Here is a 72,089-nt window from a genome sequence, read left to right on the forward strand (position 1 = left end):
CCTGTTCGCTTGACGTTAGTCCGGCCACTCTAAGGTCACGTCTTTATAGTTTTAGTACACTGCGTGTTGGATCCCTGTCTTGATCCTCACAGGGAGCACTTTACCTAAATGTCTCCCTTTGGCCATCTGAATGTTGCTCAAATTCCCTCATTCAGTGGAAGCTGCAGAGCAAACCACCTCCTCAAACTCCCAATTGATCTCAGGTGATCTCTGTCTGGCACAAGACCGGTTTAGGGAGGATGAACGAGCAAATGCTAATGAGCAGGATAGTAAGGGACTGACAGCACTCTATCTAGTCTTGTGCCTTTTCTGTGAAATGTGCTTAGAAACCTCAAGTTTAGTTTTAGGAGGTACTGTCCCTTTAAACTTAACTTGAGAAAGAGGAAAAGCAACCCTACTTTTTCTTTTACAGGATTTGACTGGGAGCATATCCTCTTCGGAATATAGGTCCCTGGCAAAGAAAGCTTTCTTATGGAGCCTTCTAACGTTGATGGGGCTGTTTCTTAGAGAGGAACCCACCATATCTGTGGCAGAGACAGATACAGAGTCCTCCATCAATGTTGCTATTTTAAAATCGTAGGTGATCAGGGCTCCCGTGTTCTGTTGCTGTGCGAGAGAACAGCACAAGTGTTTTTAGCGCAGCAATTATGTCACTAGTTGCTGGATGGTTGGGGAGACAAAAATAATGCTCTAAATGATCTATATTGTATATTTTGCATTCAAATCTGAAAAGTTCTTTTAATTCCCAACAGTTATCTTCTTTGCTGCAGTGCACCTAACTTTACTCCAGTTTCCCTTCAAGGTATAAAACAACCCTGTCCTGAAAGGGCTTTGCAACATTGCTTTCCTGTATTTACTAAAATGTAGGCTAATTCCAGGTTAGCCCCTGGTGTGCCCCCTTGCTGCCCAGTATGAGGGCACTCTCTGGCCCCGGTGACTCTCGGTACCGATGAGCTGACTGTCTGCCAGGGGTTCCATACCATAGAATACTAGCAGTGTTCCCGTTTTGGCGGGATTTTCCCATTTGGTGTACACACACACTCCATGCCGCGCAGTGCCCGCCCCGGCAGTGACTCAGTGAGGGCGTGCTCAGTGTGCTCCTCCTCGCAGCCCCGCTCTGTGTGAGTGTCAGTGTGAGTGTGTGCTCGGTGTGTGTGTGAGTGCAGCGGCCAGCCATGTCGGTGTGCTCGGAAGCCGGTTTCTCCAGTGAGGATCTCCTCAGTCTCCGTTTCCCCCTGCACCGCGCCTGCCGGGACGGAGACCTGCACTGCCTGACCGCCCTGCTGCAAGGCCCGCCTGGACACACCGAGCTGCAGCTGGGCAAGGAGGACTCCTGCTACGGCTGGACCCCCATACACTGGGCCGCACACTTCGGAAAGGTGATGGGGGGGTTACCGGGGGAGCGGGGCCCTCCATGGGATTTAGGAGGAGGAGGGGCTGGCGCCATTTTCTCTGGGTCTTAGTTTGACAAAAAGGGGACGGACGGAGCCGAGAAACAAAGAGAGTAAGGAGGGCGGGCGTGGGGGCTGAGAGAGGGGGAGATATTACTGTTATTACCAATATACTGTGTGAGGGGAGCGGAATGGATGTGTATTGGCAGGATGGGGTAGTAATGGAGGTGTCCATGTAGTGTTATCCTGTAACAAAGTTACTGTGTAAGGTGTATTGGATGGGATAAAACATGGTGGGAGGGCTGATACAGATAGGGGCGGGCGGCAGAATGAAATGGGAGTGTATAACATAAACACGAGGGATTGTAGACACAAAGGGATGCAGGTTTGATGGAATAATGAGCTCATGCAAGGAATTGGCAGGAAGGATTTTTGTTGTTCCCCTCTTTTTTTCAATTGCAGCCTAACATTTCGTGTTAAAAGGGTCAATATAGTCACCAAAACAGCTTTAGTTTAACCCCTTAAGGACCAAACTTCTTTAATAAAAGGGAACCATGACATGTCACACGTCATGTGTCCTTAAGGGGTTAAAGGATCACTATAGTGTCAGGAAAACAAACTAGTTTTCCTGACACTATATAATTCTTAGGTCCCCCTCCTGCTGGGCTGAAGGGGTTAAAACCCCTTCAGTCACTTACTTTTATCCAGTGCCGGGCTCCCTCGGCACTGGTGACCTCTCCTCCCCCTCCGATGTCCGCTCCCGAGTGGAGCCGCATGCGCGGCAAGAGCAGTGCGCGCATTCAAACAGTCCATAGGAAAGCATTTCCTATGGACGTTCTACACGCTGAATGCAATTTTCGAATCCAGCGTCAAAGAAATGCCTCTAGTGGCTGTCCGGAAGACAGCCACTAGAGACTGGATTTAACCCTGCAATGTAACCATAGCAGTTTGTCTGAAACTGTTATGTTTACATCTGAAGGGTTAGAACCTGGCACCAGGGCCACTTAATTGCTGAAGTAGTCTGGGTGACTATAGTGTCTGTTTAATGAAGCAGTTTTGGTGTGTAGATTATGCCGCTGCAGTCTCAAGCCCTAGTCACACCTCTCTTGGCTGTGACTAACACAACCTGCATGAAAAAAATGTTTTTATTTTCAAACCGATGTAACTTACTTCAAATGTTGTATCTCCTATTCTGTAAATTGAAATGTAATTACATACAAGAGGTTCTAGCAAGCTATTAACCCCTTCAGGACCGGCCTGTTTTTGCGATGTTTGTACGTTAAGGACCAGAGCAGTTTTAACACTTTTGTGGTGTTTGTGTTTAGCTGTAATTTTCCGCTCTCTCATTTACGGTTCCCATACAAGTTATATATTGTTTTTTTCACGACAAGAAGGGCTTTCTTTACATACCAGTATTTATATTATATCATATATTGTATTTAAAAAAAATAATAAAATATGGTGAAAAATAAAAAAAAAACATGTTTTTGGACTTTTACTTGAAAAATCTTTTACTTATCTACAAAAGCTAATGAAAAAAACTGCTAAATAGATTCAAAATTTTGTCCCGAGTTTAAAAACACCCAGTGTTTACATGCTTTATTGCTTTTTTTTGCAAGTTATAGGCCTATAAATACAAGTAGGAAATTGCTGTTTCAATATATATATATTTTATATGTATCAATAGTGACATTGTTACACCGTTATCTGTCATAAATCCCCGAAACACACCTAACATGTACATATTTTTTAAAGTAGACAACCCAGGGTATTTAAAATGGGGTATGTCCAGTCTTTTTTAGTAGCCACCTAGTCACAAACACTGGCCAAAGTTAGCATTTATATTTGTTTGTGTGTTAAAAATGCAAAAACCGCTAACTTTGGCCGGTGTTTGTGACTAAGTGGCTACTAAAAAAGGCTGAACATACCCCATTTGCAATACCTTGGGTTGTCTTCTTTTGTAAATGGTATGCCATCATGGGGCTAATTCTCATTCCTTGGCTACCATACGCTGTCAAAGGCAACCTAACCAATCTGACAAATTTCAATAAAAAAAAAAAAAAGTAAAATCAAGCCTTATATTTGACCCTGTAACTTTCACAAACACTATAAAACCTCTACATGTGGGGTACTGTTATACTCAGGAGACTTCGCTGAACACAAATATTAGTGTATCAGAACAGTAAAATATATCACAGCAATAATATCCTCAGTGAAAGAGCTGTTTGTGTGTGAAAAATGCAAAAAACTTCACTTTCACTGACAATATCATCGCTGTGATATGTTTTACTGTTTTGAAACACTAATATTTGTGTTCAGCGAAGTCTCCCGAGTAAAACAGTACCCCCATGTACAGGATTTAGGGTGTCATAGAAAGTTACAGGGTTAAGCACAGTGCTAGCAAATTAAATTATCTGGACTTTTGGCCTGGGTTGGCAGGCAGGTCCCTCAAATTGCAATCATTAAAATTACTTAATTAGGTAAAAATATTACATAAATATGCACGTAGAATTTTAATATATATACATATTTATATATTTGACGTCTACGTGTATATTTATGAAATTATTAATGTAATTTTGTATGTGGACATATGTATATTTCGTATTATTTTTATTTATTTATTTATACATAGATATATATATCATTACATTCTAAGTGTATTTTGATATAAATATATATATATCAATATCAAAATACTGTTAGAATAAAATTGAATATATATATATAATTTTTTTGTAATTATTAAAAATTATTTTTATTTTTTGTTATTTATTTTTATTAACATATTATTTGTATTTTATAATAATATATATATACCATATATATAGTTATTATATATATTGTATATATTCGTGTGTAATTTAAATATAAGTGTATTTTTATATTAATATACGTATATATAAATATAAAAATACACTTAGTGTGACATTATATATATGATACATATACATATATTATATATATAGATATAATACATGTATATATATCATATATATATACACATATTATAATTTTTTTTACACTGATTTTTTTTTTTTTTACTTTATTTTATGATTTTACACTTGCAGGGAGACTGCCTGTCAGCACAGACAGTCCCCCTGCAGGCAGATACAAAGACCCCTATTGCGGTCATGTGATCGAGTGATCACATGGCCGTGGGGTCCTGATCTGCCGAGGGGGGACTGCCCGGGCAGACAGGCAGTCCCCCTGGACCGGGAGGAGAGCTGATCGCCGCCGTGGGACCGACGGCGATCAGGTAAGTAGCCCAAAACCGTTATGACGGTTCAGGACCGTCAGCGGTCCAAACGCACGTTTTACCGCTGACGGTCCTGAACCGTCAGCGGTCCTGAAGGGGTTAATAGAGCAGGAGAGAAGAAGTTTACACTTTATGGCAAATTCTGCCTAACTTAACACATTAGGTGACATTTTACAGGAAGTGTTTATGAAGTCTGTGTAACTCACATGCCGGGAGGTGTGCCTAGGGTGCATAAACAAAGTGATTTAGCTCCTAAATGGCAGATAATTGAGCAGTAAGACCGCTGGGGCATGATCTATACACCAACACTGCATCCTTAAGTTGAAGTTGTTTTGGTGACTGTAGTGTCCCTGTAAGTAAACAGATATGGGAGAGAGGCATTAACCCCTTAAGGATGGCAGGTGTGCTATGCCGTTCTTGGGGACCCTGCTCTAAACGCCGGCAGGCGGCATAGCACGTCCCCGCTGTCCTATCTATGTACTTACCTGCTCGCCGGCGATCGCGGTGGGGGGGACTCACCTGTCACCCCAGGGAGTCCCCCTGCTGCCGTTCCGGCCCTCCTGTGCCATGTGATTGCGAGGACCCTGCTGCCTGTAAAAGGTTAAAATAAAGTTTAAAATTATTAATATATATATATATATATATATACACACACATACACACAGTCTAAGTGTATTTTAATATTAATATATATTAATATCAAAATACACGTAGAATGATATTGATTAAATCTATTTATAATTATATATATTTTTATATAATATAAAAGAAATATGTAAATACTTAAAAAAATAAATATAATTAAAAAATATGTGTAATTGCGTTCTAACTTTATTTTGATATTAATATATATATATATATATATATACAGGGAGTGCAGAATTATTAGGCAAATGAGTATTTTGACCACATCATCCTCTTTATGCATGTTGTCTTACTCCAAGCTGTATAGGCTCGAAAGCCTACTACCAATTAAGCCTATTAGGTGATGTGCATCTCTGTAATGAGAAGGGGTGTGGTCTAATGACATCAACACCCTATATCAGGTGTGCATAATTATTAGGCAACTTCCTTTCCTTTGGCAAAATGGGTCAAAAGAAGGACTTGACAGGCTCAGAAAAGTCAAAAATAGTGAGATATCTTGCAGAGGGATGCAGCACTCTTAAAATTGCAAAGCTTCTGAAGCGTGATCATCGAACAATCAAGCGTTTCATTCAAAATAGTCAACAGGGTCGCAAGAAGCGTGTGGAGAAACCAAGGCGCAAAATAACTGGCCATGAACTGAGAAAAGTCAAGCGTGCAGCTGCCAAGATGCCACTTGCCACCAGTTTGGCCATATTTCAGAGCTGCAACATCACTGGAGTGCCCAAAAGCACAAGGTGTGCAATACTCAGAGACATGGCCAAGGTAAGAAAGGCTGAAAGACGACCACCACTGAACAAGACACACAAGCTGAAACGTCAAGACTGGGCCAAGAAATATCTCAAGACTGATTTTTCTAAGGTTTTATGGACTGATGAAATGAGAGTGAGTCTTGATGGGCCAGATGGATGGATTGGTAAAGGGCAGAGAGCTCCAGTCTGACTCAGACGCCAGCAAGGTGGAGGTGGAGTACTGGTTTGGGCTGGTATCATCAAAGATGAGCTTGTGGGGCCTTTTTGGGTTGAGGATGGAGTCAAGCTCAACTCCCAGTCCTACTGCCAGTTTCTGGAAGACACCTTCTTCAAGCAGTGGTACAGGAAGAAGTCTGCATCCTTCAAGAAAAACATGATTTTCATGCAGGACAATGCTCCATCACACGCGTCCAAGTACTCCACAGCGTGGCTGGCAAGAAAGGGTATAAAAGAAGAAAATCTAATGACATGGCCTCCTTGTTCACCTGATCTGAACCCCATTGAGAACCTGTGGTCCATCATCAAATGTGAGATTTACAAGGAGGGAAAACAGTACACCTCTCTGAACAGTGTCTGGGAGGATGTGGTTGCTGCTGCACGCAATGTTGATGGTGAACAGATCAAAACACTGACAGAATCCATGGATGGCAGGCTTTTGAGTGTCCTTGCAATGAAAGGTGGCTATATTGGTCACTAATTTGTTTTTGTTATGTTTTTGAATGTCAGAAATGTATATTTGTGAATGTTGAGATGTTATATTGGTTTCACTGGTAAAAATAAATAATTGAAATGGGTATATATTTGTTTTTTGTTAAGTTGCCTAATAATTATGCACAGTAATAGTCACCTGCACACACATATATCCCCCTAAAATAGCTATAACTAAAAACAAACTAAAAACTACTTCCAAAAATATTCAGCTTTGATATTAATGAGTTTTTTGGGTTCATTGAGAACATGGTTGTTGTTCAATAATAAAATTAATCCTCAAAAATACAACTTGCCTAATAATTCTGCACTCCCTGTATATATATATTGATATCAGAATACACGTAGAACGAAATAATATATATATCTATATACATAAGTATATATCACTATATATACCTATATAAAAATTAATTTTTTATATATATAAAAAACTTTCAACATTGAAGTTGCTGTTTAGTGGATAGGTGAGTGCGCTGGATCTTGTGTAATATATATATAAATATATCCCCAAAATATATGCAAGGTGCACGCACAGGTCTTGATAAGCAGTTAAGTTTATTCACTGGTGCAAATTACATATGCAAAAAAAATCTGTGATCGACGTTTCGACCATTATAGGGCCTTTTTCAAGATTATTTTCTTTTATTTATTTATATATATATATATATATATATATATATATATATATATATATTCCAAAAAGAAAGCCAGCACTCAATGACTTCAACGTGAAAAAATAGGCATTTAATCCAAGTGGTCAACGTTTCAGTTCACAACTGTGAACTTTCAGTTCACAGTTGTGAACTGAAACGTTGACCACTTGGATTAAGTGAACTGAAACGTTGACCACTTGGATTAAATGCCTATTTTTTCAGGTTGAAGTCCTTGAGAGCTGGCTTTCTTTTTGGAGACTGTATTTGTGTGCAGCTGAGCACCGGGCCAAGACTTGGAGGAGAGCTGGAGTGCAAAACTCCCATCATATTGTATGTGTGTAATTAGGTAATTTTAATTAATTACAATTTGCGGAACCTGCCTGACATCCCAGGTAGAAAGTCCAGGGAATTTAATTTACTAGCACTATATTTAACCATGTAACTTTCCAAGACACCATTAAACCTGTAAATGGGGGTACTGTTTTACTCAGAAGACTCAGCTGAACACAAATTGTGTTTCAAAACAGTAAAAGGTATTACAACGATAATATCGTCAGTGAAAGTGAATTTTTTTTTGCATTTTTCATACAAAAAATGGCACACTGACAATATAATTGTTGTGATACGTTTTACTGTTTTGAAACACTAATATTTGTGTTCACCGAAGTCTCCCGAGTATAACCGTACCCCTCATGTACAGGTTTTATGGTGTTTTTAAAAGCTAGAGAGTCAAATATAAGGCTTGCGTTTCATTTTTTTCAAATTGAAATTCGCCAGATTGGTTACATTGCCTTTGAGACCGTATGGTAGCTCAGGAATGAGAATTACCCCCATGATGGATAGTTACCCCCATTTGCAATAGTAGACAACCCAAGGTATTGCAAATGGGGTATGTCCAGTCTTTTTTAGAAGCCACTTAGTCACAAACACTGGCCAAAATTGGCGGTTAAATTAGTTTTTTGCATTTTTCACACACAAATATTAACACTAACTTTGGCCACTGTTTGTGACTAAGTTGCTACTAAAAAAAGACTACATACCCCATTTGCAATACCTTGGGTTGTCTACTTTTGCAAATGGTATGCCATCAAGGGGGTAATTCTCATTCCTGGGCTACCATATGGTCTCAAAGGCAACTTAACCATTCTGGCGAATGTGAAAAAACTGAAAAATGTAACATGCTAGATTTGACCCTGTAACTTCCCAAAACTCCTAAAACCTGTACATGAGGGGTACTGTTATACTCTGGAGACATCGCTAAATACAAATATGTGTATTTCATTGCAGTAAAAGCAAACAGTATTATGACATTCACGGTTAAAATGTCATGTAGAACTAAAAAAAAAAAAATTTCTTCTTTTCTCCCATTTTATTATATTCATATTAAATTATTTCTCATAGCTAAATATTTGATGTTAAAGGAAAGCCCCGTTTCCCCTGAATAAAATGATATATAATGAAAGAGGTGAATCACAACGTGTGAGTTTTGCTCAGTCCTTAAGGGGTTAAAGAGAAAATTTTGTCAAAATTAAAAGCATCTTTAGGGATTCCAAACTAACCTTTTATTTACTCGTTTCCAGCTGCCCACTCCTTCTGTTTTATTTTATTACCTCTTCAAATTCTCGTCCAATTTGATTCATAGAGAAGCATTTTGGACAAGAAGTGCAGCAAACCCCCAGAGGTCTGCCAGTCAAATACTTCTTGTATTTAATCCAGTGCTTCCCTGACAAGTCATCAGTGGATGTTTAACATCTATATGCAGTTCGTGCGTGAGTGTGTGGAATTTCTCACTCTGGTAGCATTATCTAGTGGCGGTCAGTGTAATGACCATTAGCGGTAAGTTTAATACCGCAATGTAAACCTAGCATATCTCCAAAACGGCAATGTTTTATATTGCAAGAGCAAATGCCAATGGCGCTGCTAACTCACCACTTAATTTATATAGTGTCCCCTTTAAGCTCATGATTGATGAGTGTAGGGTTGTTTAAGCATTATTGAACCTCTGCCCAGGTAAAAACATTTGTTCACTAGGGCTAAAATAATTTTTTTTTTTTTTTTAAATGCAGTGTGTTTGTATAGTGTGTGTGTATATAATGCAGTGTGTGTTTGTATAGTGTGTGTATATAATGCAGTGTGTTTGTGTGGTGTGTGTATATAATTCAGTGTGTTTGTGTACTGTGCATTATATACACACACTATACAAACACACTGCATTATATACACACACTATACAAACACACTGCATTATATACACACACACTATACAAACACACTGCATTATATACACACACACACACTGCATTATATACACACACTATACAAACACAATGAATTATATACACAGTGTGTTTGTAGTGTATGTGTATAATAGTGTATGTGTGAGGGGGCATTTTTTATTAAATTTTTTATTTTATTTTTATATTAAATTATTTTTTTTATATATTTAATTATTTTTTTATTTGTTGTTGTTCCCCCTCCCTGCTTGTTGCCTTGTCAGGGAGGGGGGATATGTTAATCCCTGGTGGTCCAGTGGCATTGGCTTAGCTGTGGGGGGGTGTAGGGTGTAGGCAGCAAGCGTTTACTCACCTCCGAGCAGCTCCTCCGGCTCCCCAGTGTAACTCTTGCGAGACCCGCGGACGTCAGAGCTGGCCGCGGGTCTCGCGAGAGTTACACTGGGGAGCTGGAGGAGCTGCTGGGAGGTGAGTAATAGCTTGCTGCCCGCCCCCCCAGGACCGCCGGGCTTGTAATGAGCCTGGCGGTCCTGGGAGGTATTATCGGCAATATCGGTATCCCTATTGGCCGATACCGATATTGCCGAAAATACCGAATATCGGCCGATTATATCGGTAAAACCGATAATCGGTCGATCCCTACTTTAAAGTGAACCTATACTGGTGGAAATGAGAGATTTATATATACTATTTTATTTTTGTTTTCTATTGTTTGGGTCATCACTGCCCCCTGGCACCCCCTTACATGTTTAAAAATTGACAGTAACTTTTTGTTGTTGTTGCTTTGACTCTGTCTATAAAAGCTGCCTTTTCTGCTTTCCGTTTTGTCTTTGACCTCTCACCCAATCAAATACTTTTTACAGAGAAGCATTGTGGATGACAAGCACATGTGAAGCAAGCGCAAGCATTGAACCCAATGTTTTTTGCTTGGCAAGAATGCCAGGGGCACTGTACACAGATGACTTCCTAAAGGGGTTTGGGTGACTATAGCGTCCTTTTTATATGAAAGCAGAGCATGTAATGAAAAAACATTAGGGCAAGTTAGGGGTGATTTTAAATGTTTTTTTTTTTATCCAATGGTGTAAATTCCAAAGAAGTATGTTTCCCTTTAAGAAGCAAGTGCATCCAGTGGCTCAGTCTAACAGTAACTAGATTAAGGAACGGGTACAATTTCAGTTCTGCCATATTTGGTCAAGCCCACCACTACTTCACAGTACTCCAGTATCGGTGGGTCCTACTCTAATTCCACTGTGGGAGACAATAAATAGTGATACATAAGCTAAAGTGTATTTTAATTTGTTGTAAGAGCATCAGGAAAATATAAAATGCAAAATTTTGATAAATGCAATTAAAAAGAAAATGCAGTGTCAAAACTAAACAAAGTGATCATTGTTTGATTTATATACTCACAATGCATATCCTATATCTGCTCTATGAAATTTACAATTTAAGTGACATTATCCAAAATTTCCTCAGATTTTTACTTTATTGTGGTCACCTCCAGTCCTAATTTATATTTTTCCTGTGGTCACTTTGGCAGCACCATTTCTGCGAAATGCATGTTCCAGGTGTGCCCCCAATTCTCTATTTATCTTTACTAACAGTACAATATTGTGTACCGCGGAGGGTCGCTCTAAACCACGATGGCATCCATAGATATTGTTTCCTGATGAACAAGACCATGCCTGAATCTCACAGCTTTTACTAGGGATTTCGCAAAATGCAATCTCAGACTTGTGCTACCTCATGTGGTATCTTTAGATTACATTCAAATTTCAACTCTTGATGTGAATATTTAAAGCCGTTCTGACACTTCTGCGTATTTAATAAAGATATAATCTCTAACCTCTCAAGTATAATAATGCTGTATGATTCTTTGAAATTATATTAAGTCTAACTAAAAACTATATATATTTATATATATAATTTTTTTTTTTTAAATGTAGTTGGAGTGCCTTATTCAGCTTGTTGGCGCTGGATGTTCAATTAATGCCTGCACAACTCGATTTGCCCAAACCCCTGCACATATTGCCGCTTTTGGAGGTCATCCCCACTGCCTGTTATGGCTCATTCAAGCAGGTGCACTTGTAAACAAACAGGTAAGTCCTCAGGTTGAAGCCTACAGTATGGTGGGCTAATCCACCGCGATTCACATAAGATTCTGCGATAGAAAATCATTAAAAGAACATATAGGGTCAGGGACACAAACATGTATTCCTGACCCTATAGTGTTAAAGACGTCATTTAGGTTGCTTGCCCGCCCCCCCATAACAGGTAAGAAAATGTACCTTGTTTCCAGTTCTGCGCGGGTCCACCGGCTCTGCCCCTGATCTGCCTTCTTGGCTGACTTATTCCCATAGGAAAAGCATTGAATTGGCTGAGATAGTCAAGGAGGTGGGGCAGGGTTAAACACCAGCCTGGCCAATCAGCATCTCCTCATAGAAATGTATTGAATCAATCACTAGCGCTATAGCACTATAACAACTTAAAAAATTAAAATTGTTAAAATGCTTACAGTATTCCTTTAAAGGTACACATCTGACCCCTAAAGTAGCTCACTGAAATCTTTGTGAGTGAACTTCTTTTGGTTTCATAATTCCTCATATATGCTCAGTTTTAGACTTTTATTTTTAATGTTTTCATTTCAGAATTTTCTCACAATTCTGTGTTTGTTTTTTCAGGACTACGTAGGCGAAACCCCAGTCCACAAAGCAGCAAGGGCTGGTAGTATGGACTGCCTGAAGGCTCTAGTGTCAAACGGGGCACAAATAGAGTATGTCTTTTTTTTATTTACTTGCTTTTTCTTCATATAATTTTGTTAAAATAGAACAAATCATAAACACATTCATCATTTTAGTCTGCACCAAATGAATCAACGTACTGTCATCTTTTACTGATATGACAGTGCATGACATGTACAGAAAATAAGCTTATAGTATATTGAGCTGAATTGTCTAATTGTAGCTATCCATCTGTTTGATTGCAACTTATTTATTCCTCAACTGGCCACTGATGCTGGGAGAGCTAAATTCAACACCTGGAGAAGCGCCAGTTTGACAAATCCCGCTTTTTTTGCCTATTTTACCTTCTGTCTGCCAGAGTTGATTGGCACACTTTATTCTCCTGGCATAACAATAATTAACACACATAAGTGGATTTGATACATTATTTACAGTATCAGTAATGCATACATTATACTGTATAGTTTAAGTTGTATTGTATTTGACCTTTATATTTAATATTTACATTTTTAGTGTTTTAAAAAGATTTACTGTTCACCATCAGCAGCTTGATCTATTAAACATTCTATTTGTGTTCTATAGTGTTTCATATTGATGAAAGATGTATTTGCTCCCCAGTAATGCTGCAAACAACCTGAGAAAATATTCACATGCTCTTTCCAAAGTAATATAAAAAAGGCCTATTAGTGTTGGCCATCAAGATGGTCTCAAAATATCAGAAAATATTGTGTGGTTTGAGAAGCATACCTACATTTCCTACCTCTCACTTAACCGTTCTAACTAGATGTTTGACAATTCCTTTCACAACTAAAATTCCCTGATTAGGGCCTTCTGTAGTTTTTCATAATGTTTGGTTTTTATTTGCACACTTGTAAGTTACAACTCCTTTCTTTATTCCATTTCTGGAGCTCTTTAAAATGTTAGACAGATCAGTAAATGAATTAACACAATAATGATATGGTTCCTTTTTATAATTTTAGTATAATATAGAATGGGTGCTAACATTTCCAGTGCATTTTTAGATTCCTAAAGGTGTTGTTTAATATTTAACTAATTAAAATATAAATGCTGCACGTCCCCAATATGTACTTTTCATAATAGTCAAACAGGAAGGTATTTTGATTATATTTTTAATCAACAGCTCACACAAAAATAATAAAAAAAGGCAATTTATACAATCCAAAAATCTGGCCACCTTTGAGATTTGTTTTCATAGAATAATGGAATAAATATGAAATGGCTTTCTAAACAGTTTGTGCAGCTAGAAATGTCCTATAATTCTAATTGGGTAAATTTAGTATAGTTTTTATAAACTTCCATTGGACTGTACTAAAATACATTTTACTGTATCTATTCTATAGCTTGAGAAAATATAATTAAGCACAATGTCAATCCTTGCAAACAAATTGCATGCATTTATTTTACCTCCATTAAAGTTGCAGATAAATTTCTAATGTAACCACATTTGGGATCTACTTTCAGGGAGATTCATATTTATTTTGATGTCTTTTCTGAGTACAGTACTAAAAGTTTTGTAGTGAAATTGGACCATGCCATATACAAGCCTTCCTTCCTGAGGGTGTTTTAGATTTAGAGCACTATTTTGTTGACCTCTCAGCTGAGGTGTAAACTCCATAATCGTAAAACAATGCAAACATTTCATAAAGTTTCATGTTGCATTTCTCCTTGAAGTATATTTATCTGCCTTCTGAATATCCTTTTGTAAACACATCTGTGTTCCCTTTCCATTCTCATTAGAATATTGCTAACAGTTTTCCAGGCAAGCGCTTTTTAATATCGACATTTTATTCATTATGTGTCCTGAGTGCGAACTGCTTTTATTGCATATCGTCCCTTTATGACCAAACACATGCATATACAGACTTTGCGTGCATGAAGGCAAATACAGTAAGTTTGTGGCATGATAGGTTTTGCAGTCCCCAAAGGTGAATTTACATAGCTGCGATCAGGACATTTGAGATGATAAATTCTAGTTATTAGATTGCCCAACTGTGCGCATGTATTTTTATTGGATTCAAACGCTTGCAAGAAATTTGACACTATTTAAAACACTATATATATATATATATATATATATATATATATATATATATATATATATATAAACAAAATAGCCTGATTTTCACTTGTAATTTATAGTAAGGCCTAGTAAATTAAGTTATCCAGGAATATTTGATAACCCTAATGCAGATCAGTGATTGAGAGGCAGGAAATGTAAGGTAAGATAACCTTGTGTGCTTATGAAAACTGTAAATCATATTTTAATACCTAAAGTGGTGGCTACTGTATTGAATATAGCACCCTTTTCTATACTACTACAAATAAGTCTAGGTGCCAAGTCATTTTCTGCCAGATGAACTGTAATTTATTTTTAAATCTCTTTTAACAGAATCGTTTTTTTCCAAGGACTTCCTTTTACTTCTTTCTATATTTAGTTTTTTTTACTTTCCTTCACCTACAAGGCTTGATGTAACTTTTTATTTACTTCTCTCATTGATATCCAAAGTGAGCTTCTGTTGTAATTTTAACCCCATTGACAGAGGCCTTTTCCATGTTCTATTGTTCTTTGCATGAACATGGATTTATATTTTATATTGCAGCTTACTCTACAGATTCTACATTCTCTATGGCAGTAAGGATCAGGCAACATTCTGTGCGATATAGTTTATAATTTTGTACATTTTTCTATTTAAAAAAAAAATAAATTCTACTCCTGATAAAGTTTTTAGAAACACTTTATTGTCAAAATTTCACTTGACCTTTTTTTCTTTTCTTTTGTATTCCTGCTATACTTACAATTCATTGCCACCTTGTGGGTATGGTATAGGGGAGGAATGCTAATTTTTCGTCTCCAGTCTGATCCATCTTGTTATGGGTATAAATCCTGAACTAGGGAAGAACCTCTCTAGTCAAAAAGTAAATAGGTTGTTACTTAATTTTTCTTCTGCATACAAATATCTTTTGAAACCTGGTAGCTGAAATTCTGATCCTCTTTTGATATATATGTTTTTCATTTTTCCTTCTTAAAATTATTTTTTTTTAATTAACCGTGGAAACTACACGTGTTAAGGTTTTACAGTTATGCAATTTGAATTGACTTTTTTTCTTTAAGTAATCCTAGAAATGGGAGCATTCCCAATAGCAACTGCTGAATCTGCCACAGTTGCTGATTCTAAAACCTTACAGTTGTGGCAATTCGTGTTGAGTATTGCTTCCTTTCTGCACACAAGGCATACTATTAAGGTATTTGTTGTGGTAATTACAAAACGTCTGAATTTTTCAATCAAGAAGTAATGATATGCTCCAGCTATAAATTGGCTAATTATAGTTCTGGGTTTTTTTTGGTTTGTTTTTTTTACCCCACTTTCTTTCTATGTGTTGATCCCGTGGTTCATATTCTTGCTTAATTGATTGCTCTTATTTAGGTATGATCTGCGGTCTTGGCACCAGTTTCGTTCCCAGTCTGCCCACTTTCAGTGCTCATGTTGTAGCTAAAGCGGTTTTATTGCCTTCAAATAGGAGACTTTGCTTATGGGTGTTACTTTCATACACCTGTGGTTACTATTACTTGACATCTTGAAATATTAATAAATATGATCGTTCTTAAACCTAACTTTTTGCAATTATAGCTAATGCTATAATAATTTTCTAATTTTAGTATTGCCTCCTCTCCTATTAATAGGCAGACTGCCTGCCTGTTCAGCTACTTTCTTTTGCAATCTTTATGGAGACTGGCATTTGCATGTTGAAATGCAAAGTTTTATCTTACTCTGATTCAGACACTCAACGCACAACTACTTCTCTGCATTCTGACATAAGAATTGCTGCCTATTTTGTAAAGCCTTCTCGATCAACAATATCTCTTCAGAATTTGGTCTGTTGTAACATCAAGTTGTAATTTCTTGATCACAATTTTCAATACCTTTTTTAAGAATCACCAGTACTGCATCCTGTTATACCCAAGAATAGGCATAATGGTATACCTGTTCAAAATGTATTATTTTTTTTTTCCTGCAACAGTTGAAGAGTTTTATACCATTTCCAAATACAATTCCTGGCTTTTGTTGTGACCAACAGTCAACATTTATTTAACTTTTCTGGAAATAAGCTTTATTCCTTTTTTTGTTTGTTTTATAATTTCCATTTCCATGCTTCTTGTTGTGTTTGAGAAACACAGAAAAAATATCAATGAAAAGAAAAGCAATTGGAGACGGACATCAGTTGAATTGAGAGGTTGGAAGATGGAGGAAAATGAAAAAGTTGTTCCAATAATGAAGGAAACTATATTTTTACTTTTGTTTTTTTTCTTTGAATCTTGTGTATATTCAGAGCCATATTTAATTCCTTTAGTTCTTCTTTAAAGCATCACTACCATTTTTACAAAGTAGTGCTTTATATCCTGTACCCTAAAGCTGGCACCCAAACTCTAATTTTCTACTTTAAATGCATTTGGGTTGCATATTGCTTGTTTTATTTAATAAAACACATATGGGAAGAATTTTGTTTTACTTGTACAATTTGTACATGGCTTGTTCTGATTTCTTGTTTTGAATCATTCATTGAACTTTTGATTGCACAACTCGTATACCAATCATTCTTATAGAAACTATGGATAGTACTTAATTTTCAAAATACCCAAGCACTAGTCATCAAAATTAATTGCTCTTTTCTCTCACAGGACACAGAGTCCTCACCTCCAGACTTCTTCCTTCCTAGCCTTTACAGGGCAACACCACACTGAACTTCCCAGTTTCTATATGTTTTGTATGGTATGGTAATGCTACCTGATCTATCAGATGGTAGTCCATTGGGGGAAAGCACTGGTAGTTTTTCTTGGGCTTGGTGTTGGCAGATTCCTGATCTATATGTTAGGTTAATCTTCTGGTAAAGGTGGAACACCTGCACAAGTTGCTTTGTGCTTCCAGTTGCTGAAGGGAAATGGCCATCAGTTTCTATTAAATTTGAAAACACTTTTTTTTTTTTTTTTTTTTTTATTATTTCATCATTTTATTTGCTTTTTTTCTTTTAGAGGTGGTTTCTTACCCATCTTTTCCTAAATCTTGATGACCATTTTTATACTGCTTTTCATATTGTAGGAACTGGCATTTTATTTTTCACTACATGATTTTTTTTTTATGTTTTCCAATTTTATAAAAAAAACATAACGTTACCATTGTGCACAGTCGTTTCTGTGAATTCCTGATAACATCTTTAACCCCTTAAGGACACATGACATGTGTGACATGTCATGATTCTCTTTTATTCCAGAAGTTTGGTCCTTAAGGGGTTAATACCTTCCCTCTCATCGATCTGAGATCATGTCTTATGTACCATTAGTGGTATACACAGTACACATTTTTTACCTATCTTTTTTTTTTTTTTATTATTTTTTTTTTCCTCTTCCACAAAACTCAATTTTACTGTGACAGCTGAGAGCGGGTATTCTTTTCCTTCTTTGGTATATCTTGTTTAATGAATGATTCTTGTCTTCCTCCTGCATCTGAATTGTGGGGGGGAGGAGATAAAGTAGCTTCCTCATAAAGAGCACATTCTCTGGCAGTCTTTTAAGTGTGTGGTTTTTTGGTTTTTTTAAGTTTGTAGAATAATTTACATATACAATGCAATTTGTCTTGATCTTCAGAACAAAGTATAAAATGCTCCAATGCATGCATTGATAAACACCAAAAAGTTTGTGTAGCTTGTTTGCAGCATTACAGGTATAGAATGTTAGTTGGGTTTTTGTTTTGTAATTCCATTATGGTAGAAATCCGAATTACCTTTGAATGCAGAATCAACCTCAATCTACATCATGTTTTGAGTGTGTTTATTGTTTTCTTCGTCAGATGATGGTGATGTAGCATCATGTTAAATTTATTTTTAATATATTGTGTTGAATATAAACACTACATTTTCTAATGTTAAAACAATTTTTTCAGGTGGTCACATGGCCCAGTAAACAATTTGCTCAGAACCACTTTTTTTTTCCTGCATACACATGTCTTTTGAAACCTGTAACCTGAAATTGTGATCCCTTACGTGATACATATTTTCCTGTATTTTTCTGTAATTTGCCATTTCCCTCTTTAAATTAGACGTTTTTTTTTTTTTTTTTTAAACTGTGAAAACTACACGTGTCAATGTTTTACAGCTACGTAATTCGAATTGACTTGATTTTTTCAAGTAATCCTAGAAAGGGGAGCATCCCAAATAGAAACTGCTGAATCTGCCACAGGTGCTCATCCGAAAACCTTACAGTTGTGGCAATGAGTGTTCAGTATCGCTTCCTTTCTGCACACAAGGCATACTGTTGAGGTATTTGTTGCGGTGATTGGTTTTAATGCTAATTTAGGAATCAGTTATAGACTTTCTAGATTTGCATGCATATGTTACCCTAATATACAGTCTCTACTGTATCTGTTAAACTAACATGAACAAATTTGAGAGTAGCCTTATCTATTGGATTTTATTGTAGGAGGGGTAAAATGTGACAGATCTTTCATTTATTTAAATTGTCTGATGGCATTTGAATTAATCTTTTAATTGTATTGCTGAACAGTAATTCCACTTGTCAGATACTAATTTTATTTGTTCTGTTCACCCTTCTGATAAAGTAAATATCCCGCATATAGAATTGATATTTTAATTAGAATTGTATGTTTACGTGTAATTATGTGCTGTTTTGACCATTTTGTGTATGCGGTCCATTTGGAAGGGGATAAAACAAATGCACTTTTTGGTGTGGTTTTACTCCTGTTTGGTCAGATATTTGACATCATAAATGTGGGGTATTCCTGCCAGTTTAGCAAGATGAATACTGTAGCTATCCTCTCGGTAAACCATTTACTTCAGATTTGCAAACAAGAACTTATTTGTGAATGACTGACTATGAAAAACAAGAAATTAGCAATTAACAATACACATCTTAGTCAATAGCACCAGTCGGTTGTGGTGTGCCGGAACTGACAATGCAGTAGGCCTGTAATAGATGGCAAAAAGTGTACCATACAAATATATATATATATTCTACAATACCGCAATATTACTTGGATACAACATGAAATGCCTGATGAATCCCTAAACGGTTCAGGTATAGATAATGTATAAGAGGATGATTTCCAGTCGTGATTCGTGGATTAGTCCCAGCTCTAAGGGATGGGCTAACTGTGTATACTCGGCGAGATAGAGCCCAGGCCTTGTAGAGATGGTACCCCGGTGATTTGGGAACTCGAGGCATATGATTTATACAAAGCCACCATTAGTATGATCCATAGAACGTACGGGCAGGCTAGCTATTGCCAAGTGGCGAAGAATTAAACTAATGAGTGACAGGTGACGTCCTGCTAGTTGCCAAGCGGCATGAGAGGCTTTATCTATGCATTGGCCCAAGGGGAAATAGAGGCCACCTAGACACAGGTGGCGGGGTGATGGCCTCTCCGTGAATACTAAAGCATAAGATAGAATGGGATTGACAGGTGAGGCCCTCCCTATGCAACAATGCGAGGCGAATAACTATTCGTTGGGCCAATGGCGTCGTCCTCAGAGTATGAGGATGGGTGTTGGCCTCGTGGGACCACTGGACTATGGCATAGAGGCCAGAAACCTTCCATAGTGGACACCTAGATCCCTAACAGCCAGCACTTATCTGCTAATAGGGGACCTCAACGTGGACCCATTTAGAATGGAGTCTGAGAACGTATGCCTCTATGCGGCCGGGTCGTGGACTCAGACTGGAGTCTGAGGATGTATGCCTCTGCGTGGGCCGGACTGTGGATCCATTTAGAATGGTGACAGAGAACGTATGCCCCTGCGTGGGCCAAATTGTAGACCCAGGTATTACCGTGACCGGGAACGTATAATACAGCATGGGCCAGATCGAGGACCGAAATAACAGTGACTTATCCCACTTGAGGACACGAGGCAAGACAGGCAAACGCTGCCAGGAAGGATGAGCTCCCTGGCAGGATAAGCGTGTCACTCAGATAAGCGTAAACCCGGGTATAAACCATAGAAGAGGGAAGCAGGGGAGAGTATAGGAACATGGCAAAATGTGCAGAACCATCCGATGATCCAGGTCAAGGGACAGAGACCCAGTAACAAGCGCATACCAGCGAGCACGTTAGAGGCGCAAGAGAGCGAACCTCAACGCCGAAAACACTAAGTGAAAGGGACAGGCAATTACACCAGACGAGTGAGCAGGGGCGCACCAGACAGTAAAACCAAATGCAGGATCAGAACAGGCAAATACACCCGACGGAGAGTCACTAGAAATAGCAAATACATGCAGCAATTTTTTTATTTTACTTTTTTTTTTTTTAACATGTCAGTGATTTACATGAAAGGTTGTGCCCTTCAAACACTTTATATTTTTATATATATATATATATATATATATATATATATATATATAATTTTTTTTTTCTTTTTTTTCCTGTATCAAAACAGAAAACAAATCATGGGGGAATAACAATTACAAACCATATTGGAATACATCACACACACAGAACTAAAGTGTATACCATTCACAGGCTGCATGACTTAACAAACGCCCCAGAGGCTCGACCAATAAACAGACTGGTTATGGCAAACCTACTAGCAGACAGAGCACTGAGAGTGCTAAATCCCAAACCAGCTGAGCTCCACGTTAGTGGCAGTTACCATACCAGCAGGCCAAGCACCATGAGAGTGGCAGACACCATACCAGCAGGCAGAGCACCAGGAGAGAGGTAGACATCCTAGCAAGGGTGCCAGAGGTCAGCCAAGTGGACCCAGGGAGCTGCGGGCGACAGCAGCCGGCATGCCATGCTCGGCGGGTACTTACCGCCGGTTTGTGGGGAGTCACAGCTGCAGGCGAGAGGCGCGGCCAAGAGCAGGGGGACCAAGACACCTGGACCAGACAGCATATGGAGAAGCACCCAGGAGGCAAACACACTGAGTAGAGAGCAGACCTTGTGGAACAGACAGGCACGCGGCAGGGGCAGGACTCCATGATGGTACCGGGAAACCACGCGGGAGGTGAAGTTCAGCAAACGTGAAGAAAAGCGGGCAGCAAGCCAGGACACCGGACCACTAAGATACAGGTAAGTGGGTGAAAAGAACAGAAAATGTATATAAACACTTATAAAACATCATATAATACACCTGCACGGAGCCCAATAAAACGAGGTGTTGGAAGACCGAATCAAAACTGGAACAGAGGCCTCCAGAATGCCACAGTGGCTGAACAGGCTAGAGGCTGTACATAATACATAGGAAAAGACAGGTGAAATAAGGCATACATTAAAAAGACTTACACCTGGAATGCTTAGGAGGATAACTACTTATGCATACACAGCTGGCATAGAAGATTAGAGCTGAAAGCAACAGGAAATGCTAGAATATCTCCGTAATATTAGTATCAGATATAAAACTACATTGTTTAAACTAAACATGACTGACTGATCCCAATGCATGTAGACCATTCAAAGAAAGTCTGGGTGGTATTAGAAAGTGAGGGAATGCAAGAGCAGCAGACAAGAGAACTGCAGGCTTGACCCAATGAAAATTACATAATTAAATGCATACAAGCTGTCCCTTGGGGCATATCTGCCAAACAATGTTGGCCCAATGAGTACCTGAATACCCAGAGCACAAACATTAAGGTCTGTTAGTAAGAACATTTAGAAGATATTCCCCTGTACAGAAAATAAGGAATTTTACATGTATGTGTACAGAGAATGTATATACAAGGTTATATTTTATTTCCTTTACCACATGTATAGGTCCTAGTTTGGGCCTGACCTAAACTTAGACACAGTTGCAACACCTAGCCACATAATTACTAAACAATGAAGGCTCAAAAATGCATGAACACCCAGGGCAGACAAAGAAAACTTTAAAATGTAGAGAGAAACATTAAATTGCAGGGTGACTGACTAAAATGCATATGAGAAAAGTCTATTTGGCCTAGTGAGAGCCAAATAAAGTATGCAGAATGAGGTATGCCTTCCAAATACAATAAGTAGAATAAAGCATGCCGTGTATGATTGAAATAGGCTAAATTTGCGTTACTAGTAACATTTGCCATATCCGAAAGGTTGAACGAAAAAACTTACGGTTTTGTCGTAAAAACAAGTTATAGAAGCCGTGGATGGGCTGGATGCGGCAGTGCCCCATGAGCTTCTAGTGAGGCGGCTGTTCACTAGAGTGAGGTAAACAAATACTTTCGTGGGACATACTAGGCCAAGACCAGCTTGTTTGGAGTTTAGGCAGTTTGTGTTGATGACTTTTTGAACTGGAAGTAGATGGTTCTGAACTGAACAAGACCGGCTCATCAGCCTGCAACTCGCCAGACTAACCACAGTCTTCGATAACACATAATTAGCAATACACATCTTAGTCAATAGCACCAGTTGGTTGTGGTGTGCCAGGCAAACCACAGTGAAGTGGGAGAGGACTGGATGCCCTTATAACGGGGACCCAAGCCCCTCCCACAACTACAGGCCAAACCTTTAAAAAAAAAAAAATACACCCTCCCACCCACCCCACACCGTGGACAAAAGTATTGAGGCATGCCTCTTACAGAAGTCAGATGTTTCAATCAGATTCATGACCACAGCTGTGTAGAATCAAGCACCCAGCCATGCTGTCTGCATTTACAAACATTTGTGAAAAAAGATGGGCCATTCTGAGAGCTCAGTAAATCCAAATGTGGTACTGTGATAGGATGCTACCTTTGCAATAAGTCAGTTTGTGAAATTTCATCTCTGCTGGATATATCATGGGCAAATAAAAATATTATTGGAAAGTGGAAGCATTTAGGAACTGCGGCCACGAAGCGGAAGACCACGTAAAATCAGAGTGCTGACGTGCACGGTGAGTTAAAATCGCCGACGCTCTGCTTATTACATTGCTGTAGAGTTCCAAACTTCCACTGGCATAATAGCACAAAAACTGCATTGACCGGATAGTTTTAATCCCACATCAAAGTTTACACCAGCTGGTCTATTTAAAAGTATATATAAATATACTGTACGCATCCATTATCTCGTCTTCGCAGGGTCTTAATTATCATTCTCTTCTTATGTGTCTTGAGCACAATTTTTCCATTTTTGGGCAAGGAAGAAAACACATGAATAAACTGGAGAGCAATGCAATGAAACTGCACAACTTTCCTACATTTTCTTTACTTTGTAGACTTTGAAACTTGAAATATGTCTCTCTACTATTTGAGATTGTAATGGCTGAGCTTTGTGGAGAATTGGTGGCATACCTGGAACATGCAAGTAACAGTGCACACAAAAAATAGTTTTAAATTGTACAAGGTTACTTAAAAATCGCCTACCTTGGCAAACCAATTTGGTGATTCAGTTACACCATATAGCCATATTGTATAAAGCCCACCACTATGTCACAGCACCCCAATATCGGTGGGCCCTCCTCTAATCTAAACATGGGAGATTAACATGCTAACTGCAATACTTAAACTGCTTCCAAAGTCTCTTTAGATTTACACTTTCCTATGGTCACAGGTTCACTTATAGTAGAGGGGTCCAAAAGGACTACGGTCAGGATTCAAAATATACACAGATAAAAGGGAATTCAGGCATACCCAGAACATGCGTTCCTCAGCAATGCTGTTGCCTTCAAGGCCAAAATGTATACAAAATGCAAATTAAGGGACAGTCTGTGCACACAAAATATAGTTTTACATTTTATAAAACTACGGTCATATTGTGTAAAGCCCACCATATTTTATTTTTGTGCAAGCAAGAAAACACATGAATTAAACACCTGAATAAACTGGAGAAGAATGCAATAAAACTGAACAACTTTCCAACACTTTCTTTACTTTGTAGACTTTGAATCTTAAAGACTTTACGATATGTCAAGTGTATATTTGGAGATTCTAGCGGCTGAACTTCATGTGGCATATTCCACTCAACATGGATTTGATATGCATGCCAACTGTTGTGACTGGCGCAAAGTGTCTTTCCGTCTCGGTACAGAAGCTTCTTCTACCCTATTGCCATTACCAGCCTTTGCTGCACTGTTGGTTCTTTTTTTTTTTTTTTTTTTTTTTTTTTAAACCCTGTCTCAAAGAATGTCTCTGGATTCTCAAGGATTTAAAATGCATCTGTTAAGAAATGTTAATAATTCTCATTGCTCACTACTGGTAGCATATTCCTTTCTTTAGGAAAATCCATGCCCATCTTGTATCAACTGGAAAATTTGCACACACAAAAATGTAACTGGTTTTGTGATGTTGTCTTTCATAGTTCTCAAGTTCACGTGATAATTTTCACTGAACATTTTACAGTACATTGTCATATGCCATGCCACTCAGACCTCAGTACATTGAGCAATTTGGTTTTATATAATTACTTTATCTCATATCGAGGATTGCATTAGGATTAGCCTACTTTCTGCAATTTGAGCACTACAAATATCTAAAAGTCTAAGACCTGTAGCTTGCAGTGTTCATGATGATTTATTAAGCTTGTGCTACTCTGTATCCCAAGGCTGACTGGAAGTTTTTAGACTTTCATTTTTGAAAAGTGTTTTGAAGATATGACAACAATGTAATCAGCAGTTTCACAACCGAATATATGGTTTACCTCAATTTATGATGTCAAAATTCTAATCTGTTATAGTTAACACTTCTAAATGCCATAGACAATTGTTTAAACCATGTAAGCTTTTGTATCAGTGTTCTGAAGTTCATTTTAAATTTAGGAACTTTTTTTATTTTGTTATGGTGAGGAATTTAGACAATTTTAGGAAGCCTGTTCTAGTGTAATTTTAAAAAGATTGAATTGATTGTATTTGATTTCAATTTTAGAATTGTTCTAGATGCCATGTTTTTTTTTGTTTGTTTTAATGAGCACAACTGCATTTCAATGTGAAGGCAATCACTGCTACTGGAGAGGCAACCAACACACAGTGTTAGAGGTCCCTCCAGTAAGGGTGGCACTTTAGAGCCTTGCTATTGAGATCATCTTCATGCTTTGCCATCAGACAGTTAGCAGCTAAATGTTTCCATTGTACAACATGCCGTTTCTAATGCAAGTCTTTCTTACACAGCTTCAGGAATGCCAGTGGCTTGACAGCAGCAGACCTCGCACATTCCCAGGGGTTTGGAGAGTGTTCTCAATTCCTTCTAAACCTTCAGAACAGTCAACTCAACGGTTTTTATTTTAGTAACTCCTTAAATGGGCTTCCTCCGAGCATTCCACCCAACCATTTCAATGGGGGGAATAATCGTAAACGATCCTTCACTGATTTAGAGGCATCATCGGTAAAGAAGCGTAGAACTGAAGGTATGTGCCTTATTTTAAATCAAACTAAAGAACATTTAACTAGCCAAAACTTGACATTATGTATCTGGTTTATTTATGTACTCATGCAAATGTTCTATAGACTCCTATAATTGAGTCTTGGATTATCTTTCATTATGCAACAATTAATAGAGAAAGCAATCAGACAAAAACATAGTATTTTTCTGGGATATGTGCTTCTTTGAGGACTTGGTACATATAAATGTATGTACTAAGCATTGTGTTTTGTAGTGCAGAAATTATACTGAACCTTTTGGGCTGTTTTGATTATTCAAATCAAATGCCAATCCCTGCCCTACTATACTTATTTAAAAGTTTTAAACATGGAGGTAGTTTTATAAATTCCCATTTACGGTATCTCTGTACACACCATGCTTTCTGGTTTACGGTTTATAGTATTGGTACATTTTGCTTATGTGGGTGTGAGAGGGGAAAAGAGAATACTACATATCTACAGTTTTGCTACACCTGTCATATGCATGAGAGAAAGTGAATCCACTGAAACTGGTGACTTGTGGGTCACCAAAATCTCATATTCATACTTATTTTTACTAAAGCATCTAGTAATTGTAAACTGATTCTCGTTCATTGATAGTTGATTTGATGCTAGTTACTGCTTCATTCTATTGTGGCAGTTAGACCCAAGTCTTAAAACGTGCAAACCTTTGCATGCTATACTATCTTAGTTTAGCATTGGAGTCAGATTTAAGGTTTTTGTTTTTTTGTTTTCCTTCTTCCCCATGCAGTGAATGGCTTTTGTTTGTCTTATCCACCGCACCTGACTGGAGACCTGGAGGATGATGAGAACATGAATGTAGAAATTCACTCCGTGGAGATAACAGGTGGGATTGGGCAGATTGATGGCAGCTGCTGCAAGACTCAGATGCTTGAAGATCTGAAACCAATGGAGAACGAGTATATTAGACCGGCTGATGCTGATATTTGCACATTGTCTGCATTGCAAACCCCTTTCCGTTGCATCAGTCAATACGCTTATTTTTGAGCTCCTTATCCCAGTGTCTTCTGGTGGTCTTACAAATTTTCTGTCATCATGATTTTATAAATAATGTTAACATAATATAGACTATTAGGCTGGAATTTATTTTGTATCACTTTTAAGAAGATGACAAAAATACTCCAGGTTGCAAATTATTTTTATTTATTTTTTCTTCTTTTTTTCTTTTTCTGTTTTTTTTTTTTTTTTTTTCCTGTTAATGGTCATTTAGATGTATCAGAAAGTTTAATAGTCTGTTTTCAATAGAAATAAGCTACAAAACACCTATTTGTGTGCAGAGTAGTGGACTATTATCAGTCTGATTGCGGTTACACTTTATATATTAGATATTGCATAACCTTAAGACTAAGGTTGTGTCCTGTTTGTGTTTTTTTTTTTTTGCTCTGAATCTCTCAATCACTAGTGTGTTGGTTCTGACTTAGATTACTCTGTATGCACAGTGCTATTTCACCTTAATCTGTTGTAAATTAATTGTTTGCAAAAAAAAAAAAAGCTTAACTACTCAACCACAGCATTATTCACACCGAGCCATGATATGCCTCTTAACTTTCTTAATTTCTCTGTGCAGTGGCATTTGATCTAAAAGAATTTCCATAATATTTTAATGTTAATCTAACTTATTGAACTTGGAACACCCATGAGTCTTTTCGTATGATCATTTGTCTGTTAAAGTAGCAATGCACTAACCTTGCATACATCTTTAAGTGGACAGTTTAGGCACCATAACAACTTAATCTAAGTGAGGTTGTTTTGGTGCCAGGGGAGCACCTGGGCACATTCTTACCCTCAGGGTTTATACGGCTCTTGAATGGTTTAACCCTAAAGTTGCCTCCAGCGCCTGTATCCCCCCTGACTGCATCCAGCTTCTGAAAATTTCAGATTTAGGAAGCACAGAGTGCCAATGGGCAGAGGTCCTGCTGACTAACTGAGAAAGGTCAGCTGATGTTCTCATTCAATCAATGTCTCCACATTTTCAAAACTGGCTTGGGAAAGGTTTCTTTCCAAGCCAGTTTAGTGAAAGTGGAGTCAGCCCCCTGCCCGGTGGCACAGAATGCCTCTGGGGGGAGCAGAGATCAGCACTGGAGGCATCTTCAGGATTAAACCAGAACTACATTTAGATGAAATTGTTATTGTGCCTGGAGTGTTCCTTTTAAATGTGACATTCGGCTAGCCTTTGAACTTTCAGAATTGTAAATTACAAAATTTTGACTGGGCCTAAATTCTTCCTATAGTGGAAATGTTGGCACCAATAGTCTGAGTTACCCTATGAATTCAAATGTTTTTATTTACTCTGGTTGCACACACTCCTGTATGTGCTCTTATCATAGATGAAATAACCATTATAGCAAATGAAATAACCATTATAGAAGACTGATATATATATAGTATGAATAACTTTCAAAGCACCATTATAATTGCAGCAAAATTTGGAAAAAAAACAAAAATGGTTGCATCCGAAGTAAAAAGTGACTTGCTGTGCAGAGCAATGTAACTGCGCAAATTCAGTATGGAAGTCATTGCTAATCATGACCTTATTAGTATATTGTTCTGAGTGTAACAGATATGGAAACTACATTTATATATTCAATAAAAGGAAACAAAATCTTTGAAGTGCTACCTTTTCTATATAGCAGTACAATCTGTATAACTAGTAGGCCATTACATATGTTTACCTTTTGTATTTTTTTTGGATTAGTAACATAGAAAAGCATTGCAAAAAAATATTTTTGTTTTATTTTTTATTTTTCATGACTCATTAGGGTATTTTTATCTGTAAGCTTCGCTTTTTTGATTTTATATTGCAAAATCCCTGTTTGTGGAAGTCTCGTAACCAAATTCACAGAGAAAGCTTTAGTTGGATATATTGTTGAGATGAGCAGTTCATCCTAATAGGTCTATGTTGAACCCTATAAATATTAGGTTCCAGCAGTAGCATTAATTATAATAAGTAAATCTGCAAATGGGAACTCCCGGCGGCAAAAGCATTGCAGCACAATAAGATAGTTAAAATGCCAGAAGTCTCCCCAGGTAAAATTGATGTTGCTAATCTGGAATTGGAGCTTCCACTTTTAGTGATTAGCAGAGATGTGGAGGACTGCAGGCACCTGGGTCCCCAGGTAAGTGTGAAACTATGCAATAACTTTTCTGTGGGGCAACAGCAGGGAAGTCCTACTTGGAGTACCCTATTTTATGGTCACTTTTGAGAGTCCTTCATCTTATTTCGTAACAAACTGGCCATTGGGGCGATTCAGAGGCGTGGATACCAGCTACATTTCCTGATGTAACATTGGTAAGCTCTAGAAATTTTCTATCTTCAGTATTAAGCAAATTTAAACAGCTTGCAGTAAGCATTACTATTGCTGTATTGTGGTGTATAATACACTACTTGTAACAAAATAGAATCTGGATATATTTACTGCTGTGCAAATGTTTTAGGCAGTTGTGGAAGAAGACATTAAAGTAAGATTGCTGTAAAAATAGTCATATTAAAAGTTTGTTTTAATGAATGAGCAAAATGGGTAAATAAAATAAAAATCTAAATTAAATCAGCATTTGGTGTGACCTCCCTTTGCCTTCAAAACTGCATTAATTTTTCTAGGTTCACTTGCACAAAGTCAGTGATGTTGTTGGCATATTGTCGTTTGCATGGCAGTTATGCCAAACAATGCTCATGACCATCAATTTACTATGCAGGTTGAAACACAATCAATCATTAAGTAGACATTCCAAACACCTAAAGTGTTCTAGCTTGCTGAAATGCTTTTTGTGTGAAGGGTGTGTCCTTTCTGTATAATTTAAAAATATAAAAATGCATTTTTCAATATAAGCTGGCACTCTTATAAATTACCACCTTCATGGTGGTAATTTTGCTAAACTCCAGAGGAAGCAATTATCCAGAGCACCTGCCTTGCAAAGACTTGTCACTGAGCTGCATTGGTTAGTCTATGATTGGACATCCATAGAAGGTCTGGGCTTAGGATGAAAGGGGTGGGGTTTGCAAAGGCAGCAGATGAGATCTGCAGCTTTTTGCAAGCTACATTTAGATATACCGCAATGAAAAAAATGTATAATTAAATGCATGTTTTCATTTTGGTTATCTAAAGAGTGATATTGTTTTTTGTTTTTTATCTATATGATTTTTTTATTTTTTTTTGTATTTGGGCAGAGGAGTGTCTCTTTTTAAGCAAAATAGCTGTGTAGGGTCAATAAAACGGGGTGAGGAACAGCCAAGCTGCTGAATACAGTTTAAGGTAAAAAATCATAAACCGTGGCACAGCAACAAGATAAGTTGGAAGGTAGTATAAAGTACTTATTCTTAATCAGGCAGGTCTCCTCTAGCAGAAATTTATAGCCAGACATATGTTGACAGATGAACTGTCGTAGCTCTTTTGAAAATGCGCAAAGAAAACAGGCAATGTTGACTATCGCAGATGCCGTTGTAGGCCAAGGAAACTTCGTGCAGCAGATGATACACATACACATTGTGGACATCTTCCAATTGTCACTCGCAATTGGAAGATGTCCAGCATTGCCATCTATTCAGAATTTTCAGGATTCCGTGGGACCCATTTGCTGTCCAGAGAATTCAGATCAGAAGTGTTCTTCATGGAAGGCTTGAACCAAAAAGCCATAACTCTAATGTGGGAAAAAAAAAGGCCACTGGACACATTTTTAAAAAATGTCAGCAGTTGCACTGGGCTAATGAGTCAAAATTTTATATATTTGGCTTTAGCAGCAGGCTGTCTGTACGCTGAAGGGCGGGAGACTGGTGCAAGAATGAGTGTCAGCAGGCATCTTTGAAGCGTGGTAGGAGTATTTGCAGGTTAGATGCTTCATTTCTGCAAATGGAGTTTAGTATTTGGTCAGAATTAAATCTCCTCAATGATGCGCAATATAGACCTATACTTATTCAGGAAGCTATTTGATTGGCCCGACATTTATTCTGCAGCATGACCACTCTGAAAATGCAGCCACAGTCATTAAGAGCAATCTAAAGCATAAAGAACACAAAGGCCTGCAAGTGATGCACAGATTCACCTCTGGGCTGGGATAACCTGAAGAAATAGAAGCAACCACGATTGCCCAAGTCCACAAAAGATTTGTGGCTAGTTATCCAAGATGTATGGAACAACCTACCATTGAAGTTATTTTCAAAACTGTATGCAAGTTTTCCTAGCATAATTGATACTGCTTTGAAAGCAAAGGATGGTCACTGAAGACATATTTGACTGACTGTACTGAAAATAAATCAAGCTATTGTTTTTAAACTATAAACTTAAAGGGACTCTCAGTAAATCCCTCCCACCCTCCATCCCATGTAACTGAAGGGGTTAAAACCCCTTTCAGTGACTTACCTGAATCCAGCGCCAATGTCCCTCGGCGCTGGGTTAGGCTCCGCCCATGCTCCTTCCCCTGCCTACATCAACCGGCGGGAGAGACCTAATGCGCATGCTCGGCCGCGTGCATTAGACCTCCCCATAGGAAAGCATTATTGAATGCTTTCCTATGGGGATTCTGGCGCTGGAGGTTCTCATGCATAGCGTGAGGATGTCCAGTGTCCTTTAAAACACTTTTCGTGTTCTAAGAACACGGAACTCCCTCTAGTGGCTGTCTGATGGACAGCCACTAGAGGAGAATTTAACCCTGCAAGGTAATTATTGCAGTTTATAATAACTGCAATAATTCCCTTGCAGGGTTAAGGGTGGTGGGAGTCGGTGCCTGGTGTGTCCCTTTAAACAACAGAACTTTTGACGGAATATTTAAAGCAGATTTCTATATTGATTTTAATTTTTTGGCTTCATTTAACTGAATTAAATTACTAAGAATATCTGTGTTCAAAGAGCATTGACACTTTTGTTTAAAAACAAAACTTATTTTGCTTTACTTGTGATATTTCTCATTTAAAATTTTCTTGTCCTATGCAAGTTGGGATTTAAATTAAGCATAAATATACCCAGATATATTTTTGTAGTATTCAATTTAATTATTTTCATTAACTTACTGACATCTTATAGTTAATATCCAATTATATGTTTATGTAGATGGGTTATCTTGTACAAGCCATATAATGCTTCCATGTGTAAAGACGTTGCATATAGTCCGTTCAAGCAGCATTGTCCACAGTATATAGTACAGTTCCATATATTGATTGTATAAATGTGCCCAAAGCTAACATTTTCACAAAGAACAAACAGAATATTTTGCTGTAGAGGTTGTGTTTTGTCTTACATAGAAACATAGAATGTGACAGCAGATAAGAACTATTCGGCCCATCTAGTCTGCCCAATTTTCTAAATACTTTTCATTAGTCCCTGGCCTTATTTTATAGTAAGGATAGCCTTATGCCTATCCTACGCATGCTTACACTCCTTTACTGTGTTAACCTCTACCACTTCAGCTGGAAGGCTATTCCATGCCTCCACTACCCTCTTAGTAAAGTAATACTTCCTGATATTATTTTTAAACCTTTGCCCTCTAATTTAAGACTATGACCTCTTGTTGTGGTAGTTTTTCTTCTTTTAAATATGGTCTCCTCCTTTACTAAGATCCTTTAACCTTTTCTGGTAAGTTTTATCCTGCAATCCATGAACCAGTTTAGTAGCCCTTCTCTGAACTCTCTAAAGTATCAATTTCCTTCTGAAGATACGGTCTCCAGTACTGCGTACAATACTCCAAGTGAGGTCTCACCAGTGTTCTGTACAATGGCATGAGCACTTCCCTCTTTCTACTGCTAATACCTCTCCCTATACAACCAAGCATTCTGCTTGCATTTCCTGCTGCTCTATTACATTGTTTGCCTACCTTTGTCATCAGAAATAATCACCCTTAAATCCCTTTCCTCAGATGTTGAGGTTAGGACTCTATCAAATATTCTGTACTCTTCCCATGGGATTTTTACGTCCAAGATGCATTATCTGGCACTTATCCACATTAAATGTTAGTTGCCACAACTCTGACTATTTCTAGTTTACCTAAATCATTTGGCTTATCCCGCCTGGAACATCATCCCTGTTACATATCTTGGTATCATCAGCAAAAAAGACATACCTTACTATAAAGACCTTCTGCAATATCACTAATAAAAATATTAAAGAGAATGGGTCCAAGTACAGATCCTTGAGGTCTTGTTCTGATGTAACCTATACCAGCAGCTGGCCTCAAAATAATTAGCATGCTTCCTTTACATGAATAATATTGCAACATTAGCTCTCTGGAGCCAAGCCCTGCAGTGCAGTACTAGCTTTTTTTGTTTGATTGCTGATCAATATCAGCCAATTAGAGGCATGCTCTGCAGGGCTGAACACAAACAGAGCTCCCAGCTCTCTGATGGAGTTGAGCAGGGAGCAGCACCTAGCAGAATTATAATTAATAATAAAGTGGCTATGGTGCTTGGAATGTTCCTTTTAACAAACAATCTAAATTACATCATTCTGCAATTCAGATTTAATACACTATAATAGCTTAGTTCCGTCAATAATATTTAGCATAGGTTCTGCTTTCAGACTGAAAATGAATGGTGAAGACTTTTTTTTTCTTTTTTTTTTTCATTGTTGCAGGAGCTAAAACATAATCTTGATTCACACCCATAGGTTTTAGATCATCAAAGGGGGTTGCTAAAATCGTCTAGTACCTATCTCTACACTTTTCTTTGGTGCAACACACTAACCTTTGTAGTATGTTTGTTTCTGTACTGTAAAACAGGGTAAGGTTCATAACCAAATGCCATTTGAGATTGAAAGTGCATTCATGTGGGCATGACCAAATTTTCCAGTTAGAAAATGTATTTTACCCCTTGGTGACTGATGACATGTCTCAATTAAAGGGCACTCTAAACATCCATTACTGGTTGTAATACCAAGAGGCTCCTCATTCAACCCCCTCGCTAAAAGTACAAACATGGGAACCATGGTCCTTCTGGCGTTCTCCATACAGCTAAAGTGGCTGTTCTCATTAAACTTTAACTACCAATTTTAGTGCAACCTTTCACAGCATTCATTGGATTTGACCCAAAAAGGATGGGTAAATGAGAATGTCAAAGTGCAAATAGTGCAGGCAAGCCACTGAAAAATGGGAAACCGTTTTATACAGTTTATTTACACCTCATTGGATTTGAGCTTAACTTGACAGTCTCATCGAATGAATGGTGTGAAAAGTTGCTTAAAATTTATATTGCTAAGCTTGATGCTGGATGACAAACATCGGAAGGACTGTAATATGTTTGACTCTTACCAGGGGGTGGTGCCAGAAAATGCTGGAAACCGTGGTTGTGGTGTTTAAAGTGCTGTCTTAATTGCAAAATATACTGGTGATTTTGAATTTGTTTTTGAATTTTGAATTTGTTTACCAAGATTTTTGACAGGTGTATTTTTTAAATACAGATGAGAACGGTATGTCGCTCTTCGGTCCTTTAACAAATGGACAAGCAACTAATGGACGCACGGCACAGCTTGGTGAAATGGAAACAAGTCCAGCCAAGTGCCTTGTATCTTCCAAAGAATTCAACAGCAACGCTTTGCTGAATGGGAAAAGGGAGAGTGCAGATGAGCACGGAAGGTTCACAGAAAATAATGATGAGGTTGTTAGTACATCAAAGTGTGGGTCCTTGCATGCTGATGGAAGTCCTAGCAGCTGGGTATCTCATAGGCCATCTTGGCATGATGGTATTGGTGAAAGTTTACAGTATGGACATTACCATGGATTTGGAGACACAGCTGAAAGCTTGCCTGAGCACAGTAGTGTGGTAGAACATTCCAGTTCTGTCAATGTTGAGTGCAAGTACAATAGTACTTTCATTAGCACTCTCCACCAGTACCAGGGCTTCTAAACCAGGAAACCTATTTGTTTAGTGCAGAGATTAGCTTGGGCACAAATGTTCAATTTGAAGTGTAAATCACAACAAAGTGTCATAAATATGTGAAAGAAAATAAAAACATTAAAAAGTGGTGGTGATGGGGTGGGGATTTTGCATTGAGTTTGATAACATTTCACGATGTTCTAGTTCAAACTGCCAGTATATAAATATATTATTTTTTTTTAGAATGAAATTGGAAATAAACCTGGTTTGTTTTCTTTTGTAAATGAAGACTGAAAAAGCCAGTGACTTTATTTAAAAAATAAAAAGAAAAGGGGGGCATTTTGGTGGGTTGTTAATTTTGTAAAAGCAATTCCAATTGTATGGTGTGTTCAAAGAGCATTGAAACTTTTGTTTAAAAAACAAACTTATTTTGCTTTACTTGTGATACTTCTAATTTAAAACACATTTCTTGTCCTATGCAAGTTGTAATTTAAATTGAGGCTAAATATACCCAGATATATTTTTGTAGTATTCAATTTAATTCTTTTTATTTGATAGGCACATTTCATGCTGGGAAGCTATGCATTTGTCTGTTACATGCCTAGACCAGCTCTGTACCCTGTTATTACATTTATAGCAAGGTTAGCCCATGTTAGTTTCTGTTCATTGTAAAGACCTATTTGTGGGGATTTTTTTGTTCTGTTTTTCTTTATAACAGAATTAACAAAGGCATACTTGAAAAGACCTAAGTTTTATATTTGATAACAAAAACAATCTTCCTTTGTATTTACTTATCGATGTATATACTTTTACACCTCCTGATTTACATGTATATGTTTAGGTTTTTTTATTTTAATGGGGAGGAGGGAGGGGGGGGGGTCATCTTTATTAGGATATGTTTTTTTTTTTTGTTTTTTTTTATTTTTTTAAATCCCTTACAGATTCACCATAATCTGTTTGTTACCTAGTTTTAAATAGAAGTGTTATTGCAAATAAGTGATGCATGGCTCCTCTCCCACCCCCCCACCCCCTTTTTTTTCATTCCCTCTCCCCAAATGCAGTGAGCATGTAAAAGGTTGTAATATTGTCCTTTATTTTTGTTAAACGCTCAAATATTATGTATTCAACATGCTTCTCCATACATATTGCCAATGCTACTAATGTTACAGTTGTTTTGCTACTTGCTCTGTGGTGTGATAATTGTGTCAATATTTCTGCAAATTGCCATTTGATGTAACACTAAAAATGAAAACTACTTGGATTTAATACACCTTGAATAAGAGAAGAGGTGTGTGTGTGTGTGTGTGTATGTATATGTGTGTGTGTGTGTATATATATATATATATATATATAAATAAATAAAAGCAAGGAGGTGCACTTAGCGGTCTTTATCAATGTGCTTTATTCAAAGCACATTGAAAAAGACTTCTGAGTGCACCTCCTTGTTTTAGGTTTATATATGGACACCGAAGCAAGTACCACATTATTGAGAATTAAGGGGCGAGTGCCAAGATTATCTCTCATTGTGTATGTATGTTTAATGTTTACAAAGGCAGCTATAGCTCAGTGATTTCATAGTTACATAGCTTGTAGCATTTCTTTATATGTTGCACTTCAATCTATAGTGTTGAACACATTTAATATGCTATGCAACATATGGTACACCAAAGTTCTTGGGTCTAAAACTCCCATTAAATGATGCCTTTTGATTCATAAAAACATCCACCGACTTCTCTGTGAAGAAAGCAAATGTCCTTTCTCTAAAACAAATGCTGACTTTTGAAACACACCCATCACAGAGCTAGTAGCACAAGCATTTATGTTGACCTGGCTTTCATTGATGATGGTTTTATTTACATTCATGTATTTTTATTTTTATTTTGTAAATGTTACAAAGGGAAAAGCATGTGCCCTATTTTTTTTTCTTCTATTAAAATAAAAATATACTAAGTGGACTATGTCTGAACACAAATTTTGCAATGTTTTGTGTTGTCATTTTGTGTGCTTGAAACATTAAGCTATATTCTGAAAAGTTATCTAACTGGATCATGTGAATCTGAGATTAGGACCATTAGAAATCAGTTTATTGTATGTAAAGAAAAAAGCTACCATAACATTAAAGGAACTGTGGTTTTCTGAGTGACTGCCACAAGAGGTGTTCCTAGGCAGTAATGTAAATCCTGCGTTTTCTCGGCAGGGACTGGCAGTACACACCAGAGCAACTACATTAACCCCTTAAGGACTGAAGCAGTTGTACAAGTTGTGCTCAAAACAAAACTTTGAATTTGCGCTATATGTATGTTCAACTAGAATTCCTCTTTCATATTAAATGCACCCACACTTATATATAATTTTGTTCAGCAAAAACAGGGCTTTAATTTCATGTCAAATATTTATATATGAAACCTAATTTAATATGAATAAAATATAAAAATATTTGAGAAATTAAGAATTTCTTTTTAGTTCTGCGTGGCATATTAACTGTCACTGTCATAATACTGTTAGCTGTTACTGCAATAAAGTACACATTTGTATTCAGCATTGTCACATGAACAATAGTACCCCCCATGTATAAGTTTTATGGTGTTCTGGAAAGTTACAGGGTCAAATATAGCAATAGTTTATCACATTCAAATTTGCCAGACTGGTTATGTTGCCTTTGAGATCAAATGGTAGCCCAGGAATGAGAATTACTCCCATCATAGCATACCACTTGCAAAAGTAGACAACCAGAGGTATTACAAATGGGGTATGTCCAGTCTTTTTTAGTAGCGACTTAGTCACAAACACTGGCGAACTTTAATTTGTTGGCGCTATATAAATGCCAATAATAATCCTATTGACACATTCTTTACTTGCTATATTATTAGTCAATATTTGACTAATAAAAACTGAAATGCAAGCCTTTTATTTGACTCTGTAACTTTTGAAAACACCATAAACCCTGTACATGGGGGGCTACATATCACAATAATGATAGTCCGTGAAAGTGCCATTTGTGTGTAAAATAAAATGCACAAAATGGTACTTTTACTGACGATATAACTGTTGTGATATGTTTCACTGTGTTGGAACACTAATATTTGTGTTCCGCGAGGCTCCTGAGTATAACGGTACACCCCATGTACAGGTTTTATGTCTTTGAAAGTTTCAGGGTTAAACTTAGGGCATGCGAACCAAATTATGTGGTCTTTCTGCCTGGATTGTCAGGCAGGTCCCTCAAACCATAATTAATAAGAATGTGTTAATTATGTAAAAATATTACATAAATATATACGTAGAAATTAAATGTGTGTGTGTGTGTGTGTGTGTATAAATATACATACACACTAAGTGTATTTTAATATCAAGATATAGTAATATCAAAATACAGTTAGAACAAAATTACACGTGTGTGTGTGTATATATATATATATATATTATTTTAATTTATTAATTTAAAAATAAATTTATGAATAAGCTTTTTATTTATCGTAAAGGCAAGCATCCGATGCAACAGTTGTGGACACGCATATCCAAATCAGCAACTGTTCATAGGTCGCGTAGGACCAATATAACCAACTTGCAAGGACGCGCAGGTCCATAGCGATCAGTTTAAGAATGTCTAGTAAAATGTAACACTGTAATACATCAATTTCATCCGACCATGTTTCAGGCGCTAGGTTATACTGGTTAGAAATAAGCCTTAATAGTTTAAGCGCATCACTGTGGTCTGCAACAGAACCCTCTCAACCTGAGGGGCAAAATGTCAGAGGCAGGGAAGAGCATTGTTAAGCTGCTCTGCTAAGACAACCCCTATGTTCCTGGCCGGTGACCCAGGACCCCACAATGTGGCAACCCCCTCCCTGCTCCCAATGTTCACTACTCTCCTTGGGTCTCATATGAAGAACAAGCAGGTACAATTTGGAAAGGGGTCTTTTGGACTGATAATAAAGAGGATATATCACCAGCAGGGATTTGGCCCTTGTAATAAATCATTACAGAGGCATTTGTAGCTTTAAGCTTTTCTGTGCCATTGTTATGATTTACAAAAGCTATAGCACTTGATGTGACCGAGAAGGCAAGGTGTAAGCTAGATCTTTTAGGAATACTCAACCTTTTACTAGTAACAGTAGTCAATGGGTTAGTACTATTACGAATCATACTATTTAGGAAGTCAATAAACGGTATATCCCACTCTATCATAGGGTCAACCTTACATTTAGCTGATGGAGTAGGGAAAGGTCTTCTCATTAAAACTTCAAATGGTGAGATAATATTTTATTAGGAGTCATTCTGATCTCAGCTAAGAATGCAGGGAGGTAATGTGGCCAATAGAGGAATAGTTCCCGGCGAACATAGCTTGTTCGTGTTCGCCACGGTGGGCGAACATATGCGATGTTCGGTCCGCCCCTATTTGTCATCATTGAGTACACTTTGACCCTGTACCTCACAGTCAGCAGACACATTCCAGCCAATCAGCAGCAGACCCTCCCACCTCCTGGACAGCATCCATTTTCGATTTATTCGGAAGCTGCATTTTTTTTATTTTTTTTATTCTTTATTTTTGAATTGCAGTGAACATACACGTAGTGACAATGACATATGGTGCAATGCAAAACGTTGGAATACAGACTTAGAGTTATGAAACAAAATGTCAAGAGGAACTGCACATTTTTAAAATATAAAACAATCATGCTAGGTAAGCTTGTCTTGATATAAGTGAAAAGCATGGCATAGGGAAATCGTCAGACATGTTGAGTGTTCGTAAGTTTGAATACACATGCTTGAACTGAAGAAGGGTAAGGGGATTACCACCACCAGTTATAGATCAACATGTGTGAATCAGAATATCACGAGGGTCAGCAGGTCGGCACATCACATTAGCTGCGACACGATGGTTTGTTTTGTCAGGGTGAGTAGTGGCCATTTAGCCTTGTGGGTTACTTTAGCCTTTCCCTGGTGGGGACCGGGATAACCTCCACCCCCCCATAGGGGGGGGAAACAGGGCTGTAGATATGAGGTGCAGACATGATGAGAGCTCCAGGCCTGGAGATCGTCCGCTTCTCCCTGCCACAGAACCCCCAGAGCAGATAGGCCGCAGGACAGTGCGTAGTCATAGGCTGCTACAAACTTGATCGGGTAAGCTCCCTGGTGTTCAGGAACAGGTAAGTGTTCAGTGAGCAACCTCCAAAGGTATTATTCCTTCTGTGGGTCTCACTTTGCAGGCTGTATGCAGGGAGCTCACTTCATGCACGTCCGTCCACCATGCTGGCCAGGCCCCGCCCCCACCGGAAGCTGCATTCTTAGTGAGAGGAGGGACAGTGTAGCTGCTGCTGATTTAATAGGGAAATCGATAGCTAGGCTAGTGTATTCGGTGTCCACTACAGTCCTGAAGGACTCATCTGATCTCTGCTGTAAGGACAGCACCCCAAAAAGCCCTTTTTAGGGCTAGAACATCAGTCTGCTTTTTTTTTCGTGTGTAATCTAATTGCAATTGCCTGCCTAAACCAAAAAGTGGATAGTGAGACAAACTGATTATCAATTTAGTGCAGGCAGGCCACTATAATTAGGGATGCACTCCCTGTATCCCTTAACCACAAGTGCAAAAAAAACTATATACAATACAGAGAATAGGGCGCCACTTATCACCATATACGAAAACTGGATATAATTACCCTCCAGCAAATGGGTAGGAATATTCATGTGGAGAATGTACACATGGAAAATATAAAAAAAGATCATAGTGCAAACTATTTAATATATAAGTGATAAAAGACACATAAATTAAAACACTCACAAACGATGTGGCACAATTGAAAAAATCAATATGTGCAAAGATGCTGTTGCCTCAAATAGGCTAAAACTCCCGGTCTGGCAGTCTGTGGAGGTCTGTGCAAAACTCTGCAACCAATATCGACCAGTTGATTCACCATCCGCTGCTTCAAATCTACGGGTTGGTAGCTGCTCTAACACTAAAAATAGGACACCTGGTGGTGACATAGAGGGACTACATTGATGATTTTAAACCTTGATGTAAGTTATTAAATACTTATTTTTGTACTTCACTCTGAATGTGCATCTCATTTTTTATATTTTCTTCTTGAGCACATATAAATACATCTATGGAGATTTCAACCCAGATAGAAGATTTGGAACTCCTATTCTGAAAAGAAAAAAATCTCAAGGCTTGCAAACTTCTGTGAAAGTGTGAGTGGCCATTTGTGAACGAAATTTCTATTTAAACCTATATATACAGTTATACACTATGTTGTTTTATTTGTAATTGGTTTAGCAGATCATCCCTTATTTTTGTCTGTATTTGTGTGGAAGATAAGAGGAAGTCTTCTGGGATATCATTGGAAATTTCATCCTATACAGGAAAGTTCCTTTCTGCTAAACATTATGCACTTGTTACACTGTGGTGGGTGTGCACACACAGGGCCGGCCTTAGGGGTGTGCGAGCTGTGCGGCCGCACAGGGCGCCATGTAGCAGGGGGCGCCGTGCGGCCGCACAGCCGATTTTAAATTTGCAGCGGGGGCGGAGCTTACCGTGCGGCGGGGGCGGAGCTAAAAGCGCCGGAAAACTGCTGCAGGGGAAGCAGGAAGGAGTCCCTGCTTCCCCACCAGTCACCAGGAGCTGCACTGCCTCCACAATTAACTCCACAGGTAACTGTGTGATTGTCATGTGAGTGTGACTCTCTGCCTATGTGTATGACTGTCTGCCTCTGTGTGTGTGTGTGTGTGTGTGTGTGTTACTGTCTGTGTGTGTGTGTGTATGACTGTCTGCCTCTGTGTGTGTGTGTGTATGACTGTCTGCCTCTGTGTGTGTGTCTGTGTGTATGACTATCTGCCTGTGTGTGTCTGTGTGTGTGTGTGTGTGTGTGTGTATGACTGTCTGCGTGTGTGTGTGTGTGTATAACTGTCTGCCTCTGTGTGTATTACTGTCTGCCTCTGTGTGTTTGTCTGTGTGTATTACTGTCTGCCTCTGTGTGTGTGTCTGTGTGTATGACTATCTGCCTGTGTGTGTCTGTGTGTGTGTGTGTGTGTGTATGACTGTCTGCGTGTGTGTGTGTGTGTATAACTGTCTGCCTCTGTGTGTATTACTGTCTGCCTCTGTGTGTGTGACTATCTGCCTGTGTGTTTGTCTGTGTGTGTGTGTGTGTATATGACTGTCTGCGTGTGTGTGTGTGTGTGTATGACTGTCTGCGTGTGTGTGTATATGACTGTCTGCCACTGTGTGTCTGTGTGTATTACTGTCTGCCACTGTGTGTCTGTGTGTATTACTGTATGCCTCTGTGTGTTTGTCTGTGTGTATTACTGTCTGCCTCTGTGTCTGTGACTGTGTATGACTGCCTCTGTGTGTATGACTGCCTCTGTGTGTATGACTGTCTGCCTCTGTGTGTATGACTGTCTGCCTCTGTGTGTATGACTGTCTGCCTCTGTGTGTATGACTGTCTGCCTCTGTGTGTATGACTGTCTGCCTGTGTGTCTGTGTGTATGACTGTCTGCGTGTGTGTGTGTGTGTGTATGACTGTCTGCCTGTGCGTGTGTGTATGACTGTCTGCTTGTGCGTGTGTGGATGTCTTCCTGTGTGTGTATGGCCGTCTGACTGTGTGTGTGTGTGTGTCACATACAACCAATACACGCATATCACACACTGTTAATATACCCATTACAAATATCACACATAGCATACATATCACACACAGTCATCACACGTACTATTACATACACAGACAACACAAACATAACAGCATACATGGATGACGGGGGGGGGGGGGGCGCTGTGAAGATTTTTCGCACAGGGCGTCTAAATGCCTAAGGCCGGCCCTGTGCACACACATTGTTTTTTTATATGTCTCAGTCAGGCAGCATTACACACATGGACGTACGGTGTGATGATGATGATGTTGTACCCGCTGCTGCTTCCTTTGCTGAGTTGTCAGATACAAGTGAAGCGGTTTGTTACGGTTGCCTCCAGGCTGGCTGGAAGTTGGACCGTAGAAAAGGATGCTCCTAGCGCTCACCAAAGGACCATCAGCACCGTAGACACCATAACTACTGCGTAGCCACCATAAGTACTGCAGACTCTACAAACCACCGCTGCAGGGCTGGTATCTCGCCATCTGCTCTGCGCCCTGGACCTATGACCAGGCTCCAGTAGGTTAACCTCTTCCTTCTGTCGAGCGAAGCAGGATCAGGAACAAGAGCTCAGTAGCTAAGGGAGTATGAAGAGCATAGCAATCCCTGTAGTGATTATAGCTGTCCCCTACAAACATGAGTCAAGGCTGCAATTTAGAGGGTCAGAAGAGGTCTGAGGTGCTGGCACACCCAGCCTGGTTTTTATTACAGTTGTGCACATACAGGACACACCCAGGGGGAGGCATAAAATAACCAATCAAGTAACAGTACAACCCACACATCCCCTCCCCTCAGATAAGCAGTTAACACAATTATTACATACAGTAAAAATACAGTTTCCACACATACTCTGTAACTTTAAAACCATACATCACATTCACATAAAAATACATATCCACAATCAATCCATTCAGGGGTTCAAAAGTTATCAAAAGTATCTTTTGGGGCCTGGCTGGCAGCATGGCAATCTGGTTCAAGCAGGTTTTACAGGGCCCTCTATCCTGGAGACAATGGGAAAAGTAATCCAATTATCCAGGGATAGAGGCAGACTCCATTAACCACATGGTTGCAAAAAGACATAAAACACTTTAAAATACAGAAAGTCACCTTTTACACATAACACACAGACATTTCACATATCCCCAGATAGCTGGGATCTGAGCGCACAAAACTACTGAATAGCGCGCCGATCCTATTCACACAGTTCAATTGCCATGGAGCTAACGTCTTTCCCATAGTCTTTCATTATATGAATAGGCTCCATGGCATAGCTATCTGGGGTATCACCGCTCACACAGGGCCATAGTCATAAGGAAGGAGGCTGGCAAATAGGCTTCTCCACAATCCAGGGAAGCAGGGCAATTTTCCATTTAAAGGGCCAGTTACAAATAGCGATTTGTAACACATCTCCCCTTTTGGAGGGAGACTAACCAGGCACCTGACCTTCTGTCGGTCAGTGCCTAAGTTAGTCTCGCAGCCCACCCACAAATAAACATTGGCAGAGAAGCCCCCCCACAATAAAAAGTACTGGCCTGTAGGTCCCAGGTTGTAGGGTGAAAATGCAGCACCCGCTGCCTTCCTGGTGCAGCTGGGCAAATAGCTGGTGGTACTTGGGGGGCAGAGGCCAGCGGCACTCTGCCCTGGTGCCAGCGCTTCTGCTGGGGGAATTGGGGCATAGTCCTGCCCGGTGGCAAAGGGAACGTGGGGGTTAACATCTCCACTGTTAACCCTGGGCCCAAGTTAGGAGTTAGCTGGGGAGGGGGGGATTGGCTTACCTCCTCCTCCTTATACTCCTGCGGCCGTTGGGAAGGGAGGTCGATGTTCTCCGCTCCCTGTGGAACATGCTGTGGCTGGGGAGAGAGACCGGTTGTCTCCTCTCCCTGGAAGGCACACTCCGGCTGGGGAGGGAGGTCGATGCTCTCCCCTCCCTGTAGCTGGGTCTGTCGCTGGGGATCTGGGCCGCCTGCCCAGCATCCCTGTAGGGCCGGTAGAGAGACTACGGTCCCATCTCCACCTGCCTGCTGGGGGTCCTCCCAGGACCAGTCTATGAGGCCTGTTGCCTCGGGTATCTCTGGTTGGGGTTGGGGGAGGAGACCGGTTGTCTCTTCCCTCTGCACGGTATACTGCCGCTGGGGAGGGAGGTCGCTGCTCTCCTCTCCCTGTAACTCAGGCTGCCGCTGGGGAGGGAGGTCGTTGCTCTCCGCTCCCTGTAACTCACCCTGGGGTTGGGGATCTGGGCTGCCTGCCCAGCATCCCTGTAGGGCCGGTAGAGAGACTGCGGTCCCATCTCCACCTGCCTGCTGGGGGTCCTCCAAGGACCAGTCCATGAGGCCCGCTGCCTCGGGTACCGCTGGCTGCTGTTGGAGAAGGAGACTGGTTGTCTCTTCCCTCTGCACGGTGCACTGCCGCTGGGGAGGGAGGTCGCTGCTCTCCTCTCCCTGTAACTCAGGCTGCCGCTGGGGAGGGAGGCCGCTGCTCTCCGCTCCCTGTAACTCACCCAGGGGTTGGGGATCTGGGCCGACTGCCCAGCATCCTTGTAGGGCCGGTAGAGAGACCTCGGTCCCATCTCTACCTGCCATCAGAGGTTCCTCCCAGTATACCTCTACGATATCCTTCCAGCTGAAGGGCTCTCGACCTGGCTCTGCTGCTGTGCTCTCCTGGGGTACCTCTGGATGCTGTGGAGAAAGGGGACCGGTTGTCTCTTCCCGGGACCCATTGATGAGGTGCTGGTACTTCCACTCAAGGTCACATTCGTTGGTGACTAGGTACCGCAGATCTGCCTCTAGGTCAATGGCTCTAGGGAGACCCAGCATGTCTTCCCGGTCATCATACAGGTCCCAGAAGCGTGAGTCTGTAGCCTTTCCGAAGTCGTCATCGTCCATGTTATCCCAGAATAGACCAGGGCCATCGTAATCCGCACTCTCAGGGAATTCATACTCAGCCATCTCTGGAACAAGCTGAGCCGCGTACCACTGTAGCACCTGGTATGCGTTGTCGAGCCACAGTTCGCTATATACTAGATCCTCTAGTTTAGTCACCCACGCTGGAGGGGGTTGTTTGCCCAGCAGGGGCATCCGCTCTGCCATTCGAGCCTGGATTTGCTGCCCTCGGCTGATACTACGATCACATCGCCAACGCTGAACTTTCTGTAGGGCTTCCTCCCACAGCTCGGCTCTGGCCTCATGTCTGTACCCACACATCTCCTCTTCTGAGACTGCCCCATCTCTCCAGGATAGGAAGTCATGCAATCTGTCGAGGAACCTCTCCTCCATTTCGGCTGCTGTGCACGTACTGGATGGCTACATGCTGCACTAGGTAGGGACGCTGCGCAGTGGCTAGCGTTGCCCTCAATAACTCTCATACGATACCAGTGCTGTTGGGGTGCTGCTCCTTGCTCTAGGACGCCATCCCACCGCTTGCCACCAAATGTTCCGGTTGCCTCCAGGCTGGCTGGAAGTTGGACCGTAGAAAAGGATGCTCCTAGCGCTCACCAAAGGACCATCAGCACCGTAGACACCATAACTACTGCGTAACCACCATAAGTACTGCAGACTCTACGAACCACCGCTGCTGGGCTGGTATCTCGCCATCTGCTCTGCGCCCTGGACCTACGACCAGGCTCCAGTAGGTGAACCTCTTCCTTCTGTCGAGCGAAGCAGGATCAGGAACAAGAGCTCTTACAAGAGCTCAGTAGCTAAGGGAGTATGAAGAGCATAGCAATCCCTGTAGTGATTATAGCTGTCTACAAACATGAGTCAAGGCTGCAAGTTAGAGGGTCAGAAGAGGTCTGAGGTGCTGGCACACCCAGCCTGGTTTTTATTACAGTTGTGCACATACAGGACACACCCAGGGGGAGACATAAAATAACCAATCAAGTAACAGTACAACCCACACATCCCCTCCCCTCAGATAAGCAGTTAACACAATTATTACATACAGTAAAAATACAGTTTCCACACATACTCTGTAACTTTAAAACCATACATCACATTCACATAAAAATACATACCCACAAACAATCCATTCGGGGGAACAACATATTAAAAAATGGCATGAATCAGACCAGGGGTTCAAAAGTTATCAAAAGTATCTTTTGGGGCCTGGCTGGCAGCATGGCAATCTGGTTCAAGCAGGTTTTACAGGGCCCTCTATCCTGGAGACAATGGGAAAAGTAATCCAATTATCCAGGGATAGAGACCGACTCCATTAACCACATGGTTGCAAAAAGACATAAAACACTTTAAAATACAGAAAGTCACCTTTTACACATAACACACAGACATTTCACATATCCCCAGATAGCTGGGATCTGAGCGCACAAAACTACCGAATAGCGCGCAGATCCTATTCACACAGTTCAATTGCCATGGAGCTAGTCTTTCCCATAGTCTTTCATTATATGAATAGGCTCCATGGCATAGCTATCTGGGGTATCACCGCTCACACAGGGCCATAGTCATAAGGAAGGAGGCTGGCAAATAGGCTTCTCCACAATCTAGGGAAGCAGGGCAATTTTCCATTTAAAGGGCCAGTTACAAATAGCGATTTGTAACACGGTTGATGATGACGATGCGTCCGTGGATGTCACGTGGGTGCCCGCTAGAAGAGAAGAAGAACAGGGGGAAAGTTCAGATGGGGAGACAGAGAGGAGGAGGAGACGAGTTGGAAGCAGGGAGAGGTCGTCGCAAGGTGCTAGTGGCACAGTCAGTCAGCATGCATCGGTAGCCGGGGTCAGCCAGACAGCACGCCAATCAACGCATGCTGTTGCCACCACCAGAATGCCGTCATTGCAGAGCTCAGCAGTGTGGCATTTTTTTTTGTGTGTCTGCCTCTGACAACAGCGATGCCATTTGCAACCTGTGCCAAAAGAAACTGAGTCGTGGGAAGTCCAACACCCACCTAGGTACAACTGCTTTGCGAAGGCACACGATCGCACATCACAAACACCTATGGGATCAACACATGAGTACAAGCAGCACACAAACTCAAGGCTGCCATCCTCCTCCTGGTCCAGCATCTTCAGCCACGTCAACCACTGCCTTCCTCCTTTTCCCCTCTCAACCATCCGTCACTCCGTCTCTCGCCTTGAGCAGTTCCTGCTCATCTGCCCACAGTCAGGTGTCTGTCAAGGACATGTTTGAGCGTAAGAAGCCAATGTCACAAAGTCACCCCCTTGCCCGGCATCTGACAGCTGGCTTGTCTGAACTCTTAGCCCGCCAGCTTTTACCATACAAGCTGGTGGAGTCTGAGGCGTTCCAAAAATTTGTAGCTATTGGGACACCGCAGTGGAAGGTACCCGGCCGAAATTTCTTTGCACAAAAGGCAATCCCCAACCTGTACTCGATTGTGCAAAAGGAAGTAATGGCATGTCTGGCACACAGTGTTGGGGCAAGGGTCCATCTGACCACTGATACCTGGTCTGCAAAGCATGGTCAGGGCAGGTATATCACCTACACTGCGCATTGGGTAAACCTGCTGACAGCTGCCAAGCATGGAATGCGTGGCTCTGCAGAGGAGTTGGTGACACCGCCACGACTTGCAGGCAGGCCTGCTGCCACCTCCTCTACTCCTCCTACTCCATCCTCTTCCATAACCTCCTCGGCTGAGTCCTCTTCTGCTGCTGCGTCTTGCTCCACATCAACGGCACCCCCCCCAGCTCCCCAGGTACTATTCCACATCCCGGATACGGCAGAGTCACGCCGTCTTGGGGTTGACTTGCCTGAAAGCAGAGAGTCACACCGGACCAGCACTCCTGTCCGCCCTGAACGCACAGGTGGATCAGTGGCTGACTCTGCACCAACTGGAGATCGGCAAAGTGGTTTGTGACAAAAGAAGAAATTTGTTGGCGGCATTGAATTTGGGCAAGTTGACACATGTGCCATGCATGGCACATGTGTGTAATCTGATCGTACAACGCTTTGTGCATAAGTACCCAGGCTTACAGGACGTCCTGAAGCAGGCCAGGAAGGTGTGTGGCCATTTGGCGTTTCTACACGGCCATGGCGCACTTTTCAGATATCCAGTGGCGAAACAACATGCCAGTGAGGCGCTTGATTTGCAACAGCCCGACACGTTGGAATTCAACACTCCTAATGTTCGACCGCCTGCTCCAACAAGAAAAACAACTATTAACGACTATTTGTATGACCGGGGTACTAGGACAGCCTCCGCGGAGCTGGGAATTTTTTTGCCACGTTACTGGACGCTCATGCGCAATGCCTGTAGGCTCATGCGTCCTTTTGAGGAGGTGACAAACTTAATCAGTCACACAGAAGGCACCATCAGCGACATCATACCATTTGTTTTCTTCCTGGAGCGTGCCCTGCGAAGAGTGCTGGATCAGGCCGTAGATGAGCGTGAAGAGGAAGAGGAAGAGTTGTGGTCACCATCACCACGAGAAACAGCCTTATCAGCATCGCTTGCTGGACCTGCGGCAACGCTGGAAGAGGATTGTGAGGAAGAGGAGTCAAAGGAGGAATGTGGCTTTGAGGAGGAGGAGGAAGACCAACCACAACAGGCATCCCAGGGTGCTCGTTGTCACCTATCTGGTACCCGTGGTGTTGTACGTGGCTGGGGGGAAGAACATACCTTCAGTGAGATCACTGAGGACGAGGAACGGGACATGAGTAGCTCGGCATCCAACCTTGTGCAAATGGGGTCTTTCATGCTGTCGTGCCTGTTGAGGGACCCTCGTATAAAAAGGCTGAAGGAGAACGACCTGTACTGGGTGTCCATGCTACTAGACCCCTGGTATAAGCAGAAAGTGCCTGAAATGTTACCGAATTACCGCAAGTCAGAAAGGATGCAGCAGTTCCAAAATAAATTAAAAAGTATGCTTTACACAGCGTATAAGGGTGATGTCACAGCAAAACGGGAATCTAACAGGGGAAGAGGTGAAAGTAATCCTCCTCCTCCCACGACCACGCCGGCAAGGACAGGACGCTTTACAGACGTGTTGTTGATGGAGGACATGCAGAGCTTTTTAAGTCCTACGCATCGCTACAGCCCTTCGGGGTCCACCCTCAGAGAACGACTCGACCGACAGGTAGCAGACTACCTCGCCTTAACTGCAGATATCGACACTCTGAGGAACGATGAACCCCTTGACTACTGGGTGTGCAGGCTTGACCTGTGGCCTGAGCTATCCCAATTTGCAATAGAACTTCTGGCCTGCCCCGCTTCAAGTGTCCTGTCAGAAAGGACCTTCAGTGCAGCAGGAGGTATTGTCACTGAGAAGAGAAGTTGCCTAGGTCAAAAAAGTCTAGATTACCTCACCTTTATTAAGATGAATGAGGGATGGATCCCGAAGGGTGGGCGATACATTCGACTAAAAAAGGCCTGATGAGGGGTACGTAACAGGGATTAAACTGATAAGAATAGTACTACTTAACACACCACTCCTATCTGGTGGCACATTAAAATGCACGCGCAGTGCCCCAAATTTGAAGTAGGAGGACTGCCCAAGCATCTTTTTCCATCTCCCGGTTCCTAAAATTGATGCCATATACTCGTCCCCTAATAACGGACGTAACAGGAATTAAACTGATAGGAATAGTACTACTTAACGCACCTTATAATAATGCAGAGAGAGGCAACGCAGAGAGAGGAGTCTGAAGAAGAGGAGTGAGAGTAGAAAGGTGGCTTTGAGGAGGTGGAAGACCAAACACAGCAGGCGTCCCACGGGGCTTGTTGTCACCTTTCGGGGACCCTTGGTGTTGTACATGGCTGGGTGGAGGAAGAGACCTTCAATGACATCAGTGAGGACAAGGAACGGACATGGCTAGCTTGGTATCCAACCTTGTGCAAATGGGGAGTTTACGGTTGTGCAAATGGACTGTTTGCGGTTGTTTGCGGTGCGTTAAACGGGGAGTTTGGTCTGTCACTGTGAAGCGGGCATAACCCTTACACTACCTGATCAATACAACATTATACCTGATGTTTTAAAGCACATTATTCCAAACAATTTAGGAATGTTAGGTGATTTATGCCCTTTATGGATTAAAACCAGACTCTGGGGGGAGGGGCCTGACCGCCATGCAGAACAGTCGCATGAAACAACAGCTCCCGTAATCAGGAGTACTTTAAGCAAGTAAAAGGTGACCTGGTACCCTCTTGAAAACCAGAGACTGCGGTCTGATACATGAGGGGGCACTGGATCTGAGGAGAGGCTTGCAATTCTTGTTTTAGTCCCTCAGAAAGACCCATGTCGTCCGCATAGGATGAGGCCTACTCAGGCGGTGAGTGGGGTGGACGGCCGCTGCCCCTATCCTGCCCGACTGTGTCACACAGGACTCCCACAAGCTTGTGGATCTGGCCCCGTCTCCCTCCCCTTGGACCGGTGGGGGTCATCCCGGTCCATGCCCCAAGACCCCTGCAGCAGCAGTGACCCTGCAGCAACAAAACGTCACTATGCTATGGATGAGACCCGGAGCCACATGTAAAATGGCGACAAGCTGGACTCTGAACGCCCATACCTAGAGGCATATAAACGCTCCCTCCTGGCTGGTCAAACTCCCCACAGAACCCTGGTGGAGGTCGACAACGAGATCGAGGAGGCTAAAGCAGCTGGGGCTCTGTGCTGTGCCCACTCGGTATTCGCCAAGTATCTGGACCCACAGACAGCACACAAGATGGAGACATCGGTACACCAACGAGGCTCGGAAGCAGCCCACACCGTTCCCCCTTAGAGAACTTACCTTCGGGCCGGCTCGGCACGGGGTGACACTTTAAAGGAAGATCCCAGCCTGCTATGCCTGTACAACAGGGCCATGACACCTGACAACAGCCTAACCACAAGGGGGCAACAGCTCACACGAACTCTCCATACTGCAAGCAGAATCCACAGTCAACAAAGCTTACAATTGAAAGGGGACACTTGCTGCAGGTTTCTAAAATAGCTGGGATATCTGCTACCACCACGTTGTATAATTTAATACCATTCTGAGGTTTAACCTTTAATCTGGGCCCTCTCTTACTGATGTCTGCTTTCTGTTATTAACACTTGCCTTCCATTATTAACCTGTAATTAACCTGAGGGGCAGAGCTACTCAGCTTGCTGTATAGTCGAGGGGGTCTCTGGGGCAAAAGAATCTCCTGTAACCACTAGTCGTTTATCATAACTACTTTAAAGCATAATAATAATCTATGAACCTGCCTGAGGATTTCTCATCCACTGCCTTTTGAATCATATAACTGGTCATACGTATGGGTAGACCCATTAGGCATGTATGCATGCTAACATAAAGAGTGCAGAATATGTGACATAATGTAAAACTCCTTGAGACTACTCGTGCTGTTTTCCATAAGACATGTCGGGTATATAACAAGCATATCGTCCAGCATTTACTTTTATTTTTATTTTCTATGATTTGTAACGCGCTACAAAGGCATATATTTAACCAACTAGCCTGCTTCATATAATATACTGATACCTTTGCTAGCTTCACATATAGTTAATCTAACCCTTAATGCCTATATGTCACACTACACCCAAGCTACACACCTATAAACTAGCTCTGTTTTATGCATGTCTAGCTTAGCATGTTTTACCACAAAAACGATGTTTAAGAGCTTGATATCTTCATATAATATAAAAAATGTGCCGTCTAAACTGCAACACTGTGAAATGTTATGGAAATGCTTGTAGATGTTGTTGTGGCTCTACACGCTTGTTGTCAATCTATGCACAAGAAAAATAAAGAATTTAAAAAAAAAAAAAAAACAGACTCTGCATCAACTATGTAATTTTCCATGGGAGTTTTGCCATGGATCCCCCTCTGGCATGCCACAGTCCAGGTGTTAGTCCCCTTGAAACAACTTTTCCATCACTATTGTGGCCAGAAAGAGTCCCTGTGGGTTTTAAAATTCGCCTGCCTATTGAAGTCTATGGCGGTTCGCCCGGCTTTGCCGTTCACGAACATTTGCGGAAATTCGCGTTCGCTGTTCGCGAACGGAAAATTTAATGTTCGCGACATCTCTAGTGGCCAATTATTACGGGTACCACCTATTCCCTATCTCAATGCCTATTTTATGGTTGACTATCATGGTGACTGAGAATGGTGGTGAATGAGAAATGTTCAACCTATAGCAGGCATGCTACTGATGTTCTGCATAATTGAAGAGGTTAAAGGGATACTTGGGGACAACCAAAGTGTGTGATGGTTGCCTTACACAGAATTATGGCACCAATGGCAGAATTGTCCCTCACCGTGCCAAAAGTCTTGATCCACATACTAAATTGATCCATTTTAACCAATAAGTATTGAAACCCACTTATAGAAAATAACCCCTTAGGGAATTAGCCTCTAAAGGGTTGTTCTGTGAAGATAGTACCAGCCCTATTCTGGGATTGAACCCTATTAGCACAAATAAAAAGAGGCGATCCCCATAAAGGGTAAAGCAATCTGGTGATGAACATTGGGGAAATAGATACAAATGAACAGTAACTGTGAAAATATATACAAAGTATCCAGTGGCTGTGTGTGCTTTATTGAAATAACAATATACAGCTACTGTCAACAGAATTGAAAGGTTGCCAAGGAGGAATGACTTAATCTAATAGGTAAATAGTGATATAAGAATAGCCTATATAACATGGATTATAACAGAGACCAAAGTGTTATCTATTATTAAGGAAGTAAAGGGGGAATTGAATGACCAGTTACTTAAAGGGGATGAATGTCTAAACTAATAAAAGTAGCACAAGCTGTAAAATAGCTTGAGGAATAGGGTTAAGGCACATGGAAAGCCTAATCTGAGGACTGCATGAACATGTGTCAGAGAAAGTTGCAACTCCTAAAGTCAGATGGATGGAGTCATGGATTGAGTCACTCAAGGATTGGAAATCGGAAATGACAAAAGGACAGGGTCAACAAACCTACACAAAACATCAATTGTAAGGATAAGGAAAAATAACAGTTCGATTGGATTACTAAAATGCAGCCTACCCACTAAACCTATAATTGCTGCTGGCTAATCCCCCCCAAAAAATAAAAAAATTAGGTTTTTGCTGCACCACATTTCAATCTCTTAGGAATCACCATGCCAAATACAGAGGGCTGCTGATACAGTTAGGTAGATCTGTAGCTCAAGTTACCTCAGTTATCGGTACCTCAGGGATCTGTATTTCGACCCATTCTCTTTAATATTTTTATTAGGGATATTGTAGAAGGTCTTGATAGTAAGGTATGTCTTCTTGCTGATGATACTAAGATATGTAACAGGGTTGATGTTCCAGGAGGGATAAGCCAAATGGCAAATGATTTAGGTAAACTAGAAAATGGTCGGAGATGTGGCAGCTGACATTTAATGTGGATAAGTGCAAGACAATGCATCTTGGACGTAAAAACCCAAGGGCAGAGTACAGAATATTTGTTAGAGTCCCAACCTCAACATCTGAGGAAAGGGGTTTAGGGGTGATTATTTCTGATGGCTTAAAGGTAGGAAGACAATGTAATAGAGCAGCAGGAAATGCTAGCAGAATGATTGGTTACATAGGGAGAGGTATTAGCAGTAGAAAGAGGGAAGTGCTCATGCCATTGTACAAAACACTGGTGAGACCTCACTTGGAGTATTGTACGCAGTACTGGAGACCATATCTCCAGAAGGATATTAATACTTTGGAAAGAGTTCAGAGAAGGGCTAGTAAGCTGACTCATGGATTGCAGGATAAAACTTACCAGGAAAGGTTAAAGGAACTTAACATGTATAGCTTGGAGGAAAGACGAGACAGGGGGAATATGATAGAAACATTTAAATACATGTAAAGGAGGAGACCATATTTAAAAGAAGAAAAAGTACCACAACAAGAGGACATAGTCTTAAATTAGAGGGGCAAAGGTTTAAAAATAATATCAGGAAGTATTACTTTACTAAGAGGGTAGTAGATGAATGGAACAGCCTTCCAGCTGAAGTGGTAGAGGTTAACACAGTGAGGGAGTTTAAGCATGCATGGGATAGGCATAAGGCTATCCTAACTATAAGATAAGGCCAGGGACTAATGAAAGTATTTTGAAATATTGGGCAGACTAGATGGGCCGAATGGTTCTTATCTGCCGTCACATTCTATGTTTCTATCTAAGGCAGAAAGACAGCTTACACATCCTCTACCTATTCCTCCTAAAGAACTAATCCCCAGAATCACCCTCAAGTACACCCAAATCAAAGTGCTAAACTGTGCTGAAGTTCATCAAGAAAATGAGTAAAAAACAATCCCGATGCACGTTTCAGTGCTTACACTGCACTGTGCATTTCATTATAGATTATATTCAATATCCTACTAGTTAATAGTAATCATTCTGTTACAGTGGATTTAGACTTTATGTGGATACAGTTGTAGCATTTGATACAGGTCACTTGTTTGAGCATTGGCCTGTATGAATAAAGCATCTTGGTTTGGCTCCACCTTGTGGCAATATTTAGTTAGTACACCTATTGGGCTACTCTTTTCAGAAAGAACTTTGGTTTTTATTAGTTTGCTTTCCTATTTGTATGTTCTATTTATTTCTTATTTGGGGTTTTGCATTATTTTTTTATTATCAGGTAGCACTTTTTCTTTTCTTTGGGGATTGTGTGTTTTATTTTGACACACGTTTGGAGCAACTGTGCATTGTCAAAGTGAGGCATAGTATAAGACATAACAGTAAAGATGTGTGGAGTGACTGAATCTAACATTTAACATCATATAAAATTGTGGATGACGGGGGGGCGGAGCTTGACCGCCATGCGGAGAAGTCGCATGAAACCGGTGCTCCTGCAAAGAGGCAAACTCTAAGCCATCCGGACAGCAATTAAAACAAGCCACACGGGCAACACACTTGCCCACTCCACCGAAACCACGGCTGGACCAGTTTGGGAAAGCATGGAGCCTCCGGACGCACTACCTGAGGCAGGTCCGACTTGCGGCCTAGCAGTTGATGCGGGGCGGAGGACGCGGCCGGTCATCCTGCCCCGAAGTCCTGCAGATGCAGACCTCTCTCCCCCCCCCCCCCTTTGGACCGATGGGGGTTACCACGGTCCACCATGGCACCCACACCAGCCTGTTACCACACAAGCGGGCCCGTGAAGAGATGGGAGCGGGAGAATATCACAAAGCTCCACACACCCAAGATGGCGGCAACCCACACCACATTACCTTCTACCAACAAGCTGTCCCACACACCAGAGCAACGGGCGGCTCTATACAGCGGCGGAGCAGTGGATGCAGAAGAGGTCAGTGGCAATCCACAAACGGCAACAAGCAGTAAAGGGGGCCCCGTGACGAGCGACAGAGAGAAGCCTTACCAACCCCCTCCAGCACTAAGCGCCTGCACACAGACAGCAGCGACAGCTAAACGACGGAGAAGCACTGACCTCGACTCAGGACCGCAAGTCTCCACCACAAGAGAGGGAGGATGAGTGGCATGGACTGATCCAGGGACTAAGGGCACTATAAGAATGCTTAAAGCCCCTTACCCATTCTACCACATTTCACTCCCAGCTCTACCCCTCCATGTGGCCTCCTGGGACGTACCAAACCATAAGCCCTAGTCTAAACAAACCCAAGGCAAACCATCCTGGTTTAAATTGTATGACCAGATAGATTATTGTGATGTATCCAGGTTAGCCAGTCATATCGTTTAATTTTGAATGCTAAGCTGTTCGTTCTTTGTTAATCTTGTTAAAAGCGATTGAACACACAAACAAATGGAAATTGGAGTAAGATAACCTAAATAACGAAATATTCATATATTGTACCCAGTGCATCTATGCTTCTTAATGGCGACCACTGTTGTGTCTTGACAAATTTATTATAATTTAAAATGTGCAGTTGTACCAAATGCCATACAGTTGTCTGTTTTGAAATGCTTGCAATAGCTATTGTGGCATTGTGAGTTTGATGTCATCTTTTGCACTACAAAAATAAAGAATTAAAAAAAAAAAAATAAATTGTGGATGACATGCCCCAAACAAAACATTATGTACTGATTAAGTAGTGAGGCATACATACGTCATATCCCTAAGCAATTGAGACTGCTACTGATACCGGAGAAACTGACGGAAGCCAAGCACAGAGAGATGGACACAGGTTTCTTCAGGAAGGAAGAGATTCTTTATTGGATCACCGATCGGGACTCAGAGGGACTAATGTCACCAAAACACAAGTTCTGAGCCCCGGACAATAGTGCAGGCTCCTTATATAGGCACATAACTCCTCCCATATTAAGCTCAACCCGCACATTCTCTTGACCAATCAATACAAATAAGAATTAACTTCCTGCTTGACCGCATGGTTTGTCCAGCACAATGGAGGAGGGGAATACTATATCCTGTATTCTTGCACATGCTCCGTACACTACTGATCGTATCTTGCCTCGTGCAACCAACTGATCGATACGTCAGCATATGCACGTACACATGCCACGTGGTAATCTCGGCCTACTAAATTTATTTTTTACCGAGATTCCACCACACTACTTACAGCAATTGCCACATGAACATAATAAATTGCACAGTGAGGAAACTGTAAGTGTAAATGTTAATGTGGATGAGGGGAGTTTTGATGTTTATTATGAACAGGCTCCCCATAACCCCTTACTTCTGACAAAATGGTGATTGTATGTCCTACTAAAAGCAAACTAGCCCATTGTAGTACTACAAGGTACTGATTAGGTGACATAGAACAATGTAACATAAAACTATATACTATTACTACCAATGATAATAAAGTAAATATAAATATATCAATGTTTGCTGTACAGCAAGTTTGAGGCTCAAGTACTAGGTAGCTGATAACAATACATTTCCAAGCTGGAGTCTGCATTAAAAGAAAAAGTATATGGCTAAGAATCAACAAAACAATAATATAATAGAAATGATTACAGCAAATTGATAGACATCAGTATTAATACCATACAATACAAGGGACTTAGCAACACACCCTTCTCCCACCCAGGAACCTCTTGGTACTGTTCAGCATGCTCCAGCAAACCACAGAGGTCCACAACACTCAGCCACAAAAATCAGTATCGTGTGGATAAATACCAAAGTGACGCAACTGATAAAATGTGTTGTATGCTTCAGAGTTTCATGTCACTCTATGACTTTAAAAGATACAGGAAAGCTTAAACTGCCGTTTTAATGAATGGATTTAGAAATTAACTTAAGATGTAACTTAGACAGCAGTAGAGGTATCATTGAGAGTTTCTGCTAAGTGTTTGCAATTAAATTAACTCAACTATGAAGTTATATAATAAAACAAATATATTAGGCTGAGCATGATCTGAGTTGCAGTGTTAGAGTCGTAAATATTAGGGATGTGCATGATCCAAAAATTCGGGTCAGTTCGGAAATTCGGGTAAGAATTTTTTTTTGGCAATTTGGGACTTCGGCACTTCGGTTCGGTTCGGCATATCCAAAAGCTGATAATCAAAAAAATAAAATAGCTTCCAGTTTATTACCAAAAATAAAAATAATAAAACTAAAACTTTTTCATTTTTTCAAAGAATCATTACAAGGTTTTTATTGTTGTGATGTAGATTTTCAACATGCACACATGAAGAAGCCCAACAAGATGAAACACTAGTTTTATTCAATTTTATTTAAGTGCCTTTATGTTTTACTGGTCTGGTTTTTAACCTGCATGTTTGGAATTTCAGGAGGAAAGTTGGTGTAGTGGAGTAGAAGTAAAATCCACAATATCTCGGCTGGTAGTCATAGTCAGCATGCAAAATAAAAGTAGCGTGATAAATACAATCCCTTTTTCCCCAAGAACTGGACGACACACAGTTTGGGAGTCAACTGAGCTTTTATTGCACCACAGCCGGTTTTATACAAATCCCCATGCAAGGGGTTTCCATAATTACATTCCAGGGGGTTTCGCCTGGTGGACTGTGTGGAAAACTTTGTGTACAATGATATCTCCCATCATGCTTTTCTGTACTGGAGAGATAATTGCGTAAGAGTACACCTTTAATTACATTATCTCTCCGTACAGAAAATCATACAATATAAATCAAAAATACGTAATTTGAGAAATATACATCTGAACTCCCCTAAAGACCCTTCATTGAATAGCTGCAGCCGGAACAATAATAACCCTTTAAGGGTCTCGGAATCCCGACCTGATTGCCCCGACCTGCACCATGAACAGAGAGGGAGTGTAATGGGTCGTAAGACCAAAACAATGAAACCTGACAAGCCGAGGTTAGGCTCCAATATCGGAGAACTCTTCCGGCAAGCACATGGTGCGGCAGGATCCAATATGGCCGCCTGCTCTGAAGCCTGTTCAGAATACTCTGATGACTTCTACACCGAGGAGGGGATGAGGGAGATGCCGGTGCCGCAAACACACCAACTAGCCCCTTCTAAGCCAGAAGCAGAGCCAGTGACTACTGCTGTACTAAAAGCCCTCCTAGCTGACCTCCAGGCTAACCTACAGACAGACTTAGCAGCGATTTGCACAGACATCAGAGGCCTGACAGGCCGGATGGGGGCTCTGGAGATGACCACAGGAGCTCACTTCATGCAACTGGCCTCACTGCAGCAAGCTGTGGAGGAGCTGTAACAACAAGCAAAGCTCCACACCGAACGATTTGCAGCTATGGAGGACTCCAGGCATAGGAAAGACATAAAGGTCAGTGGCATCAGGGAGGATATCCCCGCAACCGAACTGCCACATGTCCTTCGGTGGTTACTGTCAGACATCCTACCCCAAAAGCATGGGAAGGGGATAGGCCTTGATGGGTACTTCCGGGTCACCAAGTCACCTAGGGCCCCGGCAGACGCACCCAGAGACATTGTGAACCAGTTCCAGAACATGACGGACAGGGCTGCGGTGCTGGAGGCCATAAAAACAAACCCCCCCTGCGTCTTTGAATCCATGCCATTGACCTTTTAGGCTGACCTATCGGGAGGTACGCTGGCATGGAGAAGATCGATGGCTCCCTTTACATCCCTGCTCAGAAGACACAACATCCAATACCACTGGCGGCAAGCACGCACTCTCCTAGTCACCCAAGGTGAAGAATGACACACGATACGGGACCTCGCCGTGGCAAAGACCTTACTGGCCACGATACATCTAAAGCAGGATTCACTAGACCTTGTGGGGCGCAACACGGAAGTCAGGTGACCTCAAGGGCTGAACCCAACAACAACTCTGTTTATCCCTAAACGGTTCGCTCCGAACCTGTACGCTGATGTTACGACTTGAAGCTCTAGATCCGAACTTATGCCTCAAACAATCTTCACAAGTTTCTAATTAATTTACACTTTGCTTATTTTCGACTGTTCACTTCCCTGCTTGCTTGCAGCTGACCACTAATACCATGACTCATAACACATCTCTCACACAAGATTACCACTCTCAGCATGACATGAATAGACACAAAACTTCAAACAACTCCCCCCCCCCTTAATAATTATCCCTGAGCTAGACACAAACGACGGGTATCTGCAGAAATTAATTTACACTGTAATCACAAGCATCAGACGTTCCCATAGTCAATGCCACATCACAGCCCACACAGTGCACAAGTGACTACAGCAACACAATCACATAGGAGACTAAATCTGGATGCTCCCAGCCTCATAAAGTAAACACACTCACTCACACTGAAATTCTTCAGCTCATGACCTGATAGGCCAAACACTGCCCTGCCTTTTGCCTACTCTCACGCTCTGCATCTAATATGTTCAAAGCACCCACATATGTTGTTGTTCTACTGTGTTTGTAAGCTGAAGCCACAAATAAAGAATTATAAAAAATGACCAAACTAAACAAGTATATAAGGTGCTACATGAATTTATCTAAAATATAAAGTACCATAATAAAATAGCTATTTAACTTAGCAGCACCTTATGAGTGTATTTGCTCCAAAAAAAACTAGAATATCAAAAGATAAAAAAAAAGTGTGCTGTGCCTTTAAAACTGTGCCAACAAACTAACAAACTGCATTTCAGTTCAAATCAAAGAGCTTAATATCAAAAACAGTGCGTATTTGATATCATGCAAAATAGCAAAACATTTTGTAAAAATTGTGGAATTTTCTTTCCTAAATGTGTACAAAGTTATTTAAAGTGCTCATTGTCCCAATTTCCACACTTCATAAAAAGTATTAATACTTCCCACAATTTCCATTCATAAATGTGTACAAAATGATTTAAAGAGCTCATTGTGCCAATTTCCACACTGCATAAAAAGTACTAATACTTAACCACAATACGTTGTTCAATATGAAAAGGAAAAACATAAAAACATATAGTGTAATATTGCAAATACACTATTGATAAGAAGAACAAGATATATATAGCACTCAGAAACATTGAGCATGTAAGAGACGGCTCAGGCTATATGCACTTTTGTTTATATCCAGTATCCAACTTTTGCTGTAGAAAACTGTGGACAGCTGAGATAAATCTCAAACATAAAATCTAAGTGGGCACGTCATGAAACCTCTATGTCTCACTAGTCCCATGAATAAGCTCAGTAAAGTCCTTGGACTTACCAGTTTCTGGCACTCCTGGTTTCCCAAAGTGTTTGCGCTGGTACTGGTAGTCTGAGGAAGTCAATAAAGGCGTAACGCCTCATCACGCTGTCCATAACTACGTTATTACGCAATTACGTGATATTGAGAACGTCACTAACCCAGCCCACCGGTACGAGGGCAAACCCCTCAGGAAGCCAGAAGTGCAGGCAACTGGTAATACCGAGAACTTTACTGAGCTCATTCAACGACTGGTGAGACAGAGGTTTTTGATCAGGTGATTGACAAGTAAATTGCAGAATATTTAACTTCTTTGATTTAAAAAAATCTTGGGTTGCGATCGCTGTATGTTTTGGGTCATTGTACATCCGTAAAGTGAAGCACCGTCCAATCAAAATTGTTGGATTTGGCTGAATCTGAGCAGACAATATATCCGTATATACTTCAGAATTTATCCGGCTGATTCTGTCGTCTGTGACATCATCAATAAACACTAGTGACCCATTGGAAGCCATGCATGTCCATGCCACCACACTGCCTCCACTGTGTTTTACATGTGATGTGTTATGCTTTGGATCATGAGCCGTTCCAAGCCTTCTCCATACTTTTCTTCCCATTATACTGGTACAGGTTGATCTTAGTTCCATCTGTCCAATGCTGTTCAAGAACTGGGCTGGCTTTTTTAGATGTTTTTGGCAAAGTTTGATCTGGTCTTTCTATTCTACAGGCTTATGAATGGTTTGCACCTTGTGGTGAACCCTCTGTATTTGCTCTCATGATAGATTTGGATAATGATATGTCTACCTCCTGGAGAGTGTTTTTCACTTGGCTTGATGTTGTGAAGGGAATTTTCTTTACCATGAAAAGGATCCTATGATCACGCACAACTATTGTTTTCAGTGGACATAAAGCCCTTTTTGAAGACTGTTGCAGAGCTGACCAGTGCATTCTTTTTTTCTCAGACTGTACCAAACTGTTGTCTTGGCCCCTCCTTGTGTTCTTGCTATCTCTTTGATAGATTTCGTTTTTGCAGCCTAATGAAGGCCTGTTCCCAGAGCTCCTTTGACCACATGTTGTGGGTTCACAACAATAGCTTTCAAATGCAAATGCCACACCTGGAATCAACTCCAGGTCTTTCATCTGCTTAACTGATGAAGAAATAAAATAGGAATAGCCCACACCTGTAAATGAAACAGCAACTGTCAATTACTTTTAGACCCTTGAAAAAGAGGGGGGTTATTGCTTGCCTTTACACCCTGTTTAAAGGAATTCTGAGGTGAATGAACCTATCTATTGTCAAACAAATCACTTCATTTAAGGACATTTTGCAAGGAATAAGTTCTAAAGGAGGCAAAGTGACCTATCCAAACAAAAATCTTTAAAGGGTTAACCCTTATATATACACATTACAACACATAAATATATGAAAAGTGTTGCACTTTATGTTACCGTGCACATTCATGGTATTTTTCTTTTACTTTTGTGTTTATAAGTCAATAAAAGGTTTAAATTAACTCTAAATGTTGCTTTTTAAATTTTTGGAGGCAATTTGTTAGTGGTGTTCAGTTATGGAGTACACTTCTGAAAACAATTGTAGTGTAGTAATGTATATATGTCACGGTTTGGTTTATGCTCAGTCTGGTGCAGTGCCTCACAGTGCCACTACATGTATATGGTGCTATTCCAGGCCGCTGCACCCAGACTGAGATATCTCACTGTTACCAGCTGGCCTTACTTTGTGATTAACTTCTCCCTATTTAGTTGAGCCTCACCATTTCCTTTTGCCAGTACATTAATGTTATGTTGTTGGTCTAATCCTCTAACCTGAGTTCCCTGTATCCAGAGGCCTGTCCTGTTCTGCCTTGCCTTTATCCAGAGACCCTTCTCCTACATTCAGCTATCTGTGTTTGTATTTTAACTGTCTTCCTTAAATATAAATACACTTATTCTTTTCATTGATTTGGGTGTCTATTGGTTTCTTTGCATTTTGTGTTCCACCCTATAGAGGTTGCTGCACTGGTTAGCACCCCTTCCTTACCAATATATAAGGGATAACCCCTAGAAGGCTACTGCCTAGATAGGTCACTTTCCCCCCTTTAGTCTCATTCTTTGAGTATCCAGCTATTTAGGTTTCAGTACCTATTTATACCGTCCTGACAATTTTTCGATGCAAAATCTTATCTTCTCATTATTACTACTTAATATGGCATATAATAAAAGGAAATTCAAAATAAAAAATATATAAAAAAAACAGTGAATCGAAAAGTATATGCTAATTCCTATGTGTAATGCCTTATATTATTCACTAGGGGTCATAATATCAGTGAGACTGCTGCTGCAAACAAAACATGTATGTGCAGCAGCCAGTTTGGTATGCTTGACAAGGTATAATGTATAATGTAAATCAAGCATGTCAAACTCAAAGTCTGGCACGGGCCACATAAACAAGTTTATGTGGGACGCAAAAAAAAAAATACCTTAAATTTTCATAGAAAGGTAGGTTTAGTTTAAAAAGTATAATATAAACTAAATCCCAGTCATCCCCCCTCTACTAAATCCCTGTCGTCCCCCTCTACTAAATCACAGCACCCCCCTCTACCACCTTGTGCCAAATCTGATCCTCCCGCTGACACACACACATACTCACTGACAGACACACACATACTCACACACTGACAGACACACACGCACACAGACACACTGACACACACACATACTCAGGCAGACACACACTCACTGACAAAGACACACTGACAGACATACACACATACTCACTGACAGACACACACATACTTGCTGATAGACACACAGACAGACACACACACACACACACACACACACACATACTTACTGTCAGACACACACACTGACAGACACACACACATATTCACTGACAGAGACACACACATACTCACTGACAGACAGACAGACACACACACACACACACACACAGACACACACTGACAGACACTCACACACTTAACACATTCTTTTCTTTATTGCTCCTTACCTTTTGGAGCCGATGTGGGGCATCTCCCTAGGGTTCAGTGGGGGTCTTCTAGCTGCTCCTCACTGCTCCCTTGCGCGATTTAGTGGTGCCGGAATATGACGTCATATTCCGGCACCTGGCTTCACTACAGACGACGCGAGGGAGCAGTGACAACTGAGCTCCCTCGCAGGCCTTCCTCCCCGGCCGGGTAAGTGTTAGCCATAAAAGAAGGAGAAATGGAGAGATGAGGGGGGAGCACCTAGATGCTAAATAAGACTGATATAGATCCATTCAGGGGATTCTCGTTGTTTTATAATATATATACTTAAGCTTCTTGGATAAAGTTGTTCCATATATTCCATCCATATTTAATTATAGGTAGGGGTTCTCTCTCCATCTTTAATTGGAAGGAGATTTGTGTTTTAAATATTGCCCACGTTGGAGGCTCCCTCTGTTTCCAAAGATTTACAATGCATTTTTTGCAGCTATCAAAATATGAGTAGCTATATATCCATCTTTTTTGAGAATTTAGGCCAGTCAAGGTGTAATAAAGCAATTTTGGGAGAAATATGGATACCCATAAGGTTTTCTAATATATTATATGTTAATTCCGAAAGGGTTTTAATTTCTGACAGTTCCACCAGATATGGATATAATAACCTTCTAGATGGTTACAGCGCCAGCAAAGAGAGGAATATGTGGGGAACATATTGTTGATTTTATTTGGGACCAAATGCCATTTAGTTAATATCTTATATTGAAGCTCTATGAGATTAAGACAGTGTATAATCTTATACCAGTCCAGAATTTGAATCTCTATTTCAAGATCACTTTTCCAATTATTTATAATACTAATAACTGGATCTGTTATAGATAAGTCTTCATCGTCAAAAATGGGACTTTTCATCAAAGTTCTAATATTATCTCTGTATTTTAATAAAGACTCCAATCCTGTAATTTCATTGTCTTTTTTACATATAAAATTTCTCAAGTAACTTTTGATTCTGATATAAGAGAAAACTTCTTTTGAGGGTAGATGAGATTCAAGAGCTAATTCATGAAAAGGTTTAATATGAGAGCCATTTAAAATATCCATATCCATCCAAGCATTTATACCATTCTTTTTCCATATAGATAAATTGATTTCTTCCATATTATATTCCAGAAGGCTCATACTGCTCTTATCCCATGATAAATTGTATTCTATCTTGAATCTGGACCAGAACGTTAGAATTTGATAAGTAAAATAGTGTTTCCCAGCTTTATTATCTAAGATCCCATCAATGCCCAGTTTTTTAGGATTAATCCACAATAGAAGGGAAAGGTCCGATATTCCCAGCATAAATTTTTCAAGATCATACCAAGAGTCTTTAGATTCTGTTTTAAACCACTTAGAGATGTGTTTAAGAATAGCAGCATCATGATATTTTTTAATATTGGGGATGGCTAGTCGGCCTTTATCTATGCTTTTTTCCAATATCTTTTTTATTCTTGGCTTTTTCCCCTTGGATATATAAGCAGAAAATGTTCTTTGAATTTTAAGTAAATTCGATCTATATAAATGTCAGGATTACAGAATGATCCAGCACGTAGAATTGTGTAACACAGAGGACTGATAGGTAACGTATACCGGACCTTAGAATGGCCGGACTAACGTACCAAAGAATAGTCAGGAATAGCCAAGGTCAAGGGATACAGAAAGAGACACAACGATAAGGAAAAGCCAGGAGTCAGGGATGCCAGAAAACAGGGAAGTCAAAAGCCAAAGTCAAATAACCAGAATAACAACCACAAGGGAAACCACGACAGGGCACTGAGCAGGATGAGAACTGGGCCTAAATACCCCTCCTGTAGATCTGATAAGCTGTAACCGGCCTTTGACCCCAAAGGCAGTTACCAGGTTCTCATTTGCATAATTGCTGCTCAGCATTAACCCTTCTGTGGATTTGGTTGCTGCTCGGCACAACTTTTCCTATGTGGACAGTAAATGCCATTAACCACATTTTTATAAGCGGATGAATACGTGACAGTAAACATGTAAACAAAGAGATAATTCTAATTCTAATTTCGTTTTTGCAGCCTAATGAAGGCCTGTTCCCAGAGCTCCTTTGACCACATGTTGTGGGTTCACAACAATAGCTTTCAAATGCAAATGCCACACCTGGAATCAACTCCAGGTCTTTCATCTGCTTAACTGATGAAGAAATAAAATAGGAATAGCCCACACCTGTAAATGAAACAGCAACTGTCAATTACTTTTAGACCCTTGAAAAAGAGGGGGGTTATTGCTTGCCTTTACACCCTGTTTAAAGGAATTCTGAGGTGAATGAACCTATCTATTGTCAAACAAATCACTTCATTTAAGGACATTTTGCAAGGAATAAGTTCTAAAGGAGGCAAAGTGACCTATCCAAACAAAAATCTTTAAAGGGTTAACCCTTATATATACACATTACAACACATAAATATATGAAAAGTGTTGCACTTTATGTTACCGTGCACATTCATGGTATTTTTCTTTTACTTTTGTGTTTATAAGTCAATAAAAGGTTTAAATTAACTCTAAATGTTGCTTTTTAAATTTTTGGAGGCAATTTGTTAGTGGTGTTCAGTTATGGAGTACACTTCTGAAAACAATTGTAGTGTAGTAATGTATATATGTCACGGTTTGGTTTATGCTCAGTCTGGTGCAGTGCCTCACAGTGCCACTACATGTATATGGTGCTATTCCAGGCCGCTGCACCCAGACTGAGATATCTCACTGTTACCAGCTGGCCTTACTTTGTGATTAACTTCTCCCTATTTAGTTGAGCCTCACCATTTCCTTTTGCCAGTACATTAATGTTATGTTGTTGGTCTAATCCTCTAACCTGAGTTCCCTGTATCCAGAGGCCTGTCCTGTTCTGCCTTGCCTTTATCCAGAGACCCTTCTCCTACATTCAGCTATCTGTGTTTGTATTTTAACTGTCTTCCTTAAATATAAATACACTTATTCTTTTCATTGATTTGGGTGTCTATTGGTTTCTTTGCATTTTGTGTTCCACCCTATAGAGGTTGCTGCACTGGTTAGCACCCCTTCCTTACCAATATATAAGGGATAACCCCTAGAAGGCTACTGCCTAGATAGGTCACTTTCCCCCCTTTAGTCTCATTCTTTGAGTATCCAGCTATTTAGGTTTCAGTACCTATTTATACCGTCCTGACAATTTTTCGATGCAAAATCTTATCTTCTCATTATTACTACTTAATATGGCATATAATAAAAGGAAATTCAAAATAAAAAATATATAAAAAAAACAGTGAATCGAAAAGTATATGCTAATTCCTATGTGTAATGCCTTATATTATTCACTAGGGGTCATAATATCAGTGAGACTGCTGCTGCAAACAAAACATGTATGTGCAGCAGCCAGTTTGGTATGCTTGACAAGGTATAATGTATAATGTAAATCAAGCATGTCAAACTCAAAGTCTGGCACGGGCCACATAAACAAGTTTATGTGGGACGCAAAAAAAAAAATACCTTAAATTTTCATAGAAAGGTAGGTTTAGTTTAAAAAGTATAATATAAACTAAATCCCAGTCATCCCCCCTCTACTAAATCCCTGTCGTCCCCCTCTACTAAATCACAGCACCCCCCTCTACCACCTTGTGCCAAATCTGATCCTCCCGCTGACACACACACATACTCACTGACAGACACACACATACTCACACACTGACAGACACACACGCACACAGACACACTGACACACACACATACTCAGGCAGACACACACTCACTGACAAAGACACACTGACAGACATACACACATACTCACTGACAGACACACACATACTTGCTGATAGACACACAGACAGACACACACACACACACACACACACACACATACTTACTGTCAGACACACACACTGACAGACACACACACATATTCACTGACAGAGACACACACATACTCACTGACAGACAGACAGACACACACACACACACACACACAGACACACACTGACAGACACTCACACACTTAACACATTCTTTTCTTTATTGCTCCTTACCTTTTGGAGCCGATGTGGGGCATCTCCCTAGGGTTCAGTGGGGGTCTTCTAGCTGCTCCTCACTGCTCCCTTGCGCGATTTAGTGGTGCCGGAATATGACGTCATATTCCGGCACCTGGCTTCACTACAGACGACGCGAGGGAGCAGTGACAACTGAGCTCCCTCGCAGGCCTTCCTCCCCGGCCGGGTAAGTGTTAGCCATAAAAGAAGGAGAAATGGAGAGATGAGGGGGGAGCACCTAGATGCTAAATAAGACTGATATAGATCCATTCAGGGGATTCTCGTTGTTTTATAATATATATACTTAAGCTTCTTGGATAAAGTTGTTCCATATATTCCATCCATATTTAATTATAGGTAGGGGTTCTCTCTCCATCTTTAATTGGAAGGAGATTTGTGTTTTAAATATTGCCCACGTTGGAGGCTCCCTCTGTTTCCAAAGATTTACAATGCATTTTTTGCAGCTATCAAAATATGAGTAGCTATATATCCATCTTTTTTGAGAATTTAGGCCAGTCAAGGTGTAATAAAGCAATTTTGGGAGAAATATGGATACCCATAAGGTTTTCTAATATATTATATGTTAATTCCGAAAGGGTTTTAATTTCTGACAGTTCCACCAGATATGGATATAATAACCTTCTAGATGGTTACAGCGCCAGCAAAGAGAGGAATATGTGGGGAACATATTGTTGATTTTATTTGGGACCAAATGCCATTTAGTTAATATCTTATATTGAAGCTCTATGAGATTAAGACAGTGTATAATCTTATACCAGTCCAGAATTTGAATCTCTATTTCAAGATCACTTTTCCAATTATTTATAATACTAATAACTGGATCTGTTATAGATAAGTCTTCATCGTCAAAAATGGGACTTTTCATCAAAGTTCTAATATTATCTCTGTATTTTAATAAAGACTCCAATCCTGTAATTTCATTGTCTTTTTTACATATAAAATTTCTCAAGTAACTTTTGATTCTGATATAAGAGAAAACTTCTTTTGAGGGTAGATGAGATTCAAGAGCTAATTCATGAAAAGGTTTAATATGAGAGCCATTTAAAATATCCATATCCATCCAAGCATTTATACCATTCTTTTTCCATATAGATAAATTGATTTCTTCCATATTATATTCCAGAAGGCTCATACTGCTCTTATCCCATGATAAATTGTATTCTATCTTGAATCTGGACCAGAACGTTAGAATTTGATAAGTAAAATAGTGTTTCCCAGCTTTATTATCTAAGATCCCATCAATGCCCAGTTTTTTAGGATTAATCCACAATAGAAGGGAAAGGTCCGATATTCCCAGCATAAATTTTTCAAGATCATACCAAGAGTCTTTAGATTCTGTTTTAAACCACTTAGAGATGTGTTTAAGAATAGCAGCATCATGATATTTTTTAATATTGGGGATGGCTAGTCGGCCTTTATCTATGCTTTTTTCCAATATCTTTTTTATTCTTGGCTTTTTCCCCTTGGATATATAAGCAGAAAATGTTCTTTGAATTTTAAGTAAATTCGATCTATATAAATGTCAGGATTACAGAATGATCCAGCACGTAGAATTGTGTAACACAGAGGACTGATAGGTAACGTATACCGGACCTTAGAATGGCCGGACTAACGTACCAAAGAATAGTCAGGAATAGCCAAGGTCAAGGGATACAGAAAGAGACACAACGATAAGGAAAAGCCAGGAGTCAGGGATGCCAGAAAACAGGGAAGTCAAAAGCCAAAGTCAAATAACCAGAATAACAACCACAAGGGAAACCACGACAGGGCACTGAGCAGGATGAGAACTGGGCCTAAATACCCCTCCTGTAGATCTGATAAGCTGTAACCGGCCTTTGACCCCAAAGGCAGTTACCAGGTTCTCATTTGCATAATTGCTGCTCAGCATTAACCCTTCTGTGGATTTGGTTGCTGCTCGGCACAACTTTTCCTATGTGGACAGTAAATGCCATTAACCACATTTTTATAAGCGGATGAATACGTGACAGTAAACATGTAAACAAAGAGATAATTCTAAATTGGAAGCACATAAGATTTTATGACATTAATACGTCCCAGCCATGAGAGTTCCAGAGACTTCCACTCATTGAGCATTCCAGCATTGAGTAGTCTGATTTAACAGTGCTTCCCAATTGGCCTTAATTAAATTTTTTGCCTGAGGGGTAAGGATTATACCCAAATACTCAGTGCTATCTATTTCCCACTTAAAGGTATATTCTCTCTTAAGTATATCTTTGGTAGCCTTGTTTAGGTTCCAACTCATAATAATTGATTTAGATGCATTAAGCTTATAGTTTGACATATTATGTGTTGCGGTCACCGGCCCGCCGAGCCTCACGGTCGTGCCCGACCGGCACGACCGCTCCGACTACACGAGCTTACCTGCTCGTTGGCGAGCCGGGAACCGCGCACGTAGTTCTTCCGGGCATCGCGTCCAGATCCAAGATGGCGCCGACCGCGTGGTCGCGTCTATTGCTAGCCCCGCCCCCGAGAATTATACCAACGTGTGCGTGACGTCACGACGTCAATGCACACGCACGTTTTGGGGTCAGAGGTCGCCCTCTGACCAATCATAGCCTAGAGAGGGGTATTTAAACCCCTAGCTTTCCCCATTACTTTGCCATGTCGTGGTTTCAGTTTCCTGGTTTCCTGAAAGTGCTGATTCTGTGTTTCTGATTTCCTGGTATCCTGATCCTTGGCGTTTCCCTGGTTATTCTGATCTCTGGTTTCCCTGACTTGGCTTGTTTTATCGGTATTGAGTATTTTCTGGCTTCCTTGACCTCGGCTTTCCCTTTGACCATTCTCTGTCTCTAGCGTATTAGTCCGGCCATTCTAAGGTCCGGTTTACGCTCTATCCTATTATTTTCCTTTTCTTACTTATGTATATGTTTACATAGTTTCTGCGTGCTGGACCACATTACTAGTCGTGACATTACGACATGGCCATGGATCCTGCAGAACTATGCAAGCATATGATCGCATGTGAGAGTAGGGTGGAGGATATGGACCACAGGTTAGACCAATTTGCCCAGGCATTTCAGACCTTGCTCCAGAGGACTGCCTATTTAGAGGTTCCTCCGGTACCACCTGTGGTTCCGCCACCTGTAGTGGTTCCCGTACCACATAAACCACCGTCCATAACCTTGTCACCGCCCCCTCGCTATGGAGGTGATTCCAAGGAATTCAGAGGTTTTTTAAACCAAATTGAATACCACTTTGAGGCCTCCCCAGGTTCATTCCCAACAGATAGATCGAAAATTGGCTATCTGATGAACCAATTAACAGGAAAGGCCTTAACCTGGGCTAACCCCTTATGGGAAAGTGGTGACGCAGTAGCCCGTGATTACAATACTTTTCTTACGGCCTTTAAGGCTACGTTTGAACCTAAAGGCAGGGAGAAGAACGCTGCCAAAGCCCTTATGAGAATCAAGCAAGGCAGTCGTTCTGTAGCCGATTATGCAATAGAGTTCAGGACATTAGCATCTGAGGTTGATTGGACCAATAGTGGTCTGGTGGCTGCTTTCTCTGAGGGTCTAGCTGAGAGTATACAAGATGAGACTGCAGCTAGAGACCTTCCGGTTAATCTTAACGAGTTTATTGCATACATGATAGACATTGATAACCGGCTCAGAGAGAGAGAGAAAAACAAACAACGTAACAGACGTTCTAATTTGTCCATAGCCCCTCGTTTCTCTAACCCAGTGGTGAGTAGCCAAACTCCTCTTCCGGAACCTGAACCCATGCAATTGGGTAGCGCTAAACTCACTGAGGCAGAGAGACAACACAGACGTAACGAGGGGTTATGTATGTATTGTGGCAAGAAGGGACATCTAAGATCGTCATGCCCGGTTCGGCCGGAAAACTTGCACACCTAAGGCACGTACGGGGACCGACCTTAGGTGTGATGTATATGTCCCCTAAATTGACTAAGAACCGTTTCCTTGTCAAAGTAACCTTATCTTTCAAGAACACTACTGTTCAGTGTGAGGCTATGATTGACTCTGGGGCAGCGGAGAATTTCCTAGACAAAGAATTCTCTGCAAAACATCTCATGCCCTTAAGACATAAAGAGAAACCTATAGCAGTCGAGGCCATTGATGGAAGGCCTCTTACCCAGCCTTTCATCACACACGAAACTCTGCCAATCACTATTTCAGTGGGTATTCTCCATTCTGAAGAAATGACCTTTCAAATTATATCTTCACCTACAGTGCCGATAATACTCGGTTTTCCTTGGCTCCTGAAACACAATCCACGTTTGGATTGGATTGAAGGAGAGATTGTGAGTTGGGGTGAGAGATGCAAAGGTGTTTGCTTTAAGCAAATCCCACAACCTATTTGCACCATCAATGTTCCTGTTACACCTCCCTTGACCACACAAATTCCACAGCAGTATATGGATTTGAAAGAGG

At 40.6% G+C, this 72,089-nt stretch overlaps 1 protein-coding gene across 1 annotated transcript; it reads left to right on the top strand.

Moving 5' to 3' along the window:
• The first annotated feature begins 1,079 nt into the window (after window positions 1–1,079).
• On the top strand, window positions 1,080–35,382 carry ANKRD10 (ankyrin repeat domain 10). Its single transcript, XM_063459879.1, has 6 exons — window positions 1,080–1,379; window positions 11,586–11,738; window positions 12,321–12,412; window positions 25,461–25,696; window positions 26,461–26,556; window positions 34,109–35,382. Exons 1-6 carry the CDS (start codon window positions 1,176–1,178, stop codon window positions 34,552–34,554), a joined length of 1,227 nt encoding a protein of 408 aa, XP_063315949.1. The 5' UTR covers window positions 1,080–1,175; the 3' UTR covers window positions 34,555–35,382.
• The last annotated feature ends 36,707 nt before the right edge of the window (window positions 35,383–72,089 follow it).

Source organism: Pelobates fuscus, chromosome 1, assembly GCF_036172605.1.
Source record: "Pelobates fuscus isolate aPelFus1 chromosome 1, aPelFus1.pri, whole genome shotgun sequence".
In the NCBI taxonomy this organism is placed as follows: Eukaryota; Metazoa; Chordata; class Amphibia; order Anura; family Pelobatidae; genus Pelobates; species Pelobates fuscus.

What these genes read in the sequence shown, in the direction of transcription:
- ANKRD10 (XM_063459879.1), top strand. Translation starts at nt 1,176, where the DNA reads ATGTCGGTGTGCTCGGAAGCCGGTTTCTCCAGTGAGGATCTCCTCAGT. An exon ending in TCAAACGGGGCACAAATAGA is followed by an intron (nt 12,413 to 25,460) that starts GTATGTCTTTTT and finishes TTTCTTACACAG; the next exon opens with CTTCAGGAATGCCAGTGGCT. An exon ending in AAAGAAGCGTAGAACTGAAG is followed by an intron (nt 25,697 to 26,460) that starts GTATGTGCCTTA and finishes TTCCCCATGCAG; the next exon opens with TGAATGGCTTTTGTTTGTCT.